The 72,089-nt window shown below is 46.9% G+C and overlaps 2 protein-coding genes across 2 annotated transcripts; one reads left to right on the forward strand and one right to left on the reverse strand.

Annotated features, from left to right (window-relative positions):
- Positions 1 to 14,385: 14,385 nt before the first annotated feature.
- On the reverse strand, positions 14,386 to 51,113 carry LOC138771164 (golgin subfamily A member 4-like). The gene is made up of 3 exons (XM_069950686.1): positions 51,057 to 51,113; positions 35,089 to 35,242; positions 14,386 to 27,069 (listed from the first exon to the last, which is right to left on the reverse strand). Exons 2-3 carry the CDS (start codon positions 35,224 to 35,226, stop codon positions 16,033 to 16,035), a joined length of 11,175 nt encoding a protein of 3,724 aa, XP_069806787.1. The 5' UTR covers positions 35,227 to 35,242; positions 51,057 to 51,113; the 3' UTR covers positions 14,386 to 16,032.
- LOC138771360 (proteoglycan 4-like) lies at positions 35,813 to 38,783 on the forward strand. The gene is made up of 4 exons (XM_069951008.1): positions 35,813 to 35,844; positions 35,984 to 36,801; positions 37,138 to 37,854; positions 38,212 to 38,783. The coding sequence occupies exons 1-4, from the start codon at positions 35,813 to 35,815 to the stop codon at positions 38,781 to 38,783; spliced, it is 2,139 nt and encodes a 712-aa protein (XP_069807109.1).
- Positions 51,114 to 72,089: the final 20,976 nt, after the last annotated feature.

Below are 72,089 nucleotides of genomic sequence, written 5' to 3' on the forward strand. Positions count from 1 at the left end.
CTCAGAAAGCATCTTTGAATTCTGGGCTGGACCCTTTAGCTTCATCTACACTACTGCCGCCTGGTGGAGAAAGATGGGCAGTGCAGACAGAGAGAGGCCATAAAGAGAACAGAATTCATGTTACCTTGAGCCCGCATGCTATGGACGGCCCGAGGTCCACGTGAGTTAGCGTCTCTGAGAACTCTCAGGACGCTTAGTGTGTACTACCGCCGCAGTATCTTATGCGTTTAGCGGTATTATGTATATTTCCCTGTATATTATGTATAATACTCCCCTGATGATTATCTGCATGAAGCACGGTGTCGGGAGCTTAGGTAGGGGTAGTGTAGGGATAGCGGTATAGATTAGTACGGGGCAGGGGCCGCCCTTTCTAGGGCGATAACTCCGACAGTCCCTGAGCGAGCAGGGGTAGTTGTGGTGCACCCAATAGGGACCCATAGGGTCAGGTGCTCCCAGGTTTACACATACACTTATTTAGATTGTGATTACCTGCTCTGCTTGTGTGTACATACGGTATATTTATTGATATTGTTTACATTGGCGGTGTATATTTTGGGGCTATATGCCTGATTTTAGATGGTGGAGGTGTTTTTCACCACTAGTTTTGAGTTTGGTATCTGTACTTTTAGTATTGGAATAAAAGTTTTATATCTAGTAGGGACCTATCTGTGCTTAAGTACCTACATGGTGTATATACACTTCTGTATACTGTATATACATTGATGTGTACTTTATATATACACTGCTGTATACCGTATATATACACTGCTGTATAATGTATATACACTGCTGTATACTGTATATATACACTGCTGTATAATGTATATACACTGCTGTATACTGTATATATACACTGCTGTATAATGTATATAAACTGCTGTATACTGTATATATACACTGCTGTATACTGTATAATGTATATAAACTGCTGTATACCGTATATATACACTGCTGTATAATGTATATACACTGCTGTATACTGTATATAAACTGCTGTATACTGTATATATACACTGTTGTATAATGTCTATTCACTGCTGTGTATATATACACTGCTTTATACTGTATATACACTACTGTATATATACACTGTTGTATAATTTATATTCACTGCTATATATATTTACTGCTGTATACTGTATATAGACACTGCTTTATACTGTATATATACACTGTTGTATAATGTTTATTAACTGCTGTATACTGTGTATATATACACTGCTGAATACTGTATATAGACATTGCTGTATATATTCACTGCTGTATACAATAAATATTTGCTGCTGTATACTGTATATATACACTGCTGTACAATGTATATTCATGGCTGTATATTTGTATAATGTATATATATATATATATGTGGCGTGCCACTCTGTGATGTTATTACTGGTGGTTAGCAGCTAAGCCGGAGGTGTTAGTGTGGTGACGCCAGTGCTAGTCCAGCACACAGGTGATGTTGGTACCTGCTTTGTGTAAGGACGGTCTGTAGTGTTCCCCAAATGGTCGGTGACCTGCCGGGCTGTGATGGGTCCTTGGGCTCTTGTCACTGTAGTCCTGAGTGGCAACTGATCCACCTGGACTATCAGTACCACCACCCACAGAAAGGGGAAAAATAACCCAAGGTGTGCGGCTACTGTGTATAGGTGCTGGTGCGTATAAAAGATGACTGAGTCCCACTGATGTAAAAATACAACTGTCAGGCTTTTCAATATAACAATACACAGTCAATAGATCAATCTCTATTCAATGCAGTCTTTATTGCTTGACCTTTGTGCTTGTAGGAAGTGCTTGAGAGTAGCAAGAGAGAGAGGTAGTTGTAGCGGTGCTTGTAGAGTAGAGAAGTTTGCCAGAGGAGCCCCAACCCAGTGTAGTACTGTACTTTGCTGAAACCTGGAGATATCTCTGTAGTGATAGTTTCTTGACTTTGTGTATAGACTGTGTCTGACCAGTCTCTCAGAGTAAGGCCTTTTGTAAGTTCCTTCAGCTGGAAATTTTCTTCCTGTTTCTTACAGGGCTTTGAGAAGAGAATAGTCCCTCAGCAATGGCCCTAGAGTTCCTGGTGTGGGCTAGGGTGTTCCTTGGTGGCTGCTCTCCCTCACTGTTGTTTAGCACTGCATAATAGAAGTAGCTGCTTGCTTAGAAGAAATATTTGTCTTTAGCTGCATCTGAGCTTGGTTCCTGCCAGGGGTCCTGGCATCAGCCAGGCCCTGGCTTAACTACAGCAGGAACTGTTGTCTTGTGTGTCCTCTCTCTGTGAGACTCTGACCAAAAGTGGACTGCACTTCCTCCACCAGTGTAAACTGCTCCTACAAGGGCCTCTGTATGCCTCTCTGTGAGTGGTGGGGATGAGTGTGTGCAGGAGAAAGATAATAGGCTAGCAGGAAGGGGCACTTCCTATAGGTCAGCAATAAACCCATGGTATACAAGAAACTTTAACCCATTACTATCTTAAGCTGTGCAGCACATAAATATAATATACTAACACCTAGTGGTGAAATTTTAGAATACCTCATCACCAGGCTTTTTGACAGGTGCACAGGAGAGACAAAAACACCAGTGTTGGGACACCACATATATATACACTGCTGTATACTGTATATATACACTGCTGTATACTTTATGTGTGTGGACATTGCTGTATACTGTATATGTATGGACACTGCTGTATATTATATTGTGGGGGACTCGCTCAGGTACAGCAAGAACCCAGCACTCCCTTCATACTGGCACAGCACATAGGTGTACAGTCCCGCCTTTTTGTACAGTAGCAGAAGTCCCACACAAAGTGCAAGTTGTTGGTGACTCTGGGTCATTTGTGAGTCCATTCTAAATGAGCCATTTAAGTGTGAAAGTAGAATTAATACCAGAATGCAGAATTATAACCACAATTGATTCTTCAAACAAAGCTACAACCTATAATAATTCTGCATCACACTGTGACTGGCTGCACTTTACCTCCTGTTTCTCTCCCCCTGTGTAAGCCCTGGCGGGCAGGGTCCTCTCTCCCTGTGTAAGCCCTCGCGGGCAGGCTCCTCTCTCCCTATGTAATACCTGGCGGGCAGGCTCCTCTCTCCCTATGTAAGCCCTCGCGGGCAGGATCCTCTCTCCCTATGTAAGCCCTCGCGGGCAGGATCCTCTCTCCCTATGTAAGCCCTCGCGGGCAGGATCCTCTCTCCCTATGTAAGCCCTCGCGGGCAAGCTCCTCTCTACCTGTGTAATACCTGGCGGGCAGGCTCCTCTCTCCCTATGTAAGCCCTCGCGGGCAGGCTCCTCTCTCCCTATGTAATACCTGGCGGGCAGGCTCCTCTCTCCCTATGTAATACCTGGCGGGCAGGCTCCTCTCTCCCTGTGTAATACCTGGCGGGCAGGATCCTCTCTCCCTATGTAAGCCCTCGCGGGCAGGCTCCTCTCTCCCTATGTAATACCTGGCGGGCAGGCTCCTCTCTCCCTATGTAAGCCCTCGCGGGCAGGATCCTCTCTCCCTATGTAAGCCCTCGCGGGCAGGCTCCTCTCTCCCTATGTAAGCCCTCGCGGGCAGGCACCTCTCTCCCTGTAGAAGCCCTGGCGGGCAGGCTCCTCTCTCCCTATGTAATACCTGGCGGGCAGGCTCCTCTCTCCCTATGTAACCACTGGCGGGCAGGCTCCTCTCTCCCTATGTAAGCCCTCGCGGGCAGGATCCTCTCTCCCTGTGTAAGCCCTCGCGGGCAGGCTCCTCTCTCCCTATGTAATACCTGGCGGGCAGGCTCCTCTCTCCCTATGTAATGCCTGGCGGGCAGGCTCCTCTCTCCCTATGTAATACCTGGCGGGCAGGCTCCTTTCTACCTATGTAATACCTGGCGGGCAGGCTCCTCTCTCCCTGTGTAAGCCCTGGCGGGCAGGCTCCTCTCTCCCTATGTAATACCTGGCGGGCAGGCTCCTCTCTCCCTATGTAATACCTGGCGGGCAGGCTCCTCTCTCCCTGTGTAAGCCCTCGCGGGCAGGATCCTCTCTCCCTGTGTAAGCCCTCGCGGGCAGGATCCTCTCTCCCTATGTAATCTCTGGCGGGCAGGCTCCTCTCTCCCTATGTAAGCCCTCGCGGGCAGGCACCTCTCTCCCTGTAGAAGCCCTGGCGGGCAGGCTCCTCTCTCCCTGTAGAAGCCCTGGCGGGCAGGCTCCTCTCTCCCTATGTAATCTCTGGTGGGCCCGGTCCTCTCTCCCTATGTAATCCCTAGCGGGCAGGGTCCTCTTTCCCTGTGTAAGCCCTCGCGGGCAGGCTCCTCTCTCCCTGTGTAATAGCTGGCGGGCAGGCTCCTCTCTCCCTATGTAATACCTGGCGGGCAGGGTCCTCTCTCCCTATGTAAGCCCTGGCGGGCAGGCTCCTCTCTCCCTATGTAAGGCCTGGCGGGCAGGCTCCTCTCTCCCTATGTAATACCTGGCGGGCAGGCTCCTCTCTCCCTGTGTAATACCTCGCGGGCAGGCTCCTTTCTCCCTGTGTAATACCTGGCGGGCAGGCTCCTCTCTCCCTATGTAAGCCCTGGCGGGCAGGCTCCTCTCTCCCTGTAGAAGCCCTGGCGGGCAGGCTCCTCTCTCCCTATGTAAGCCCTGGCGGGCAGGGTCCTCTCTCCCTATGTAATACCTGGTGGGCAGGCTCCTCTCTCCCTATGTAAGCCCTGGCGGGCAGGCTCCTCTCTCCCTGTGTAATACCTGGCGGGCAGGCTCCTCTCTCCCTATGTAATACCTGGCGGGCAGGCTCCTCTCTCCCTATGTAATACCTGGCGGGCAGGCTCCTCTCTCCCTATGTAATACCTGGTGGGCAGGCTCCTCTCTCCCTGTGTAAGCCCTGGCGGGCAGGCTCCTCTCTCCCTATGTAATACCTGGCGGGCAGGCTCCTCTCTCCCTATGTAATACCTGGCGGGCAGGCTCCTCTCTCCCTGTGTAAGCCCTCGCGGGCAGGATCCTCTCTCCCTGTGTAAGCCCTCGCGGGCAGGATCCTCTCTCCCTATGTAATCTCTGGCGGGCAGGCTCCTCTCTCCCTATGTAAGCCCTCGCGGGCAGGCTCCTCTCTCCCTGTAGAAGCCCTGGCGGGCAGGCTCCTCTCTCCCTATGTAATCTCTGGTGGGCCCGGTCCTCTCTCCCTATGTAATCCCTAGCGGGCAGGGTCCTCTTTCCCTGTGTAAGCCCTCGCGGGCAGGCTCCTCTCTCCCTATGTAATACCTGGCGGGCAGGCTCCTCTCTCCCTATGTAAGCCCTGGCGGGCAGGCTCCTCTCTCCCTATGTAAGCCCTGGCGGGCAGGCTCCTCTCTCCCTATGTAATACCTGGCGGGCAGGCTCCTCTCTCCCTATGTAATACCTGGCGGGCAGGCTCCTCTCTCCCTATGTAATACCTGGCGGGCAGGGTCCTCTCTCCCTATGTAATAGCTGGCGGGCAGGCTCCTCTCTCCCTATGTAATACCTGGCGGGCAGGCTCCTCTCTCCCTGTGTAATAGCTGGCGGGCAGGCTCCTCTCTCCCTATGTAATACCTGGCGGGCAGGGTCCTCTCTCCCTATGTAAGGCCTGGCGGGCAGGCTCCTCTCTCCCTATGTAATACCTGGCGGGCAGGCTCCTCTCTCCCTGTGTAATACCTCGCGGGCAGGCTCCTCTCTCCCTATGTAAGGCCTGGTGGGCAGGCTCCTCTCTCCCTATGTAATACCTGGCGGGCAGGCTCCTCTCTCCCTATGTAATACCTGGCGGGCAGGCTCCTCTCTCCCTGTGTAATACCTGGCGGGCAGGCTCCTCTCTCCCTATGTAAGCCCTGGCGGGCAGGCTCCTCTCTCCCTGTAGAAGCCCTGGCGGGCAGGCTCCTCTCTCCCTATGTAAGCCCTGGCGGGCAGGGTCCTCTCTCCCTATGTAAGGCCTGGTGGGCAGGCTCCTCTCTCCCTATGTAATACCTGGTGGGCAGGCTCCTCTCTCCCTATGTAAGCCCTGGCGGGCAGGCTCCTCTCTCCCTGTGTAATACCTGGCGGGCAGGCTCCTCTCTCCCTATGTAATACCTGGCGGGCAGGCTCCTCTCTCCCTATGTAATACCTGGCGGGCAGGCTCCTCTCTCCCTATGTAATACCTGGTGGGCAGGCTCCTCTCTCCCTGTGTAAGCCCTGGCGGGCAGGCTCCTCTCTCCCTATGTAATACCTGGCGGGCAGGCTCCTCTCTCCCTATGTAATACCTGGCGGGCAGGCTCCTCTCTCCCTATGTAAGCCCTGGCGGGCAGGCTCCTCTCCCCCTATGTAAGCCCTCGCGGGCAGGATCCTCTCTCCCTATGTAATCTCTGGCGGGCAGGCTCCTCTCTCCCTATGTAATACCTGGCGGGCAGGGTCCTCTCTCCCTATGTAATAGCTGGCGGGCAGGCTCCTCTCTCCCTATGTAATACCTGGCGGGCAGGCTCCTCTCTCACTATGTAAGCCCTGGCGGGCAGGCTCCTCTCTCCCTATGTAAGCCCTGGTGGGCAGGCTCCTCTCTCACTATATAAGCCCTGGCGGGCAGGCTCCTCTCTCCCTATGTAATACCTGGCAGGCAGGCTCCTCTCCCTGTGTAATAGCTGGCAGGCTCCTCTCTCCCTATGTAATACCTCGCGGGCAGGGTCCTCACTCCCTATGTAATACCTGGCGGGCAGGCTCTTCTCTCCCTATGTAATACCTGGCGGGCAGGCTCCTCTCTCCCTGTGTAATACCTGGCGGGCAGGCTCCTCTCTCCCTATGTAAGGCCTGGCGGGCAGGCTCCTCTCTCCCTATGTAAGCCCTGGCAGCCAGGCTCCTCTCCCCTGTGTAATAGCTGGCGGGCAGGCTCCTCTCCCCTGTGTAATAGCTGGCGGGCAGGCTCCTCTCTCCCTATGTAATACCTGGCGGGCAGGCTCCTCTCCCCTGTGTAATAGCTGGCGGGCAGGCTCCTCTCCCCTGTGTAATAGCTGGCGGGCAGGCTCCTCTCTCCCTATGTAATACCTGGCGGGCAGGCTCCTCTCTCCCTGTGTAATAGCTGGCGGGCAGGCTCCTCTCTCCCTATGTACCAGTCTGTCTTTTGCCTTCATGTAATGTGTTTTGATCTTGTTCTGTTCCTGCTTGTTACCCCTATCTATTGTATAGCGCTCCATAAATAAATCATAATAATAATAATAATTGGTGTTTGCTCACACCTTACAGCAGTCTGAACATGGTCTAACCAGTCCTCCTAGACAGGTCACATATGTGTACTCCACACTCTGATACCGGAGCACACACACATCTCCACCTGCCCACACTCTGATACCGGAGCACACACACATCTCCACCTGCCCACACTCTCAGACCGGAGCACACACACATCTCCACCTGCCCACACTCTCAGACCGGAGCACACACACATCTCCACCTGCCCACAGTCTGAGACCGGAGCACACACACATCTCCCCCTGCCCACAGTCTGAGACCGGAGCACACACACATCTCCACCTGCCCACACTCTGATACCGGAGCACACACACATCTCCACCTGCCCACAGTCTGAGACCGGAGCACACACACATCTCCCCCTGCCCACAGTCTGAGACCGGAGCACACACACATCTCCACCTGCCCACACTCTGAGACCGGAGCACACACACATCTCCACCTGCCCACACTCTGAGACCGGAGCACACACACATCTCCACCTGCCCACACTCTGAGACCGGAGCACACACACATCTCCACCTGCCCACACTCTGAGACCGGAGCACACACACATCTCCACCTGCTAATACTCTGAGACCGGAGCACACACACATCTCCACCTGCCCACACTCTGAGACCGGAGCACACACACATCTCCACCTGCCCACACTCTGAGATCGGAGTACACACACATCTCCACCTGCCCACACTCTGAGACCGGAGCACACACACATCTCCACCTGCCCACACTCTGAGACCGGAGCACACACACATCTCCACCTGCTAATACTCTGAGACTGGAGCAAACACACATCTCCACCTGCTAATACTCTGAGACCGGAGCACACACACATCTCCACCTGCCCACACTCTGAGACCGGAGCACACACACATCTCCACCTGCTAATACTCTGAGACCAGAGCACACACACATCTCCACCTGCTAATACTCTGAGACCGGAGAACACACACATCTCCACCTGCTAATACTCTGAGACCGGAGCACACACACATCTCCACCTGCCCACACTCTGAGACCGGAGCACACACACATCTCCACCTGCTAATACTCTGAGACCGGAGCACACACACATCTCCACCTGCCCACACTCTGAGACCGGAGCACACACACATCTCCACCTGCTAATACTCTGAGACCGGAGCACACACACATCTCCACCTGCCCACACTCTGAGACCGGAGCACACACACATCTCCACCTGCTAATACTCTGAGACCGGAGCACACACATCTCCACCTGCCCACACTCTGATACCAGAGCACACACACATCTCCACCTGCTAATACTCTGAGACCTGAGCACACACACATCTCCACCTGCCCACACTCTGAGACCACAGCACACACACATCTCCACCTGCCCACACTCTGAGACCGGAGCACACACACATCTCCACCTGCCCACACTCTGATACCGGAGCACACACACATCTCCCCCTGCCCACACTCTGAGACCGGAGCACACGCACATCTCCACCTGCCCACACTCTGAGACCGGAGCACACACACATCTCCACCTGCTAATACTCTGAGACCGGAGCACACACACATCTCCACCTGCCCACACTCTGAGACCAGAGCACACACACATCTCCACCTGCCACACTCTGAGACCGGAGCACACACACACATCTCCACCTGCCCACACTCTGAGACCGGAGCACACACACATCTCCACCTGCCCACACTCTGAGACCGGAGCACACACACATCTCCACCTGCTAATACTCTGAGACCGGAGCACACACACATCTCCACCTGCCCACACTCTGAGACCGGAGCACACACACATCTCCACCTGCCCACACTCTGAGACCGGAGCACACACACATCTCCACCTGCCCACAGTCTGAGACCGGAGCACACACACATCTCCACCTGCGAATACTCTGAGACCGGAGCACACACACATCTCTACCTGCCCACAGTCTGAGACCGGAGCACACACACATCTCCACCTGCCCACACTCTGAGACCGGAGCAAACACACATCTCCACCTGCTAATACTCTGAGACCGGAGCACACACACATCTCCACCTGCCCACACTCTGAGACCAGAGCACACACACATCTCCACCTGCCCACACTCTGAGACCGGAGCACACACACACATCTCCACCTGCCCACACTCTGAGACCGGAGCACACACACATCTCCCCCTGCCCACACTCTGAGACCGGAGCACACACACATCTCCACCTGCTAATACTCTGAGACCGGAGCACACACACATCTCCACCTGCCCACACTCTGAGACCGGAGCACACACACATCTCCACCTGCCCACACTCTGAGACCGGAGCACACACACATCTCCACCTGCCCACACTCTGAGACCGGAGCACACACACATCTCCACCTGCCCACACTCTGAGACCGGAGCACACACACATCTCCACCTGCCCACACTCTGAGACCGGAGCACACACACATCTCCACCTGCTAATACTCTGAGACCGGAGCACACACACATCTCCACCTGCCCACACTCTGAGACCGGAGCACACACACATCTCCACCTGCCCACACTCTGAGATCGGAGAACACACACATCTCCACCTGCCCACACTCTGAGACCGGAGCACACACACATCTCCACCTGCCCACACTCTGAGACCGGAGCACACACACATCTCCACCTGCTAATACTCTGAGACTGGAGCAAACACACATCTCCACCTGCTAATACTCTGAGACCGGAGCACACACACATCTCCACCTGCCCACACTCTGAGACCGGAGCACACACACATCTCCACCTGCTAATACTCTGAGACCAGAGCACACACACATCTCCACCTGCTAATACTCTGAGACCGGAGAACACACACATCTCCACCTGCTAATACTCTGAGACCGGAGCACACACACATCTCCACCTGCCCACACTCTGAGACCGGAGCACACACACATCTCCACCTGCTAATACTCTGAGACCGGAGCACACACACATCTCCACCTGCCCACACTCTGAGACCGGAGCACACACACATCTCCACCTGCTAATACTCTGAGACCGGAGCACACACACATCTCCACCTGCCCACACTCTGAGACCGGAGCACACACACATCTGCACCTGCTAATACTCTGAGACCGGAGCACACACATCTCCACCTGCCCACACTCTGATACCAGAGCACACACACATCTCCACCTGCTAATACTCTGAGACCTGAGCACACACACATCTCCACCTGCCCCACACTCTGAGACCACAGCACACACACATCTCCACCTGCCCACACTCTGAGACCGGAGCACACACACATCTCCACCTGCCCACACTCTGATACCGGAGCACACACACATCTCCCCCTGCCCACACTCTGAGACCGGAGCACACGCACATCTCCACCTGCCCACACTCTGAGACCGGAGCACACACACATCTCCACCTGCTAATACTCTGAGACCGGAGCACACACACATCTCCACCTGCCCACACTCTGAGACCAGAGCACACACACATCTCCACCTGCCCACACTCTGAGACCGGAGCACACACACACATCTCCACCTGCCCACACTCTGAGACCGGAGCACACACACATCTCCCCCTGCCCACACTCTGAGACCGGAGCACACACACATCTCCACCTGCTAATACTCTGAGACCGGAGCACACACACATCTCCACCTGCCCACACTCTGAGACCGGAGCACACACACATCTCCACCTGCCCACACTCTGAGACCGGAGCACACACACATCTCCACCTGCCCACAGTCTGAGACCGGAGCACACACACATCTCCACCTGCGAATACTCTGAGACCGGAGCACACACACATCTCTACCTGCCCACAGTCTGAGACCGGAGCACACACACATCTCCACCTGCCCACACTCTGAGACCGGAGCAAACACACATCTCCACCTGCTAATACTCTGAGACCGGAGCACACACACATCTCCACCTGCCCACACTCTTGAGACCGGAGCACACACACATCTCCACCTGCTAATACTCTGAGACCGAAGCACACACACATCTCCACCTGCTAATACTCTGAGACCGGAGCACACACACATCTCCCCCTGCTAATACTCTGAGACCAGAGCACACACATATCTCCACCTGCTAATACTCTGAGACCGGAGCACACACACATCTCCACCTGCCCACACTCTGAGACCGGAGCACACACACATCTCCCCCTGCTAATACTCTGAGACCAGAGCACACACACATCTCCACCTGCTAATACTCTGAGACCGGAGCACACACACATCTCCACCTGCCCACACTCTGAGACCGGAGCACACACACATCTCCACCTGCCCACACTCTGAGACTGGAGCACACACACATCTCCACCTGCCCACAGTCTGAGACCGGAGCACACACACATCTCCACCTGCCCACACTCTGAGACCGGAGCACACACACATCTCCACCTGCCCACACTCTGAGACCGGAGCACACACACATCTCCACCTGCCCACACTCTGAGACCGGAGCACACACACATCTCCACCTGCCCACACTCTGAGACCGGAGCACACACACATCTCTACCTGCCCACACTCTGAGACCGGAGCACACACACATCTCCACCTGCCCACAGTCTGAGACCGGAGCAAACACATCTCTACCTGCCCACACTCTGAGACCGGAGCACACACACATCTCCACCTGCCCACAGTCTGAGACCGGAGCACACACACATCTCCACCTGCTAATACTCTGAGACCGGAGCACACACATCTCCACCTGCCCACACTCTGATACCAGAGCACACACACATCTCCACCTGCTAATACTCTGAGACCTGAGCACACACACATCTCCACCTGCCCACACTCTGAGACCACAGCACACACACATCTCCACCTGCCCACACTCTGAGACCGGAGCACACACACATCTCCACCTGCTAATACTCTGAGACCTGAGCACACACACATCTCCACCTGCCCACACTCTGAGACCACAGCACACACACATCTCCACCTGCCCACACTCTGAGACCGGAGCACACACACATCTCCACCTGCCCACACTCTGAGACCACAGCACACACACATCTCCACCTGCCCACACTCTGAGACCGGAGCACACACATCTCCACCTGCCCACACTCTGATACCAGAGCACACACACATCTCCACCTGCTAATACTCTGAGACCTGAGCACACACACATCTCCACCTGCCCACACTCTGAGACCGGAGCACACACACATCTCCACCTGCCCACACTCTGAGACCGGAGCACACACATCTCCACCTGCCCACACTCTGATACCGGAGCACACACACATCTCCCCCTGCCCACACTCTGAGACCGGAGCACACACACATCTCCACCTGCCCACACTCTGAGACCGGAGCACACACACACATCTCCACCTGCCCACACTCTGAGACCGGAGCACACACACATCTCCACCTGCCCACACTCTGAGACCGGAGCACACACACATCTCCACCTGCTAATACTCTGAGACCTGAGCACACACACATCTCCACCTGCCCACACTCTGAGACTGGAGCACACACACATCTCCACCTGCCCACAGTCTGAGACCGGAGCACACACACATCTCCACCTGCTAATACTCTGAGACCGGAGCACACACACATCTCTACCTGCCCACAGTCTGAGACCGGAGCACACACACATCTCCACCTGCCCACACTCTGAGACCGGAGCAAACACACATCTCCACCTGCTAATACTCTGAGACCGGAGCACACACACATCTCCACCTGCCCACACTCTGAGACCGGAGCACACACACATCTCCACCTGCTAATACTCTGAGACCGAAGCACACACACATCTCCACCTGCCCACACTCTGAGACCGGAGCACACACACATCTCCACCTGCCCACACTCTGAGACCGGAGCACACATCTCCACCTGCCCACACTCTGAGACCGGAGCACACACACATCTCCCCCTGCTAATACTCTGAGACCAGAGCACACACATATCTCCACCTGCTAATACTCTGAGACCGGAGCACACACACATCTCCACCTGCTAATACTCTGAGACCGGAGCACACACACATCTCCACCTGCCCACACTCTGAGACCGGAGCACACACACATCTCCACCTGCTAATACTCTGAGACCGGAGCACACACATCTCCACCTGCCCACACTCTGAGACCGGAGCACACACACATCTCCACCTGCTAATACTCTGAGACCAGAGCACACACACATCTCCACCTGCCCACACTCTGAGACTGGAGCACACACACATCTCCACCTGCCCACAGTCTGAGACCGGAGCACACACACATCTCCACCTGCCCACACTCTGAGACCGGAGCACACACACATCTCCACCTGCCCACACTCTGAGACCGGAGCACACACACATCTCCACCTGCCCACACTCTCAGCTCCGCTTTGTGTGCTGGATGATGCCTAAAATCCTGTAATGGCCCATCAACTCCAGTCCGGTCCTTGAATCCAGCTTTCTGCATCTTTATGAGCAAGACTATATATATATATATATATATATATATATATATATATATACATATATAGACATTGCCGTATACTGTATACTGGGAGTGTTGGTGATCTATAGGCCGGAGAGGCTCGTTTATTGTGGAAGTGTTGGTGATCTGTAGGCCCGGACTAGCTTGTTCTTTGTGGGGGTGTTAGTGATCTGTAGGCCGCAGCAGCCAGTTTTTTGTCAGAGTGCCACCTTAAGTGTATCCTTATTGCCCACCTTCTGTGCCCATAGCATCCAAAATGTTGTTCCTCAGTTCGCAATGGTGCCTGTAAAGACTATATATATATATATATATATATATATATATATATATATATATATATATGTAGCAAAAATACTCTGCAGCACTCGGAAGTTCTTGAGCAAACGTGACGTGGGTTTATTTGAACATCGTATACACAGCAAACAAGAAGTAAAGAGACACGACGTTTCGGCGTACCTTACGCCATTTTCAAGTAAGGTACGCCGAAACGTCGTGTCTCTTTACTTCTTGTTTGCTGTGTTTACGATGTTCAAATAAACCCACGTCACGTTTGCTCAAGAACTTCCGAGTGCTGCAGAGTATTTTTGCTACATAACTACTTTGGTCCGTTGTCCAGGACCCGTCTGCGGGCACCTATCTCGTGTATTCAAGGTGCTGCCTACATTTCTTAAGATATATATATATATATATATATATATTGCTTCACTGTGGTGACTAATCTACAATGGCAGTAAAGCAGAGTTAGAGAAGCCAGGGAAGGGTTAAATCATCTTTATTGTATTCCGACACCGTGTCACATGATCATAACATTGTGCTATAATTAGTATTATTAAATCATTGTAAGGGTAATGGTTAATTAAACATTTGCAGTAATTATAGTCCTATAATAGGTGTAATAGTCACACAGTCTCACTAAAGCCTGTGAGTCCTGCTTCCCCCGCCCACACACAGTGATTGACAGTCCCACATGCAGAGATACAATATATGCTGTCAGACACTAGTGTGTGGGGGAGCAGGACTCACATGCTCTCTGTATGAGTGGGGGGTGGCGGGAGCAGGACTCACAGGCTCTCTGTATGAGTGGGGGCGGCGGGAGCAGGACTCACAGGCTCTCTGTATGAGTGGGGGGCGGCGGGAGCAGGACTCACAGGCTTTCTCTACAAGTGGGGGGTGGGGGAAGCAGGATTCACAGTCTTTCTCTATGAGTGGGGGGGGAGCAGGACTCACAGGCTTTCTCTATGAGTGGTGGGGGGAGCAGGACTCACAGGCTTTCTCTATGAGTGGTGGGGGGAGCAGTACTCACAGGCTTTTTGTATGAGTGGGTGGGAGAGCAAGACTTAGCGGCTTTCTCTATGAGTGGTGGGGGGAGCAGAACTCACAGGCTTTCTCTATGAGTGGTGGGGGGAGCAGGACTCACAGGCTTTCTCTGTGAGTGGGTGGGGGAGCAGGACTCAAGGGTATTCCCTGTGAGTGGTGGGGGAAGCAGGACTCACAGGCTTTTTTTATGAGTGGGTTGGGGAGCAGGACTTACTGGCTTTCTCTATGAGTGGTGGGGGAAGCAGGACTCACAGGCTTTCTGTATGAGTGGTGGGGGAGCAGGACTCACAGGCTTTCTCTATGAGTGGTGGGGGAAGCAGGACTCACAGGCTTTTTCTATGAGTGGTGGGGGAAGCAGGACGCACAGGCTTTCTCTATGAGGGGTGGGGGAAGCAGGACTCACAGGCTTTCTCTATGAGTGGTGGGGGAGGCAGGACTCACAGGCTTTCTCTATGAGTGGTGGGGGAAGCAGGACTCACAGGCTTTCTCTATGAGTGGTGGGGGAAGCAGGACTCACAGGCTTTCTCTATGAGTGGTGGGGGGAGCAGGACTCAGGCTTTCTCTATGAGTGGTGGGGGGAGCAGAACTCACAGGCTTTCTCTATGAGTGGGGAAAGCAGGACTCACAGGCTTCCTCTATGAGTGGTGGGGGGAGCAGGACTCACAGGCTTTCTCTATGAGTGGTGGGGGGAGCAGGACTCAGGCTTTCTCTATGAGTGGTGGGGGGAGCAGAACTCACAGGCTTTCTCTATGAGTGGGGGAAGCAGGACTCACAGGCTTCCTCTATGAGTGGTGGGGGAGCATGACTCACAGGCTTTCTCTATGAGGGGTGGGGGCAGCAGGACTCACAGGCTCTCTCTATGAGTGGGGGGTTGGGAAAGCAGGACTCACAGGCTTCCTCTATGAGTGGGGGGTGGGTTAAGCAGGACTCACAGGCTTTCTCTATGAGTGGGGGGGGGGTAGGACTCACAGGCTTAGGCTTTTTATTACATTATTGATTCTGCCGCCAGGAGAAGATGGAAATCTCCACACAACAGCGTCCCCAGGAGATGGGACTATAATTCACTTGCAGGCAGGGACCCCAGGCTCAGTTTTTGCCTGAGTCCTCAGGGGTAGACTTCTGCCATGGCCACTTGAAGCCCCTTTGGGTAGATTTCTGTGTTTCTTTCTTCTCAGTGGAGCTCGGTCCAGAAGATGCAGGTTGTTGTTGCTGGTTGAGATCCTCTGGTTTTGTGGAAGGTTCTGGATGAAGGTCTGGTTGCTTTGATTCAGTGGTGGTGTATTGGCCAATGCTGCGATTCCTGGTTAGTTTTGGGGACTGCTGAGATAGGAGGTAGAGGGGATTCTGTGATGGGGAAACCTCTTGTTCCACTTTGTAAGGCCCTCCGGTGGCTGTAGCACCCTTCAGGGACGAATGTTGTTCTGTTTGAAATGACAGGAAAGTGGTTTTCTGCTGCTTTGTGTTTTGTGTGTCTGGAGGAGTCTGGGAGGAGATGGAGGAGGTAGATTCTGGGTGTTCAGGGTGTTTCTGAGGGTCTTTTTCTCCTTGAATGAGAGTGGAAATCCTGAGCTGGTGAGAAGACTGAGCACTTTGTGTGTGGTCAGAACTGTGTATCTCGCTGTGTGGGACCTGACTTTGGGGTTCTAGCATCTGGCTTGGTTCTTGTTCTTGGACAGTATCTCTTCTGTCTTGTGTTTGGATTAGATCTTTTTGGAGACTCTGAGACACTGACTGTTCTTTCTGGGATAAATCTTGCCTCTGTTTATTGGATGAAGGAGTTAAATCTTGTTTATGGACCTCATCCTGTTGCTGAACTGAGCTGGGTTTCTGGGTTAAGTTTGACATATGGGTTGAGTCTTGTTTTGGCATTAAGTCTTGCTTCTGGGTTAGTTCTTTTTTCTGGGCTGAGTCTTGGTTTTGGTCTGGGTTTTGCTTCTGTAATTGCTCGGGTTTCATTAGTTCTTGTTTCTGGGTTGAGTCTTCTTTCATGATTGGTTCTAGGTTTTTGGTTGGCTCCTGTTTCTGGATTGAGTCTTGTTTCTGGTTTGGGTCTTGTTCCTTGGTCAGATCTTGTTTCTTGGAAAGGTCTTGTGTCTGCATTGTGTCATCCTTCTGGGTTGAGGCTTGTTTTGGAGTTAGTTCTTGTATTTGGGTTATAGCTTCTTTCTCGGTTACATCTCGTTTCTTTGTTGGGCTTTGTTTCTTGGTTAAGTCTTGTTCCTGGATTTGTTCTTGTTTGGCCGATTTTGAGTCTTTGTTTTGGGCTGGGTTTTGCTTCTGTGATTGTTCGGGTTTCATTAGTTCTTGTTTGTGGGTTGAGTCTTCTTTCTTGATTGGTTCTAGTTCTTTGGTTGGCTCCTGTTTCTGGATTGAGTCTTGTTTCTGGTTTGGATCTTGCTCCTTGGTCAGATCTTGTTTCTTGGAAAGGTCTTGTGTCTGGATTGAGTCACCCTTCTGGATTGAGTCTTGTTTCGGAATTAAGTCTTGCTCCTGGGTTAGTTCTTTTTTCTGGGTTGAGTCTTTGTTTTGGTCTGGGTTTTGCTTCTGTAATCGTTGATTCATTAGTTCTTGTTTCTGGGTTAAGTCTTCTTTCTTGATTGGTTCTAGGTTTTTTGTTGCCTCCTGTTTCTGGATTGAGTCTTGTTTCTGGTTTGGGTCTTGTTCCTTGGTCAGGTCTTGTTTCTTGGAAAGGTCTTGAGTCTGGATTGAGTCATCCTTCTGGGTTGAGGCTTCTTTTGGAGTTAGTTCTTGTATTTTGGTTATGTCTTCTTTCTCAGTTAGATCTTGTTTCTTTGTTGGGCTTTGTCTCTTGGTTAAGTCTTGTTTCTGGAATTGTTCATGTTTCTGAGATGAATCTTGCTTTGGAAGTAGTTTAAGTTTCTGGGATGGGTCTAGTTTGTTAATTGAGTCTTGTTTTTGAGCTTGAGCTTGTATTTGTGATTCTTCTACCTTTGACATGGGATCTTGTTTTATGGACTCCTCTTTTGGAATGGGATCTTGTTTTTGGGATTCCTCTTTTGGAATTTCATTTGATTTTGAGTCTTGGTTTTGGGCTAGGTTTTGCTTCTGTAATTGCTCGGGTTTCATTAGTTCTTGTTTGTGGGTTGAGTCTTCTTTCTTGATTGGTTCTAGTATTTTAGTAGGCTCATGTTTCTGGATTAAGTCTTGTTTCTGGTTTGAGTCTTGTTCCTTGGTCAGATCTTGTTTCTTGGAAAGGTCTTGTGTTTGTTTTGGATCTTGTTTTTGAGTTAGAGGCATGTCTTGTATCTGTGTCACATCTTGCTTGAAAGCTAAACATTGTTTGGGAGTGAGATCTTTTTTGTTTGTAATTTCTTTGGGGGTTGCCTGTTGCATTAGGGTCTGATCGTATTTGAGAGCTGAAGATTGTTCATTGGTTGAATGAGAGAAATCTTGTTTATGGACCTCTTCCTGATGCTGAATTGAGCTGGGATTCAAGGTTAAGACTGACATTTGGGTTGAGTCTTGTTTCAGAGTTAAGTCTTGCTTCTGGGTTAGTTCTTTATTCTGGGTTGAGTCTTGGTTTTTGCCTGGGTCTTGCTGCTGTGATTGTTCAGGTTTTATTAGTTCTTGTTTCTGGTTTAGGTCTTCTTTTTTGAGTAGATCTTGTGTTTGGTTTGGGTCTTGTTCCTTGGTCAGATCTTGTTTCTTTGAAAGGTCTTGTGTCTGGATTGAGTCATCCTTCTGGGTTGAGGCTTGTTTTGGAGTTAGTTCTTGTATTTTGGTTATGTCTTCTTTCTCGGTTAGATCTCGTTTCTTTGTTGGGCTTTGTTTCTTGGTTACGTCTTGTTCCTGCATTTGTTCATGTTTTGGAGTTGAATCTTGTTTCGGAAGTATTTCAAGCTTCTGGGATGGGTCTAGTTTCTCAATTGAGTCTTGTTTTTGAGCTTGCGCTTGTATTTGTGATTCTTCTACCTTTGACATGGGATCTTGTTTTGGGGATTCCTCTTTTGGAATTTCATCTTGTTTGGCCAATTTTGAGTCTTGGTTTTGTGCTGGGTTTTGCTTCTGTGATTGTTCAGGTTTCATTAGTTCTTGTTTGTCGGTTGAGTCTTCTTTCTTCATTGGTTCTAGTTCTTTGGTTGGCTCCTGTTTCTGGATTGAGTCTTGTTTCTGGTTTGGGTCTTGTTCCTTGGTCAGATCTTGTTTCTTGGAAAGGTCTTGAGTGTGGACTGAGTCATCCTTTTGGGCTGAGTCTTGGTTTTGGTCTGGGTTTTGCTTCTGTGATTGTTCAGGTTTCATTAGTTCTTGTTTGTGGGTTGAGTCTTCTTTCTTGATTGGTTCTAGTGTTTTGGTTGGCTCATGTTTCTGGTTTGGGTCTTGTTCCTTGGTCAGATCTTGTTTCTTGGAAAGGTCTTGTGTTTGTTTTGGGTCTTGTTTTTGAGTTGGGTCCTGTTTTAGAGGCATGTCTTGTATCTGTGTCACATCTTGCTTGAAAGCTGAACATTGTTTGGAAGTGAGATCTTTTTTGTTTGGACTTTCTTTGGGGGTTGCCTGTTGCATTAGGGTCTGATCGTATTTGAGAGCTGAAGATTGTTTATTGGTTGAATGAGTGAAATCCTGTTTATGGACCTCTTCCTGATGCTGAATTAAACTGGGATTCTGGGTTAAGACTGAAATTTGGGTTGAGTCTTGTTTCGAAGTTAAGTCTTGCTTCTGTGTAAGTTCTTTATTCTGGGTTGAGTCTTGCTTCTGTGATTGTTCAGGTTTTATTAGTTCTTGTTTCTGGTTTAAGTCTTCTTTTTTTAGTAGATCTTTTTTCTGGTTTGGGTCTTGTTCCTTGGTCAGATCTTGTTTTTTGGAAAGGTCTTGTGTCAGGATTGAGTTATCCTTCTGGGTTAAAGCTTGTTTTGGAGTTAGTTCTTGTATTTTGGTTATGTCTTCTTTCTCGGTTAGATCTCGTTTCTTTGTTGGGCTTTGTTTCTTGGTTACGTCTTGTTCCTGCATTTGTTCATGTTTCGGAGTTGAATCTTGTTTCGGAAGTATTTCAAGCTTCTGGGATGGGTCTAGTTTCTCAATTGAGTCTTGTTTTTGAGCTTGCGCTTGTATTTGTGATTCTTCTACCTTTGACATGGGATCTTGTTTTGGGGATTCCTCTTTTGGAATTTCATCTTGTTTGGCCAATTTTGAGTCTTGGTTTTGTGCTGGGTTTTGCTTCTGTGATTGTTCAGGTTTCATTAGTTCTTGTTTGTCGGTTGAGTCTTCTTTCTTCATTGGTTCTAGTTCTTTGGTTGGCTCCTGTTTCTGGATTGAGTCTTGTTTCTGGTTTGGGTCTTGTTCCTTGGTCAGATCTTGTTTCTTGGAAAGGTCTTGAGTGTGGACTGAGTCATCCTTTTGGGCTGAGTCTTGGTTTTGGTCTGGGTTTTGCTTCTGTGATTGTTCAGGTTTCATTAGTTCTTGTTTGTGGGTTGAGTCTTCTTTCTTGATTGGTTCTAGTGTTTTGGTTGGCTCATGTTTCTGGTTTGGGTCTTGTTCCTTGGTCAGATCTTGTTTCTTGGAAAGGTCTTGTGTCAGGATTGAGTTATCCTTCTGGGTTAAAGCTTGTTTTGGAGTTAGTTCTTGTATTTTGGTTATGTCTTCTTTCTCGGTTAGATCTCGTTTCTTTGTTGGGCTTTGTTTCTTGGTTACGTCTTGTTCCTGCATTTGTTCATGTTTCGGAGTTGAATCTTGTTTCGGAAGTATTTCAAGCTTCTGGGATGGGTCTAGTTTCTCAATTGAGTCTTGTTTTTGAGCTTGCGCTTGTATTTGTGATTCTTCTACCTTTGACATGGGATCTTGTTTTGGGGATTCCTCTTTTGGAATTTCATCTTGTTTGGCCAATTTTGAGTCTTGGTTTTGTGCTGGGTTTTGCTTCTGTGATTGTTCAGGTTTCATTAGTTCTTGTTTGTCGGTTGAGTCTTCTTTCTTCATTGGTTCTAGTTCTTTGGTTGGCTCCTGTTTCTGGATTGAGTCTTGTTTCTGGTTTGGGTCTTGTTCCTTGGTCAGATCTTGTTTCTTGGAAAGGTCTTGAGTGTGGACTGAGTCATCCTTTTGGGCTGAGTCTTGGTTTTGGTCTGGGTTTTGCTTCTGTGATTGTTCAGGTTTCATTAGTTCTTGTTTGTGGGTTGAGTCTTCTTTCTTGATTGGTTCTAGTGTTTTGGTTGGCTCATGTTTCTGGTTTGGGTCTTGTTCCTTGGTCAGATCTTGTTTCTTGGAAAGGTCTTGTGTGTGTTTTGGGTCTTGTTTTTGAGTTGGGTCCTGTTTTAGAGGCATGTCTTGTATCTGTGTCACATCTTGCTTGAAAGCTGAACATTGTTTGGAAGTGAGATCTTTTTTGTTTGGACTTTCTTTGGGGGTTGCCTGTTGCATTAGGGTCTGATCGTATTTGAGAGCTGAAGATTGTTTATTGGTTGAATGAGTGAAATCCTGTTTATGGACCTCTTCCTGATGCTGAATTAAACTGGGATTCTGGGTTAAGACTGAAATTTGGGTTGAGTCTTGTTTCGAAGTTAAGTCTTGCTTCTGTGTAAGTTCTTTATTCTGGGTTGAGTCTTGCTTCTGTGATTGTTCAGGTTTTATTAGTTCTTGTTTCTGGTTTAAGTCTTCTTTTTTTAGTAGATCTTTTTTCTGGTTTGGGTCTTGTTCCTTGGTCAGATCTTGTTTTTTGGAAAGGTCTTGTGTCAGGATTGAGTTATCCTTCTGGGTTAAAGCTTGTTTTGGAGTTAAATCTTGTATTTTGGTTATGTCTTCTTTCTGGGTTAGATCTCGTTTCTTTGTTGGGCTTTGTTTCTTGGTTAAGTCTTGTTCCTGGATTTGTTCATGTTTCTGAGTTGAATCTTGTTTCGGAACTAGTTTTTGAGCTTGAGCTTGTATTTGTGATTCTTCTACCTTTAACATGTGATCTTGTTTTAGGGACTCCTCTTTTGGAATGGGATCTTGTTTTGGGGATTCATCTTCTGGAATGTCATCTTGTTTTGCCAATTTTGAGTCTTGGTTTTGGTCTGGGTTTTGCTTCTGTGATTGTTCAGGTTTAATTAGTTCTTGTTTGTCGGTTGAGTCTTCTTTTTTGATTGGTTCTAGTGTTTTGGTTTGCTCCTGTTTCTGGATTGAGTCTTGTTTCTGGTGTGAGTCTTGTTCCTTGGTCAGATCTTGTTTCTTAGAAAGGTCTTGTGTCTGGATTGAGTCATCCTTCTTGGCTGAGTCTTGTTTCAGAGTTAAGTCTTGCTTCTGGGTTAGTTCTTTTTTCTGGGTTGAGTCTTGGTTTTGGGCTGGGTCTTGCTTCTGTGATTGTTCAGGTTTTATTAGTTCTTGTTTCTGGTTTAAGTCTTCTTTTTTGAGTATATCTTGTTTCTGGTTTGGGTCTTGTTCCTTGGTCAGATTTTGTTCCTTGGAAAGGTCTTGTGTCTGGATTGAGTCATCCTTCTGGGATGAGTCTTGGTTTAGGGCTGGGTCTTGCTTCTGTGATTGTTCGGGTTTCATTAGTTCTTGTTTCTCGTTTAAATCTTCTATCTTCATTTGTTCTAGTTTTTTGGTTGGCTCCCGTTTCTGGATTGAGTCTTGTTTCTGGTTTGGGTCTTGTTCCTTAGTCAGATCTTGTTTTTTAGAAAGGTCTTTTGTCTGAATTGAGTCATCCTTCTGGGTTGAGTCTTGTTTCGGAATTAAGTCTTGCTTCTGGGTTAGTTCTTTATTCTGGGTTGAGTCTTGGTTTTGGGCTGGGTCTTGCTTCTTTGATTGTTCAGGTTTTATTAATTCTTGTTTCTGGTTTAAGTTTTCTTTTTTGAGTAGATCTTGTGTTTGGTTTGGGTCCTGTTCCTTGGTCAGATCTTGTTTCTTGGAAAGGTCTTGTGTCAGGATTGAGTTATCCTTCTGGGATGAGGCTTGTTTTGGAGTTAATTCTTGTATTTTTGTTATGTCTTCTTTCTCAGTTAGATCTCGTTTCTTTGTTGGGCTTTGTTTCTTGGTTAAGTCTTGTTCCTGGATTTGTTCATGTTTCTGAGTAGAATCTTGTTTCAGAAGTAGTTCAAGTTTCTGGGATGGGTCTTGTTTCTTAATTGAGTCTTGTTTTTGAGCTTGAGCTTGTATTTGTGATTCTTCTACCTTTGACATGGGATCTTGTTTTAGGGACTCTTCTTTTGGAATGGGATCTTGTTTTGGGGATTCTTCTTTTGGAATTTCATCTTGTTTGGCCAATTTTGAGTCTTGGTTTTGTGCTGGGTTTTGCTTCTGTGATTGTTGAGGTTTCATTAGTTCTTGTTTGTCGGTTGAGTCTTCTTTCCTAATTGGTTCTAGTTCTTTGGTTTGCTCCTGTTTCTGGATTGAGTCTTGTTTCTGGTGTGAGTCTTGTTCCTTGGTCAGATCTTGTTTCTTGGAAAGGTCTTGAGTGTGGACTGAGTCATCCTTTTGGGCTGAGTCTTGGTTTTGGTCTGGGTTTTGCTTCTGTGATTGTTCAGGTTTCATTAGTTCTTGTTTGTGGGTTGAGTCTTCTTTCTTGATTGGTTCTAGTGTTTTGGTTGGCTCATGTTTCTGGATTGAGTCTTGTTTCTGGTTTGGGTCTTGTTCCTTGGTCATATCTTGTTTCTTGGAAAGGTCTTGTGTCAGGATTGAGTCATCCTTTTGGGTTGAGGCTTGTTTTGGAGTTAGTTCTTGTATTTTGGTTATGTCTTCTTTCTCAGTTAGATCTCGTTTCTTTGTTGGGCTTTGTTTCTTGGTTAAGTCTTGTTCCTGGTTTTGTTCATGTTTCTGAGTTGAATCTTGCTTCAGAAGTAGTTCAAGTTTATGGGATGGGTCTTGTTTGTTAATTGAGTCTTGTTTTTGAGCTTGAGCTTGTATTTGTGATTCTTCTACCTTTGACATGGGATCTTGCTTTAGGGACTCCTCTTTTGGAATGGGATCTTGTTTTGGAGATTCATCTTCTGGAATTTCATCTTGTTTGGCCAATTTTGAGTCTTGGTTTTGTGCTGGGTTTTGCTTCTGTGATTGTTCAGGTTTCATTAGTTGTTGTTTGTGGGTTGAGTCTTCTTTCTTGATTGGTTCTAGTGTTTTGGTTGGCACATGTTTCTGGATTGAGTCTTGTTTCTGGTTTGGGTCTTGTTCCTTGGTCAGATCTTGTTTCTTGGAAATGTCTTGTGTCAGGATTGAGTCATCCTTCTGGGTTGAGGCTTGTTTTAAAGTTAGTTCTGGTATTTTTGTTATTTCTTCTTTCTCAGTTAGATCTCGCTTATTTGTTGGGCTTTGTTTCTTGGTTAAGTCTTGTTCCTGGATTTTTTCATGTTTCTGAGTTGAATCTTGTTTCAGAAGTGGTTCAAGTTTCTGGGATGGGTCTAGTTTGTTAATTGAGTCTTGTTTTTGAGCTTGAGCTTGTATTTGTGATTCTTCTACCTTTGACGTGGGATCTTGTTTTGGGGATTCCTCTTTTGGAATTTCATCTTGTTTGGCCAATTTTGAGTCTTGTTTCTTGTGTGAGTCTTGTTCCTTGGTCAGATCTTGTTTCTTGGAAAGGTCTTGAGTCTGAACTGAGTCATCCTTTTGGGCTGAGTCTTGGTTTTGGTCTGGGTTTTGCTTCTGTGATTGTTCAGGTTTCATTAGTTCTTGTTTGTGGGTTGAGTCTTCTTTCTTGATTGGTTCTAGTGTTTTGGTTGGCACATGTTTCTGGATTGAGTCTTGTTTCTGGTTTGGGTCTTGTTCCTTGGTCAGAAATTGTTTCTTGGAATAGTCTTGTGTCAGGATTGAGTCATCCTTTTGAGTTGAGGCTTGTTTCAGAGTTAGTTCTTGTATTTTGGTTATGTCTTCTTTCTGAGTTAGATCTCGTTTCTTTGTTGGGCTTTGTTTCTTGGTAAAGTCTTGTTCTTGGATTTGTTCATGTTTTTGAGTTGAATCTTGTTTCCGAAGTAGCTCAAGTTTCTGGGATGGGTCTTGTTTCTTAATTGAGTCTTGTGTTTCAGCTTGAGCTTGTATTTGTGATTCTTCTACATTTGACATGGGATCTTGCTTTTGGGACTCCTCTTTTGGAATGGGATCTTGTTTTAGGGATTCCGCTTTTAAGATTTCATCTTGTTTGGCTGATTTTGAGTCTTGGTTTTGTGCTGGGTTTTGCTTCTGTGATTGTTCAGGTTTCATTAGTTCTTGTTTGTGGTTTGAGTCTTCTTTCTTGATTGGTTCTAAATTTTTGGTTGGCTCCTGTTTCTGGATTGAGTTTTTTGTCTGGTTTGGGTCTTGTTCCTTCGTCAGATCTTGTTTCTTAGAAAGGTCTTGTGTCTGGATTGAGTCATCCTTCTGGGTTGAGTCTTGGTTTAGGGCTGGGTCTTGCTTCTGTGGTTTTTGGTCTTGTTTCTGTTTTGAGTCTTCTTTCTTAACTTGTTCTAGTTTTTTGGTTTGCTCCTGTTTCTGGATTGAGTCTTGTTTCTGGTTTGGGTCTTTTTCTTTGGTCAGATCTTGTTTCTTGGAAAGGTCTTGTGTCCGGATTGAGTCATCCTTCTGGGTTGAGTCTTGTTTCGGAGTTAACTCTTGCTTCTGGGTTAATTCTTTTTTCTGGGTTGAATCTTGGTTTTGGGCTGGGTCTTGCTTCTGTGATTGTTCAGGTTTCATTAGTTCTTTTTTCTGGGTTAAGTGTTCTTTTTTGAGTAGATCTTGGTTTTGGGATGAGTGTTCTTTCTTGACTGGTTCTAGTTTCATGGTTGGCTCCTGTGTCTGGATTGAATCTTGTTTCTGGTTTGGGTCTTGTTCATTGGTCTGATCTTGTTTCTTGGAAAGATCATGTGTCTTGATTGATCCACCCTTTTGAGCAGAGTCTTGGTTTTCGGCTGGGTTTTGCTCCTGTGATTGTTCAGGTTTCATTAGTTCTTGTTTCTGGGTTAAGTGTTTTTTGGGTAGATCTTGTTTCTGGGTTGCATCTTCTTTCTTGATTGGTTCTAGTTTTTGGGTTGGCTCCTGTTTCTGCATTGAGTCTTGTGTCTGGTTTGGGTCTTGGTCCTTGGTCAGATCTTGTTTTTTGGAAAGGTCTTGTGTCTGGATTGATTCACCCTTATGGCTTGAGTCTTGTTTCGGAGTTAGTTCTTTCTGGGTTAGATCTTGTTTCTTTGTTAGGCTTTGTTTCTTGATTTGTTCATGTTTCTGAGTTGAATCTAGATTCGGAAGTAGTTCAAGCTTTTGGGATGGGTCTTGTATCTTAATTGAGTCTTGTTTTTGAGCTTGAGTTTGTATTTGTGATTCTTCTACCTTTGACATGGGATCTTGTTTTGGGGATTCCACTTTCGGAATTTCATCTTGTTTGGTCAATTTTGAGTCTTGGTTTTTTGCTGGGCTTTGATTCTGTGATTGTTCAGGTTTCATTAGTTCTTGTTTGTGGGTTGAGTCTTCTTTCTTCATTGGTTCTAGGTTTTTTGTTGGCTCCTGTTTCTGGATTGAGTCTTGTTTCTGGGTTGGGTCTTGTTCCTTGGTCAGATCTTGTTTCTTAAAAAGGTCTTGTGTCTGGATTGAGTCATCCTTCTGGGTTAAGTTTTGTTTCAGACTTAGTTCTTGTATTTTGGTTACATCTTCTTTCTGGGTTAGATCTCGTTTCTTTGTTTGGCTTTGTTTTTTATTGAAGTCTTGTTCTTGGATTTGTTCATGTTTCTGAGTTGAATCTTGTTTCGGAAGTAGTTCAAGTTTCTGGGATGGGTCTTGTTTCTTAATTGAGTCTTGATTTTGAGCTTGTGTTTGTGACTCTTCTACCTTTGATATCTGATCTTGTTTTAGGGACTCCTCTTTTGGAATGGAATCTTGTTTTGGGGATTCCTCTTTTGGGATTTGTTTGTCAGATTTGTCTTGTGTCTGAGCAGCAGTGATGTCTCCTGTTTGAATTTCACCTTGTTTAGGGATTGGTGCTGGTTCTGTAGTGGGCTCTTGTGTTTTATCTGGACATTGGGAGGAATCTTGACTTTCAGACTTGGAAGCTTTTGAAGATGTAGATGATTGCGAACCCTTCTCGGATGCACATATGCGACAACCTTTCTTGGATCTCAGAGCTTCAAAATAAGCAACAGCAACCTTTGCTAGGAGTTCTAGAAATTCTTTGAAGTCCACCTCACCGTCATTGTTTTTGTCAAGAGCATGCAGTATTGCTTCAATTGTGTGTGGGTCATCAGAATCCTAAGAGGGACACAAAAAAACAACCAAATCATGGAAGGCACTACTTATGCAGAACGTGCGATAAGTATTTCTGGATATTTCTTTACATCTTTAACTGTTCACTTAATGTGGGAAATGTGTAGTTATTTCTATGGGTCTATTTTAAGGGATGGTTGCCTTGATGTCTTACATGCACATTGTCTCCCACATGATGTGTACTGTCCTCTCTAGAAGATTATCATATTGGTGGGTTTGGATTCTCAGCCCCAGGTTTCCATGTTATTCAATCTGTCTAGGAAAATTGAATAGTAGGATTTGTATAAGCCATGGCTGCTCATCGTGGGGTAGAATTCACATCAGTAAACAATTCTGATGTTCTCTTATGTCACGTCAGGGATGTAAAGGGTGGGACAGATGTGACTTCTAGATTCCTGCTGATACAGCAGATGTTTGGGAATCCTTTTTTCTACCACTTCTTCCAACCCCTATGTTTTATGACCAAATGTAGCCTCAATGTATGTATGTATATGCCTGTATGTATATGTATATATATATATATATATATATATATATATATATATTAATGGAATGATTAGTATTCACCTATACACACAGGGAACATTTTTGTGGGAATGTCCTGTCACAGGAACCCATTTTCCAGGAGTAACATATGTATGAAAGGTTGAACAGTTACACCCTATGACAGCTACACCCAACGTAACCTGGAGACACCCAGCGAGCTCCAGAAAACACGCATACATCTTGTGTGAGGAGGAAGCTTACAGGATTGATTAACCATTGAAATGCCATCTGCTTACTTTATTAAAGAGAGTTTTCCCATGAATTATATCCTGCTCATCTGTTTGAGGTGAATAAATATTTTTAGACTTTATATATAAACAATGAAACAAGGCTCCAGTGGAGAATGCTGATATTTACTTGAATAGTATAGCGTCACCAGGTGTTCACAGTGTGTATCTGACTGTTAGAGGACACACATGCTCAGCCACTGTCCCCATCCACCTAATGTGCTAAATGCTGGAGGACGCACATGCTCAGCCACTGTCCCTATCCACCTAATGTTCTGAGTGCTGGAGGACACACATGCCAAGTCACTGTCCCATCCACCTAATAAGCTGAGTGCTGGAGGACACACATGCTCAGTCACTGTCCCATCCACCTAATGTGCTGAGTGCTGGAGGACACACATGCTCAGCCACTGTCCCCATTCACCTAATGTGCTGAGTGCAGGAGGACACACATGCTCAGTCAATGTCCCCATCCACCTAATGTGCTGAGTGCTGAAAGACACACATGCTCAGTCACTGCCCCTCTACCTAATGTGCTACGTGCTGGAGGACACACATGCTCAGTCACTGCCCCTCCACCTAATGTGCTGAGTGCTGGAGGACACACATGCTCAGTCACTGCCCCTCCACCTAATGTGCTGAGTGCTGGAGGACACACATGCTCAGTCACTGCCACCATCTACCTAATGTGCTGAGTGCTGGAGGACACACATGCTCACTCACTGCGACCATGTACCTAATGTGCTGAGTGCTGGAGGACACACATGCTCAGTCACTGTCCACCTAATAAGCTGAATGCTGGAGGACACACATGCTCAGCCACTGTCCCCATCCACCTAATGAGCTCAGTGCTGGAGGACACACATGCTCAGTCACTGTCCCCATCCACATAATGTGCTAAGTGCTGGAGGACACACATGCTCAGTCACTGTCCCCATCCACCTAACGAGCTGAGTGCTGGAGGACACACATGCTCAGTCACTGTCCAGATAAACCTAATGAGCTGAGTGCTGGAGGACACACATGATCAGTCACTGTCCCCATTCACCTAATAAGCTGAGTGATGGAGGACACACATGCTCAGTCACTGTCCTCATCTACCTAATGTGCTGAGTGATGGAGGACACACATGCTCAGTCACTGTCCCCATCTACCTAATGTGCTGAGTGCTGGAGGACACACATGCTCAGCCACTGTCCCCATCCAGCTAATGTGCTGAGTGCAGGAGGACACACATGCTCAGTCACTGCCCCTCCACCTAATGTGCTGAGTGCTGGAGGACACACATGATAAGTCACTGCCACCATCCACCTAATGTGCTGAGTACTGGAGAACACACATGCTCAGTCACTGCCCCCATCCACCTAATGTGCTGAGTGCTGGAGGACACACATGCTCAGTCACTGCCACCATCCACCTAATGTGCTGAGTGCTGGAGAACACACATGCTCAGTCACTGCCCCCATCCACCTAATGTGCTGAGTGCTGGAGGACACACATGCTCAGTCACTGCCACCATCCACCTAATGTGCTGAGTGCTGGAGGACACACATGCTCAGTCACTGTCCACCTAATAAGCTGAGTGCTGGAGGACACACATGCTTAGCCACTGTCCCCATCCACCTAATGAGCTGAGTGCTGGAGGTCACACATGCTCAGTCACTGTCCACCTAATAAGCTGAGTGCTGGAGAACACACATGCTCAGCCACTGTCCCCATCCACCTAATGAGCTGAGTGCTGGAGGATACACATGCTCAGTCACTGTCTCCATCCACCTAATGAGCTGAGTGCTGTAAGACACACATGCTCAGTCACTGTCTCCATCCACCTAATGTGCTAAGTGCTGGAGGACACACATGCTCAATCACTGTCCCCATCCACCTAATGAGCTGAGTGCTGGAGGACACACATGCTCAGTCACTGTCCCCATAAACCTAATGTGCTGAGTGCTGGAGGACACACATGCTCAGTCACTGTCCCATCCACCTAATAAACTGAGTGATGGGGGGCACACATGCTCAGTCACTGTCCTCATCCACCTAATGTGCTGTGTGCTGGAGGACACACATGCTTAGTCACTCTTCCCATCCACCTAATGTGCTGAGTGCTGGAGGACACGCATGCTCAGTCACTGTCCCATCCACCTAATAAACTGAGAGATAGAGGACACACATGCTCAGTCACTGTCCCCTCCACCTAATGTGCTGAGTGATGGAGGACACAAATGCTCAGTCACTGTTCTCATCCACCTAATGTACTGAGTGCTGGAGGACACACATGCTCAGTCACTGCCCCCTCCACCTAATGTGCTGAGTGATGATGGACACAAATGCTCAGTCACTGTCCTCATCCACCTAATGTGCTGAGTGCTGGAGGACACACATGCTCAGTCACTGCCACCATCCATCTAATGTGCTAAGTGCTGGAGGAAACACATGCTCAGTCACTTTCCACCTAATAAGCTGAGTGCTGGAGGACACACATGCTCAGCCACTGTCCCCATCATCTTAATGAACTGAGTGCTGGAGGACACACATGCTCAGTCACTGTTCCCATCCACCTAATGTGCTGAGTGCTGGAGGACACACATGCTCAGTCACTGTCCTCATCCACCTAATGAGCTGAGTGCTGGAGGACACACATGCTCAGTCACTGTCCCCATAAACCTAATGAGCTGAGTGCTGGAGGACACACATGCTCAGTCACTGTCCCCATAAACCTAATGAGCTGAGTGCTGGAGGACACACATGCTCAGTCACTGCCCCCATCCACCTAATGTGCTGAGTGCTGGAGGACACACATGCTCAGTCACTGTCCTCATCCACCTAATGAGCTGAGTGCTGGAGGACACACATGCTCGGTCACTGTCCCATCCACCTAATGTGCTGAGTGCTGGAGGACACACATGCTCAGTCACTGCCACCATCCTCCTTATGTGCTGAGTGCTGGAGGACACACATGATCAGTCACTTTCCTCATCCACCTAATGTGCTGAGTGCTGGAGGACACACATGCTCAGTCACTCTTCCCATCCACCTAATGTGCTGAGTGCTGGAGGACACACATGCTCAGTCACTGTCCCCTCCACCTAATAAACTAAGTGATGGAGGAAACACATGCTCGGTCACTGTCCCCTCCACCTGATGTGCTGAGTGATGGAGAACACACATGCTCAGTCACTGTCCTCATCCACCTAATGTGCTGAGTGTTGGAGGACACACATGCTCAGTCACTGGCCCCATCCACCCAATATACTGAGTGCTGGAGGACACACATGCTTAGTCACTGTCCTCATCCACCTAATGTGCTGTGTGCTGGAGGACACACATGCTCAGTCACTGTCCCCATCCACCTAATGTGCTGAGTGCTGGAGGACACACATGCTCAGTCACTCTTCCCATCCACCTAATGTGCTGAGTGCTGGAAGACACGCATGCTCAGTCACTGTCCCATCCACCTAATAAACTGAGTGATGGAGGACACACATGCTCAGTCACTGTCCCCATCCACCTAATGAGCTGAGTGCTTGAGGACACACATGCTCAGTCACTGTGCCCATCCACCTAATGTGCTGAGTGCTGGAGGACACACATGCTCAGTCACTGTCCCCATCCACCTAATGTGCTGAGTGCTGGAGGACACACATGCTCAGTTACTGTCACCGTAAACCTAATGTTCTGAGTGCTGGAGGACACACATGCTCAATCACTTTTCCCATCCACCTAATGTGCTGAGTGCTGGAGGACACACATGCTCAATCACTGCCCCTCCACCTAATGTGCTGAGTGCTGGAGAACACACATGCTCGGTCACTCTTCCCATCCATCTAATAAACAGTGCTGGAGGATACACATGCTCAGTCACTGTCCCCATCCACCTAATGTGCTGAGTGCTGGAGGACACACATGCTCAGTCACTGTCCCCATAAACCTAATGTTCTGAGTGCTGGAGGACACACATGCTCAGTCACTGTCCCCATAAACTTAATGTTCTGAGTGCTGGAGGACACACACATAATCAAACACTGTTCTTATCCACCTAATGTGCTGAGTGCTTGAGGACACACATGCTCAATCACTGCCACCATCCACCTAATGTTCTGAGTGTTGGAGGACACACATGCTCAGTAACTGTCCATCCACCTAATGTGCTTAGTGCTGGAGGACACACATGCTCAGTCACTGTCCATCCACCTAATGTGCTGAGTGCTGGAGGACACACATGCTCAGTCACTGTCCCCATCCACCTAATGTGCTGAGTGCTGGAGGACACACATGCTCAATCACTGTCCCATCTTCCTAATGTGCTAAGTGCTGGATGACACACATTCTCAGTCACTGTCCCATCCACCTAATGTGCTGAGTGCTGGAGGACACACATGCTCAGTCACTGCCCCTCCACCTAATGTGCTGATTGCTGGAGAACACACATGCTCAGTCACTGCCCCCCTCTACCTAATGTGCTGCGTGCTTGAGGACACACATGCTCGGTCACTCTTCTCATCCATCTAATAAACAGAGTGCTGGAGGACACACATGCTCAGTCACTGTCCCATCCACCTAATGTGCTGAGTGCTGGAGTGCACACATGCTCAGTCACTGCCCCCATCCACCTAATCTGCTGAGTGCTGAAGGACACACATGCTCAGTCTCTGTCCTCATCCACCTAATGTGCTGAGTGCTGGAGGACACACATGCTCAGTCACTGTCCCTATAAACCTAATGTTCTGTGTGCTGGAGGACACACATGCTCAGTCACTGTCGCATCCACCTAATGTGCTGAGTGCTGGAGGACACACATGCTCAGTCACTGTCACCATAAACCTAATGTTCTGAGTGCTGGAGGACACACATGCTCAGTCACTGTCGCATCCACCTAATGTGCTGAGTGCTGGAGGACACACATGCTCAGTCACTGTCCCCATAAACCTAATGTTCTGAGTGCTGGAGGACACACATGCTCAAACACTGTTCCCATCCACCTAATGTGCTGAGTGCTGGAGGACACACATGCTCAATCACTGCCATCATCCACCTAATGTTCTGAGTGTTGGAGGACACACATGCTCAGTAACTGTCCCCATCCACCTAATGTGCTTAGTGCTGGAGGACACACATGCTCAGTCACTGTCCCATCCACCTAATGTGCTGAGTGCTGGAGGACACACATGCTCAGTCACTGCCCCCATCTACCTAATGTGCTACGTGCTGGAGAACACACATGCTCAGTCACTGCCCCCATCTACCTAATGTGCTGCGTGCTTGAGGACACACATGCTCGGTCACTCCTCCCATCCATCTAATAAACAGAGTGCTGGAGGACACACATGCTCAGTCACTGTACCATCCACCTAATGTGCTGAGTGCTGGAGTGCACACATGCTCAGTCACTGCCCCCATCCACCTAATGTGCTGAGTGCTGGAGGACACACATGCTCAGTCACTGCCCCCATCCACCTAATGAGCTGAGTGCTGGAGGACACACATGCTCAGTCACTGTCCTCATCCACCTAATGTGCTGAGTGCTGGAGGGCACACATGCTCAGTCACTGTCCCCATAAACCTAATGTTCTGTGTGCTGGAGGACACACATGCTCAGTCACTGTCCCCATAAACCTAATGTTCTGTGTGCTGGAGGACACACATGCTCAGTCACTGTTGCATCCACCTAATGTGCTGAGTGCTGGAGGACACACATGCTCAGTCACTGTTCCCATAAACCTAATGTGCTGAGTGCTGGAGGACACACATGCTCAGTCACTGTTCCCATAAACCTAATGTGCTGAGTACTGGAGGACACACATGCTCAGTCACTGTTCCCATAAACCTAATGTGCTGAGTACTGGAGGACACACATGCTCAGTCACTGTTCCCATAAACCTATTGTGCTGAGTACTGGAGGACACACATGCTCAGTTAATAGAAGTAGCCTTCTGTTTTTCAAAGAAGGAGCAGTATAGCAGTATAGCTGCGAAGACTCCTTCTGCAGGGAAAGTCAGCTGCCAGAGGGAGGAGGAGACACATGCTTTCCCAGCAGCACCAGGCACCTCCACCATTGGATGATGACATTGCTATATTATCTGCCACTGCAGGTGACATTACAGCAGCTATTAATAGTCTCTTAGGACTCTCGGTATCCGAGTGAGTCACAAGATAACCCCTTTAAGCTCCTTTTCTCCTTTATAATTAAATATATCAGCGGTCACGCCCGTCACATCGAAGACGCTGATCACAAAGCTGAGATCTGCCTGCAGTGTGATCAGTGCTGCAGTGTGATCAGTGCTGCAGTGTGATCAGTGCTGCAGTGTGATCAGTGCTGCAGTGTGATCAGTGCTGCACTGCCAGGTGTATACAGCCAGGGCAGAGTCCATGACCCTGACGCCTACAAGACTGCAAAAGATGGTTGGGGGCTGTCATGTGGACGTCTATCAGTATAGGGGGGGGGGGGGGGGGTGCACGGGCAGGGAGCTCTGATCATAGCAGCAACCTATGAGGGTGCACATAATATGAAGGGGGGGGGACTTTAAGGGGTACTCCACTCAGACATAACCTCTGATATGTTGCTGCCCATGGTGAGACTAACTATTCCTTCCATACTTGTTATTGTCTATTCAGGGTCCTTCCCCATGTTCTCAGCTGCTGCTTTCCGCTGAAGACACAAAAATCTGTGTGTGAGCTTTTCCCTCGTTCCCCCCCCCTCCCTTCCCCCTCCCTTCTGAGACAGCTGATGTAAACAAGTCTCTGGCTTGCTGTTTCTGCAACATTGTAGCTTCTTTGTAATGCTGGGAGGGTTAATCACAGTGAGTTCATTAGCAACTTGACCTCAGTATAACCCTCCTAGCATTATAAAGAAGCTACAACGTGGCAGATACAGCCTGCCAGGGACGTGTTTACATCAGCCGTCTCAGAAGGGAGGGGGGAGGAAGGGGAGACAGAGAGAAAGGCTCACACAGAGATTTTTGTGTCTTCAGCAGAAAGCAGCAGCTGAGAACTGGGGGAAGGAGACTGAATAGATAATAACAAGTATGGAAGAAATTGTTAGTCTCAGCATGGGCAGCAACATATCAGAGGTTATGCATGAGTGGAATCCCCCTTTAAGCTTCAACAATCTACAATGGCTTACTACGACTGCAACCTCTTTGCCTTCAGAATAAGCCGCTGCTGCAGGAAGTACAAAGAGCCGGTGATATTATCTGGAGATGTAAGCGAAGTCCAACGTGCCGGATCTCACCTCAATCACATCGGCAAACTGGGTCTGGATCAGCTTCTGGAATCCTTCTATGTCCAGCTTATCGCAGGGCTCCCTTTGGCTGCTGTAGCTGTGGAAGGTGTCTATGATCTTACGGATGGCGTCCAGGAGGTTGGCCATTGTGGCTGGATGGGCACTGAAGGATGGAAGTAAGAAGAGTGTCAGAAGAGCAGATAGGGGACAGCATGTTCGGTGGGTCGTGTCCGGCTTTAGTAGTTACAGTACACTTGGAGGAGGAGACTCATAGCAGAGATTAATGTGCCGCCCCCTTTAGGTGCCAGTTCACACCACCAAGACCATCAGCACTGGAGGCCTCGGAGCTTGTTTTGCCACCATGAACTCTACATATGGGTGTTGGCCCCTCGGAGAGTATAATGTACCTACCTAGTATGACAGATATATGGACATTGATTATAAGAGCGTGATAGCACCGCGCCCTAACCCAAAAATAAATACATAAGAAACGCTGTTACTCATCACAGCCTGCTCATGGTCAAAAACAGGTCAAAAGGACGTAACTGGTGGGATGTCTCCTCATTCTGCAACCTCACGGCACGCCTGACATTATGGTGATGGCCTCAATGTGTATAATTACATGGCAGCTCCAGCGGAACACATCGTACAGTTATAACCCCGTAATAAGCTGACGACTCCACAAACCATATAATAAGCCCAGTATCATCTACTGACCAGTAACCCTCCAGCAATGTCAGCACTCCCAGTAACGGAGCCCAGAAAGTGAGTAGGGTGATCATGGGAGGGCAATATGGCGGTCAGACGCAAGGACAGTAACCCTGGTACCCAGGATATTCCACTCACACCTCATAGGAGTTTTTCATATAAAATGTCTAATAAACATCCTTGGTGCTTGGCTCAGGCTGGAAGAGCCGAATCATGTCAGCCACTCTTCTCTAATGATGAAGCCTACAACTCCGAAACCCGAACCTACAACTCCAAAACCCAAAGATACAACTCCAAAACCCAAACCTACAACTCCGAAACCCAATCCTACAACTCCAAAACCCAAACCTACAACTCCGAAACCCAAACCTACAACTCCAAAACCCAAACCTACAACTCCAAAACCCAAACCTACAACTCCAAAACCCAATCCTACAACTCCAAAACCCAAACCTACAACTCCGAAACCCAAACCTACAACTCCAAAACCCAAACCTACAACTCCAAAACCCAAAGATACAACTCCAAAACCCGAACCTACAACTCCAAAACCCAAAGATACAACTCCAAAACCCAAACCTACAACTCCAAAACCCAAACCTACAACTCCGAAACCCAAACCTACAACTCCGAAACCCAAACCTACAACTCCAAAACCCAAACCTACAACTCCGAAACCCAAAGATACAACTCCGAAACCCAAACCTACAACTCCAAAACCCAAACCTAAGACTCCAAAACCCGAACCTACAACTCCAGAACCCGAACCTACAACTCCAAAACCCAAACCTACAACTCCAAAACCCAATCCTACAACTCCAAAACCCAAACCTACAACTCCAAAACCCAAACCTACAACTCCGAAACCCAAACCTACAACTCCAAAACCCAAACCTACAACTCCAAAACCCAAACCTAAGACTCCAAAACCCGAACCTACAACTCCAAAACCCAAACCTACAACTCCAAAACCCAAACCTACAACTCCAAAACCCGAACCTACAACTCCGAAACCCAAAGATACAACTCCGAAAACCCAAACCTACAACTCCAAAACCCAAACCTACAACTCCAAAACCCAAACCTACAACTCTAAAACCCAAAGATACAACTCCGAAAACCCAAAGATACAACTCCGAAACCCAAAGATACAACTCCGAAACCCAAACCTTCAACTCCAAAACCCAAAGCTACAACTCCAAAACCCAAAGATACAACTCCAAAACCCAAACCTACAACTCCAAAACCCAAACCTACAACTCCAAAACCCAAACCTACAACTCCAAAACCCAAAGATACAACTCCGAAAACCCAAAGATACAACTCCGAAACCCAAAGATACAACTCCGAAACCCAAACCTACAACTCCAAAGCCCAAACCTTCAACTCCAAAACCCAAACCTACAACTCCAAAACCCAAACCTACAACTCCAAAACCCAAACCTACAACTCCAAAACCCAAACCTACAACTCCAAAACCCAATCCTACAACTCCAAAACCCAAACCTACAACTCCGAAACCCAAACCTACAACTCCAAAACCCAAACCTACAACTCCAAAACCCAAAGATACAACTCCAAAACCCGAACCTACAACTCCAAAACCCAAAGATACAACTCCAAAACCCAAACCTACAACTCCAAAACCCAAACCTACAACTCCGAAACCCAAACCTACAACTCCGAAACCCAAACCTACAACTCCAAAACCCAAACCTACAACTCCGAAACCCAAAGATACAACTCCAAAACCCAAACCTACAACTCCAAAACCCAAACCTAAGACTCCAAAACCCGAACCTACAACTCCAAAACCCGAACCTACAACTCCAAAACCCAAACCTACAACTCCAAAACCCAATCCTACAACTCCAAAACCCAAACCTACAACTCCAAAACCCAAACCTACAACTCCGAAACCCAAACCTACAACTCCAAAACCCAAACCTACAACTCCAAAACCCAAACCTAAGACTCCAAAACCCGAACCTACAACTCCAAAACCCAAACCTACAACTCCAAAACCCAAACCTACAACTCCAAAACCCGAACCTACAACTCCGAAACCCAAAGATACAACTCCGAAAACCCAAACCTACAACTCCAAAACCCAAACCTACAACTCCAAAACCCAAACCTACAACTCCAAAACCCAAAGATACAACTCCGAAAACCCAAAGATACAACTCCGAAACCCAAAGATACAACTCCGAAACCCAAACCTACAACTCCAAAGCCCAAACCTTCAACTCCAAAACCCAAAGCTACAACTCCAAAACCCAAAGATACAACTCCAAAACCCAAACCTACAACTCCAAAACCCAAACCTACAACTCCAAAACCCAAACCTACAACTCCAAAACCCAAAGATACAACTCCGAAAACCCAAAGATACAACTCCGAAACCCAAAGATACAACTCCGAAACCCAAACCTACAACTCCAAAGCCCAAACCTTCAACTCCAAAACCCAAAGCTACAACTCCGAAACCCAAACCTTCAACTCCGAAACCCAAACCTACAACTCCAAAACCCAAAGATACAACTCCGAAACCCAAAGCTACAACTCCGAAACCCAAACCTTCAACTCCGAAACCCAAACCTACAACTCCAAAACCCAAAGATACAACTCCGAAACCCAAAGATACAACTCTGAAACCCAAACCTACAACTCCAAAACCCAAAGATACAACTCCGAAACCCAAAGATACAACTCTGAAACCCAAACCTACAACTCCAAAACCCAAAGATACAACTCCGAAACCCAAACCTTCAACTCCGAAACCCAAAGCTACAACTCCGAAACCCAAACCTTCAACTCCGAAACCTACACCGTTACCTCCAAAACCCAATCCTACAACTCCAAAACCCAAACCGTTAACTCCGAAACCTAAACCGTTAACTCTGAAACCAACACCTTCAACTCCAAAACCCAAACCTACAAATCTGAAACCCAAAACTACAACTTTGAAAGCCAACCCAATCTTACATATCTAAAACCCAATTATGGAATTCTGAAAGTCAATCCTACAATTCCGAAATGCAGCTCGATCCTACTACTTCTTAACCCAATCTTACAGCTCTGAAACCCAAAACCTACCACTTCGAAATTCAAACCTACAACTCCGCAATCTAAATCTTCAATTGCGAAACCCAATCCTACGGCTCTGAGAGCCAACCCTACAACTTCCAGTGTGTCCTATGTTTTTTCCTTACTCTAAGCTTTGGACCAAATATGAGAAGAAGTAGAACCCCAGGTCCCCTGATCTTCTGACTCTACCACCTGCAATAGAGACCATATCTTCCCAATAGAGACCATATCTTCCCAATAGAGACCATATCTTCCCAATAGAGACCATATCTTCCCAATAGAGACCATATCTTCACAATAGAGACCATATCTTCCCAATAGAGACCATATCTTCACAATAGAGACCATATCTTCCCAATAGAGACCATATCTTACCAATAGAGACCATATCTTCCCAATAGAGACCATATCTTCCCAATAGAGACCATATCTTCCCAATAGAGACCATATCTTCCCACAGCCTATCCAGTCTCTTTATAACCGATTAAAGACAAATCTCTGGTCTTGTGCTACTGCCGACCGATCTCCCCATCATCTCCTTGGACGCTTGGTCTACTTCCATCTAGAAGTCTCCTTACACTATATACTGATGTTGGCCGAGCCTTTCGCTGGTAGCAGGTTAGGCTGTTTGAAAAAAGTGTATCGGGGCCTCCCGAGTCTCCACTCGCAGAAGATGTCGGTGAAGATAGGGATCAGGCATGGTGGAGTTCCACTGCCCACCCTCTTTGTTCTCAGAGGAAGGCTCCAGCACCAGAGCTGTCTGTCGGCAGCTTGGTCCCATGGTCCATCTGGGAAACGTTCTAGGACCAGATGAGAAAAGAATTAGTATAAATGTGCAGGTAGAAAAGTCCCGGCACACTGCACCTTGTGCCAACCTGGTGAATGGAGGGATCTAGGCACCTTGTAATTAAGGAGGGAACGATGAAGAGATGCCATGGAGATGCTGTGACCTGACTGGAAGGGGGCACTGCATACTAGGCATCCTGTGCCAGTCATTACACCGAACCCTTCATCCCGTACCAGTCACTGCCCCAGTACCTCCATCCTGTGCCAGTCCCTGCACCCGTCCTTCTACCTATGCCAGTCACTGCCCCAGTACCTCCATCCTGTACCAGTACCTCCATCCTGTACCAGTACCTCCATCCTGTACCAGACACAGCACCAGTACCTCCATCCTGTGCCATTCACTGTACCAATACCTCCATCCTGTGCCAGTCACTGTACCAGTACCTCCATCCTGTGCCATTCACTGTACCAATACCTCCATCCTGTGCCAGTCACTGTACCAGTACCTCCATCCTGTGCCAGTCATTACACCGAACCCTTCATCCTGTACCAGTCACTGCCCCAGTACCTCCATCCTGTGCCAGTCCCTGCACCCGTCCTTCTACCTATGCCAGTCACTGTACCAGTACCTCCATCCTGTGCCAGTCACTGTACCAGTACCTCCATCCTGTGCCATTCACTGTACCAATACCTCCATCCTGTGCCAGTCACTGCACCAGTACCTCCATCCTGTGCCAGTCACTGTACCAGTACCTCCATCCTGTGCCAGTCCCTGCACCCGTCCTTCTACCTATGCCAGTCATTACACCGATCCCTTCATTCTTTTCCAGGCACTACACCGATCCCTCCACCCTGTGCCAGTCATTACACCGAACCCTTTATCCTGTGCCAGCCACAGCACCAGTACCTTCATCCTGTGCCATTCACTGTACCAATACCTCCATCCTGTGCCAGTCACAGAACCGATATCTCCATCCTCTGCCAGTCACTGTACCAGTACCTCCATCCTGTGCCATTCACTGTACCAATACCTCCATCCTGTGCCAGTCACTGTACCAATACCTCCATCCTGTGCCAGTCACTGTACCAGTACCTCCATCCTGTGCCAGTCATTACACCGATCCCTCCACCCTGTGCCAGTCATTACACTGAACCCTTTATCCTGTGCCAGTGACTGCCCCATTACCTCCATCCTGTGCCAGCCACAGCACCAGTACCTCCATCCTGTGCCATTCACTGTACCAGTACCTACATCCTGTGCCAGCCACAGCACCATTACCTCCATCCTGTGCCAGCCACAGCACCAGTACCTCCATCCTGTGCCAGTCACTGTACCAATACCTCCATCCTGTGCCATTCACTGTACCAGTACCTCCATCCTGTGCTAGTCACTGTACCAGTACCTCCATCCTGTGCTAGTCACAGAACCGATATCTCCATCCTCTGCCAGTCACTGCCATACTACCTGCCTCCATTGTGCCAGCCACAGCACCAGTACCTCCATCCTGTGCCAGCCACAGCACCAGTACCTCCATCCTGTGCCAGTCACTGTACCAATACCTCCATCCTGTGCCATTCACTGTACCAATACCTCCATCCTGTGCCAGCCACAGCACCAGTACCTCCATCCTGTGCCAGTTACTGTACCAATACCTCCATCCTGTGCCATTCACTGTACCAGTACCTCCATCCTGTGCTAGTCACTGTACCAGTACCTCCATCCTGTGCTAGTCACTGTACCAGTACCTCCATCCTGTGCCAGTCACTGTACCAGTACCTCCATCCTGTGCCAGTCACAGAACCGATATCTCATCCTGTGCCAGTCACTGTACCAGTACCTCCATCCTGTGCCAGTCACTGTACCAATACCTCCATCCTGTGCCATTCACTGTACCAGTACCCCCATCCTGTGCCAGTCCCTGTACCATTACCTCCATCCTGTGCCATTCACTGTACCAGTACCTCCATCCTGTGTCAGTCACTGTACCAGTACCTCCATCCTGTGCAAGTCACTGTACCAATACCTCCATCCTGTGCCAGTCCCTGTACCATTACCTCCATCCTGTGCCAGTCACTGTACCAGTACCTCCATCCTGTGCAAGTTCTTGTACCAGTACCTCCATCCTGTGCCATTAACTGTACCAGTACCTCCATCCTGTGCCATTCACTGTACCAATACCTCCATCCTGTGCCATTCACTGTACCAATACCTCCATCCTGTGCCAGTCACTGTACCAGTACCTCCATCCTGTGCCAGTCACAGAACCGATATCTCCATCCTCTGCCAGTCACTGTACCAGTACCTCCATCCTGTGCTAGTCACTGTACCAGTACCTCCATCCTGTGCCAGTCACTGTACCAATACCTCCATCCTGTGCCAGTCACTGTACCAGTACCTCCATCCTGTGCCAGTCATTGTACCAGTACCTCCATCCTGTGCCAGTCACTGTACCAGTACCTCCATCCTGTGCCAGTCAATGTACCAGTACCTCCATCCTGTGCCAGTCACTGTACCAGTACCTCCATCCTGTGCCAGTCATTGTACCAGTACCTCCATCCTGTGCCAGTCACTGTACCAGTACCTCCATCCTGTGCCAGTCATTATACCAGTACCTCCATCCTGTGCCAGTCACTGTACCAGTACCTCCATCCTGTGCCAGTTCTTGTACCAATACCTCCATCCTGTGCCAGTCACTGTACCAGTACCTCTATCCTGTGCCAGTCACTGTACCAGTACCTCCATCCTGTGCCAGTCACTGTACCAATACCTTTATCCTTTGCCAGTTCCTGTACCAGTACCTCCATCCTGTCCCAGTCACTGTACCAGTAACTCCATCCTGTGCCAGTCATTGTACCAGTACCTCCATCCTGTGCCAGTCACTGTACCAGTACCTCCATCCTGTGCCAGTCATTATACCAGTACCTCCATCCTGTGCCAGTCATTATAACAGTTCCTCCATCCTGTGCCAGTCATTGTACCAGTAACTCCATCCTGTGCCAGTCATTGTACCAGTACCTCTATCCTGTGCCAGTCACTGTACCAGTACCTTCATCCTGTGCCAGTCACTTTACCAATACCTCTTTCCTGTGCCAGTTCCTGTACCAGTACCTCCATCCTGTGCCAGTCACTGTACCAGTACCTCCATCCTGTGCCAGTCACAGAACCGATATCTCCATCCTGTGCCATTCACTGTAGCAGTACCTCCATCCTGTGCCAGTCACGGTACCAGTACCTCCATCCTGTGCCAGTCACTGTACCAGTACCTCAATCCAGTGCCAGTCATTGTACCAGTAACTCCATCCTGTGCCAGTTCCTGTACCAGTACCTCTATCCTGTGCCAGTCACTGTACCAGTTCTTCCATCCTGTGCCAGTCACTGTACCAGTACCTCCATCCTGTGCGAGTTCTTGTACCAGTACCTCCATCCTGTGCCAGTCATTATACCAGTACCTCCATCCTGTTCTAGCCACTGTACCAGTACCTCCATCCTGTGCCATTAACTGTACCAGTACCTCCATCCTGTGCGAGTTCTTGTACCAGTACCTCCATCCTGTGCCAGTCATTATACCAGTACCTCCATCCTGTGCCATTAACTGTACCAGTACCTCCATCCTGTGCCATTCACTGTACCAATACCTCCATCCTGTGCCAGTCACTGTACCAGTACCTCCATCCTGTGCCAGTCACAGAACCGATATCTCCATCCTCTGCCAGTCACTGTACCAGTACCTCCATCCTGTGCTAGTCACTGTACCAGTACCTCCATCCTGTGCCAGTCACTGTACCAATACCTCCATCCTGTGCCAGTCACTGTACCAGTACCTCCATCCTTTGCCAGTTCTTGTACCAGTACCTCCATCCTGTGCCAGTCATTATACCAGTACCTCCATCCTGTGCCAGTCACTGTACCAGTACCTCCATCCTGTGCCAGTCACTGTACCAGTACCTCCATCCTGTGCCAGTTCCTGTACCAATACCTCCATCCTGTGCCAGTCACTGTACCAGTACCTCCAACCTTTGCCAGTCACTGTACCAGTACCTCCATCCTGTGCAAGTCACTGTACCAGTACCTCCATCCTGTGCCAGTCACTGTACCAGTACCTACATCCTGTGCCAGTCACTGTACCAGTACCTCCATCCTGTGCCAGTCATTGTACCAGTACCTACATCCTGTGCCAGTCATTGTACCAGTACCTACATCCTGTGCCAGTCATTGTACCAGTACCTACATCCTGTGCCAGTCATTGTACCAGTACCTCCATCCTGTGCCAGTTCCTGTACCAATACCCCCATCCTGTGCCAGTCACTGTACCAGTACCTCCATCCTGTGCCAGTCACTGTACCAGTACCTCCATCCTGTGCCAGTCACTGTACCAGTACCTCCATCCTGTGCCAGTCACTGTACCAGTACCTCCATCCTGTGCCAGTCACTGTACCAGTACCTCCATCCTGTGCCACTCATTATACCAGTGACCATGGTTAGTAGTAGATTGGTCCCTGCATCAAGTCCTGATGAAGTGATGGATCCCACCTGACATGCCTTGTCCGTATTCTGTCAGTAACAGTGTGGCCCCTCGGTGTGGCCCCCAATACGCAGATCCATGGTCACCTAGTTATATGCTTTATAGGAGGCTGTGGGAGTCTGCACACCCTCCCCCGACTGTTATTCTACCATGAAGGGGTTAATGCTCATGTTAGCGGCTGCGTTCACACTGGGCATTTTGCAGCAGTTTTTTGCAGTGAGAGAAGTGCGATCCGCCCCGGGGTGAGATCCATCATACACATATTCATGAAGGGCGTAACCGGCCTCCGCCATATCACAGTGCCGGGGCCCGAAGTACTGACACACTCACTGAGAGGCTTCTGATGGTATACGCTATATACCACCAGCGGGACACAGTGTACGCTATATACCACCAGCGGGACACAACATACGCCATATACCACCAGCGGGACACAGTATACGCTATATACCACCAGCGGGACACAGTGTACGCTATATACCACCAGCGGGACAAAGTGTACGCTATATACCACCAGCGGGACACAACGTACGCTATATACCACCAGCAGGACACAGTGTACGCTATATACCACCAGCGGGACACAACGTACGCTATATACCACCAGCGAGACACAGTGTACGCTATATACCACCAGCGGGACACAGTATACGCTATATACCACTTGCGGGACACAGTATATGCTATATACCACCAGCTGTACACAGTATACGCTATATACCACCAGCGGGACAAAGCGTATGCTATATACCACCAGCAGGACACAGTGTATGCTATATACCACCAGCAGGACACAGTGTACGGTTTATACCACCAGCGGGACACAGGGTATGCTATATACCACCAGCGGGCACAGTATACGCTATATATCACCAGAGGGACACAGTATACGCTATATATCACCAGTGGGACACAGTATATGCTATATACCACAAGAGGGACACCGTATACGCTATATACCAGGATTATACAATATACACCATGATGATACAGGAGTAATATATAGTATACACCAGGATGATACAGGAGTAATATATAGTATACACCAGGATGATACAGGAGTAATATATAGTATACACCAGGATGATACAGGAGTAATATATAGTATACACCAGGATGATACAGGAGTAATATATAGTATACACCAGGATGATACAGGAGTAATATATAGTATACACCAGGATGACACAGGAATAAGGAGATATAGTATACACCAGAATGTTACAGGAGTAATATATAGTATACACCAGGATTATACAGGAGTAATATATAGTATACACCAGGATGATACAGGAGTAATATATAGTATACACCAGGATGATAAAGGAGTAATATATAGTATACAGGATGATACAGGAGTAATATATAGTATACACTAGGATGATACAGGAGTAATATATAGTATACACCAGGATGATACAGGAGTAATATATAGTATACACCAGGATGATACAGGAGTAATATATAGTATACACCAGGATGACACAGGAATAAGGAGATATAGTATACACCAGAATGTTACAGGAGTAATATATAGTATACACCAGGATTATACAGGAGTAATATATAGTATACACCAGGATAATACAGGAGTAATATATAGTGTACACCAGGATAATACAGGAGTAATATATAGTATACACCAGGATGATACAGGAGTAATATATAGTATACACCAGGATGATACAGGAGTAATATATAGTATACACCAGGATGATACAGGAGTAATATATAGTATACACCAGGATGATACAGGAGTAATATATAGTTTACACCAGGATGATACAGGAGTAAAGAGATATAGTATACACCAGGATGATACAGGAGGAAGGAGATATAGTATACACCAGGATGATACAGGATTAATATATAGAATACACCATGATGATACAGGAGTAATATATAGTATACACCAGGATGGTACAGGAGTAATATATAGTATACACCAGGATGATACAGGAGTAATATATATAGTATACACCAGGATGATACAGGAGGAAGGAGATATAGTATACACCAGGATGATGCAGGAGTAATATATAGTATACACCAGGATGATACAGGAGTAAGGGGATATAGTATACACCAGGATGATACAGGAGTAGGGAGATATAGTATATAACAGGATGATACAGGAGTAATATATAGTATACACCAGGATGATACAGGAGGAAGGAGATATAGTATACATCAGGATGATACAGGAGTAAGGAGATATAGTATACACCAGGATGATACAGGAGTAAGGAGATATAGTATACACCAGGATGATACAGGAGTAATATATAGTATACACCAGGATGATACAGGAGTAATATATAGTATACACCAGGATGATACAGGAGTAAGAAGATATAGTATACACCAGGATGATACAGGAGTAATATATAGTATACACCAGGATGATACAGGAGTAATATATAGTATACACCAGGATGATACAGGAGCAAGGAGATATAGTATACACCAGGATGATACAGGAGTAAGGAGATATAGTATACACCAGGATGATACAGGAGTAAGGAGATATAGTATACACCAGGATGATACAGGAGTAATATATAGTATACACCAGGATGATACAGGAGTAATATATAGTATACATCAGGATGATACAGGAGTAAGGAGATATAGTATACACCAGGATGATACAGGAGTAAGGAGATATAGTATACACTAGGATGATACAGGAGTAATATATAGTATACACCAGGATGATGCAGGAGTAATATATAGTATACACCAGGATGACACAGGAGTAATATATAGTATACACCAGGATGATACAGGAGTAAGGAGATATAGTATACACTAGGATGATACAGGAGTAATATATAGTATACACCATGATGATACAGGAGTAATATATAGTATACACCAGGATGATACAGGAGTAATATATAGTATACACCATGATGATACAGGAGTAATATATAGTATACACCAGGATGGTACAGGAGTAATATATAGTATACACCAGGATGATACAGGAGGAAGGAGATATAGTATACACCAGGATGATACAGGAGTAATATATAGTATACACCAGGATGATGCAGGAGTAATATATAGTATACACCAGGATGATACAGGAGTAAGGGGATATAGTATACACCAGGATGATACAGGAGTAGGGAGATATAGTATATAACAGGATGATACAGGAGTAATATATAGTATACACCAGGATGATACAGGAGTAAGGAGATATAGTATACACCAGGATGATACAGGAGTAAGGAGATATAGTATATACCAGGATGATACAGGAGTAATATATAGTATACACCAGGATGATACAGGAGTAATATATATTATACACCAGGATGATACAGAAGTAATATATAGTATACACCAGGATGATACAGGAGTAATATATAGTATACACCAGGATGATACAGGAGTAATATATAGTATACACCAGGATGATACAGGAGTATTATATAGTATACACCAGGATGATACAGGAGTAATATATAGTATACACCAGGATGATACAGGAGTAATATATAGTATACACCAGGATGATACAGAAGTAATATATAGTATACACCAGGATCATGCAGGAGTAATATATAGTATACACCAGGATGTTACAGGAATATTATATAGTATACACCAGGATGATACAGGAGTAATATATAGTATACACTAGGATGATACAGGAGTAATATATAGTATACACCAGGATGATACAGGAGTAATATATAGTATACACCAGGATGATACAGGAGTAAGGGGATATAGTATACACCAGGATGATACAGGAGTAGGGAGATATAGTATACACCACGATCATGCAGGAGTAATATATAGTATACACCAGGATGTTACAGGAATATTATATAGTATACACCAGGATGATAAAGGAGTAATATATAGTATACAGGATGATACAGGAGTAATATATAGTATACACTAGGATGATACAGGAGTAATATATAGTATACACCAGGATGATACAGGAGTAATATATAGTATACACCAGGATGATACAGGAGTAATATATAGTATACACTAGGATGATACAGGAGTAATATATAGTATACACCAGGATGATACAGGAGTAATATATAGTATACACCAGGATGACACAGGAATAAGGAGATATAGTATACACCAGAATGTTACAGGAGTAATATATAGTATACACCAGGATTATACAGGAGTAATATATAGTATACACCAGGATAATACAGGAGTAATATATAGTGTACACCAGGATAATACAGGAGTAATATATAGTATACACCAGGATGATACAGGAGTAATATATAGTATACACCAGGATGATACAGGAGTAATATATAGTATACACCAGGATGATACAGGAGTAATATATAGTATACACCAGGATGATACAGGAGTAATATATAGTATACACCAGGATGATACAGGAGTAATATATAGTTTACACCAGGATGATACAGGAGTAAAGAGATATAGTATACACCAGGATGATACAGGAGGAAGGAGATATAGTATACACCAGGATGATACAGGATTAATATATAGAATACACCAGGATGGTACAGGAGTAATATATAGTATACACCAGGATGATACAGGAGTAATATATATAGTATACACCAGGATGATACAGGAGGAAGGAGATATAGTATACACCAGGATGATGCAGGAGTAATATATAGTATACACCAGGATGATACAGGAGTAAGGGGATATAGTATACACCAGGATGATACAGGAGTAGGGAGATATAGTATATAACAGGATGATACAGGAGTAATATATAGTATACACCAGGATGATACAGGAGGAAGGAGATATAGTATACATCAGGATGATACAGGAGTAAGGAGATATAGTATACACCAGGATGATACAGGAGTAAGGAGATATAGTATACACCAGGATGATACAGGAGTAAGAAGATATAGTATACACCAGGATGATACAGGAGTAATATATAGTATACACCAGGATGATACAGGAGTAATATATAGTATACACCAGGATGATACAGGAGTAAGGAGATATAGTATACACCAGGATGATACAGGAGTAAGGAGATATAGTATACACCAGGATGATACAGGAGTAAGGAGATATAGTATACACCAGGATGATACAGGAGTAATATATAGTATACACCAGGATGATACAGGAGTAATATATAGTATACATCAGGATGATACAGGAGTAAGGAGATATAGTATACACCAGGATGGTACAGGAGTAAGGAGATATAGTATACACCAGGATGATACAGGAGTAAGGAGATATAGTATACACTAGGATGATACAGGAGTAATATATAGTATACACCATGATGATACAGGAGTAATATATAGTATACACCAGGATGATACAGGAGTAATATATAGTATACACCATGATGATACAGGAGTAATATATAGTATACACCAGGATGGTACAGGAGTAATATATAGTATACACCAGGATGATACAGGAGGAAGGAGATATAGTATACACCAGGATGATACAGGAGTAATATATAGTATACACCAGGATGATGCAGGAGTAATATATAGTATACACCAGGATGATACAGGAGTAAGGGGATATAGTATACACCAGGATGATACAGGAGTAGGGAGATATAGTATATAACAGGATGATACAGGAGTAATATATAGTATACACCAGGATGATACAGGAGTAAGGAGATATAGTATACACCAGGATGATACAGGAGTAAGGAGATATAGTATATACCAGGATGATACAGGAGTAATATATAGTATACACCAGGATGATACAGGAGTAATATATATTATACACCAGGATGATACAGAAGTAATATATAGTATACACCAGGATGATACAGGAGTAATATATAGTATGCACCAGGATGATACAGGAGTAATATATAGTATACACCAGGATGATACAGGAGTATTATATAGTATACACCAGGATGATACAGGAGTAATATATAGTATACACCAGGATGATACAGGAGTAATATATAGTATACACCAGGATGATACAGAAGTAATATATAGTATACACCAGGATCATGCAGGAGTAATATATAGTATACACCAGGATGTTACAGGAATATTATATAGTATACACCAGGATGATACAGGAGTAATATATAGTATACACTAGGATGATACAGGAGTAATATATAGTATACACCAGGATGATACAGGAGTAATATATAGTATACACCAGGATGATACAGGAGTAAGGGGATATAGTATACACCAGGATGATACAGGAGTAGGGAGATATAGTATACACCAGGATCATGCAGGAGTAATATATAGTATACACCAGGATGTTACAGGAATATTATATAGTATACACCAGGATGATACAGGAGTAATATATAGTATACACTAGGATGATACAGGAGTAATATATAGTATACACCAGGATGATACAGGAGTAATATATAGTATACACCAGGATGATACAGGAGTAATATATAGTATACACCAGGATGATACAGGAGTAATATATAGTATACACCAGGATGATACAGGAGTAATATATAGTATACACCAGGATAATACAGGAGTAATATATAGTGTACACCAGGATAATACAGGAGTAATATATATATAATAATAATAAAATATAATAATATATTGTTTACAGCTTCTTGCTTGGGGTAACTGTGTATATGGTACTACGCTCATTCACTATATGGGACCTGTAGGGTTTGCTGCAGTCTGATAGCTGTTGTATGGGATTACAAGCTGCGCTGCTCCTGCATCTTCTATTCACCTGAATCGGTCAGCTGCAATACCTGACCCAGCCATGGCTAGGAGTGGCGCTTTTCCAAATCTTATCCTGAGGCTTTCTTGTAATCCCAGAGATCATGGTTTAGAAGACAGAAAGGACAGAGAGGACCCTGGGGGACATGGGATTTACCTGTCCAGGTGAGCTGCAGATCTCTGTGTGGACTCAGGGAGAAGCAGAGACGGCTGAGTGCTGAGAAGGCAGGGTGTCCTTATATTATACACATTGGAGGACATAGGTGACACCCTTCACCTCCACACCCATCGTGGACCTAGCTACCAGGCTCCGTCCATTCCTCCCTGACGGGTGCTGGTGTCACACCCTCCTAAATTATTCTCTACAACTCACCGTACAGACATCTGCTGCTCACTGACAATGACGCTCCATCCTCTGCCCCATACAGGGTCGGGGGACCTCCACTCTGCCATGGACCATTGTAACATATTGCATGGAGGGAGGTTGTACCTTTTGGGACAGCCTTGCATGGATTACAACCCCCAACATGTAATAAAATTTATCGCAGGATGGGGATGTAATCCATGGGAGATAGGTCCCAAATGGGTAGGTGTTTCCTCAGGTAGGTAGATGCCCTTAGTTGTTAATACCTACTTATTAGGTAGAAGCCCCCAGTAAGTAGTTAATGCCCCCCATTAGGTAGAAGCCTCCAGTAAGTAGTTAATGCCCCCCATTAGGTAGAAGCCCCCTAGTAAGTAGTTAATGCCCCCCCCCCCCCCAATTAGGGAGAAGCCCCCAGCAAGTAGTTAATACCCACCCATTAGGTAGAAGCCCCCAATAAGTAGTTAATTCCCCCCCATTAGGTAGAAGCCCCCAGCAAGTAGTTAAGGCCCCCCATTAGGTAGAAGCCCCCAGTAAGCAGTTAATGCCCCCATTAGGTAGAAGACCCCATTAAATAGTTAATGCCCACCTATTAGGTAGAAGCCCCCAGTAAGTAGTTAATGCCCTCCATTAGGTAGAAGTCCCCAGTAAGTAGTTAATGCCTCCCCCCCCCAAAAAAAAAAAAAATGCAGAAGCCCCCAGTAAGTAGTTAATGCCCCCCATTAGGTAGAAGTCCCCAGCAAGTAGTTAATGCCCTCCATTGGGTAGAAGTCCCCAGTAAGTAGTTAATGCCCTCCATTGGGTAGAAGTCCCCAGTAAGTAGTTAATGCCCCCCCCAATTATGCACAAGCCCCCCCTACTATACTACATATCCCTACTATACCACATACTCCTACTATACCACATACTCCTACTATACCATATAACCCTCCTATACCACATATTCCTACTAAACCACATAACCCTACTATACCACATATCCCTACTATACTACATACTCCTACTATACCACATAACCCTACTATACTACATATCCGTACTAAACCACATAACCCTACTATACCACATAACCCTACTATACCACATTACCCTACTATACTACATATCCCTACTATACCACATAACCCTACTATACCACATAACCCTACTATACTACATACTCCTACTATACCACATAACCCTACTATACTACATACTCCTACTGTACCACATATCCCTACTATACCACATAACCCTACTATACTGCATATCACTACTATACTACATATCCCTACTATACCATATATTCCTACTATACTTTATACTCCTACTATACCACATAACCCTACTATACTACATATCCCTACTAAACCACATAACCCTACTATACCACATAACCCTACTATACCACATAACCCTACTATACTACATATCCCTACTATACCACATAACCCTACTATACTACATATCCCTACTAAACCACATAACCCTACTATACCACATAACCCTACTATACTACATATCCCTACTATACCACATTTCCCTACTATACCACATAACCCTACTATACCACATAACCCTACTATACCACATAACCCTACTATACTACATACTCCTACTGTACCACATATCCCTACTATACCACATAACCCTACTATACTGCATATCACTACTATACTACATATCCCTACTATACCACATACTCCTACTATACCACATAACCCTACTATATCACATACCCTTACTATACTACATACTTCTACTATACCACATACTCCTACTATACCACATAACCCTCCTATACCACATATCCCTACCAAACCACATAACCCTACTATACCACATATCCCTACTATACTACATACTCCTACTATACCACATAACCCTACTATACTACATATCCGTACTAAACCACATAACCCTACTATACCACATAACCCTACTATATCACATACCCTTACTATACTACATACTTCTACTATACCACATACTCCTACTATACCACATAACCCTCCTATACCACATATCCCTACCAAACCACATAACCCTACTATACCACATAACCCTACTATACTACATAACCCTATTATACCACATAACCCTACTATACCACATACTACTACTATACCACATACTCGTACTATACGACATACTCCTACTATACTACATACTCCTACTATATGACATACTCCTACTATATCACATAACCCTACTATACCACATACTCCTACTATACTACATATCCCTACTATACCACATAACCCTACTTAACTACATACTCCTACTATACCACATACTTCTACTATACCACATAACCCTACTATACTACATATCCCTACTATACCACATAACCCTACTATACCACATACTTCTACTATACCACATATCCCTACTATACTACATACTTCTACTATACCACATAACCCTACTATACCACATAACCCTACTATATCACATATCCCTACTATACCACATAACCCTACTTAACTACATACTCCTACTATACCACATACTTCTACTATACCACATAACCCTACTATACTACATATCCCTACTATACCACATAACCCTACTATACCACATACTTCTACTATACCACATAACCCTACTATACCACATACTCCTACTATACCACATATCCCTACTATACCACATAACCCTACTATACCACATACTCCTACTATACCACATAACCCTACTATACTACATACTTCTACTATACCACATAACCCTACTATACCACATAACCCTACTATATCACATATCCCTACTATACCATATATTCCTACTATACTACATATCCCTACTATACCACATATCCCTACTATACCATATATTCCTACTATACTACATATCCCTACTATACCACATATCCTTACTATACTACATAATTCCCCCATAACCCTCCCCCATGTGGTAGGCATTCTCCTGTAGGTTATCCCCCCCAGTATGTAGTATACCCCAATATACATCCTCAGTAGGTAATCTCCCCAGTTTGTTGCATCTCTGTTCTACAGCCCCCGCACTAGACCCCTCCATTCTACAGCCCCCACACTAGACCCCTCCATTCTACAGCCCCCACACTAGACTCCTCCATTCTACAGCCCCCACACTAGACCCCTCCATTCTACAGCCCCCACACTAGACCCCTCCATTCTACAGCCCCCACACTAGACCCCTCCATTCTACAGCCCCCACACTAGACCCCTCCATTCTACAGCCCCCACACTAGACCCCTCCATTCTACAGCCCCCACACTAGACCCCTCCATTCTACAGCCCCCACACTATACCCCTCCATTCTACAGCCCCCCCACTAGACCCCTCCATTCTACAGCCCCCACACTAGACCCCTCCATTCTACAGCCCCCACACTAGACCCCTCCATTCTACAGCCCCCATACTATACCCCTCCATTCTACAGCCCCCACACTACACCCCTCCATTCTACAGCCCCCACACTACACCCCTCCATTCTACAGCCCCCAGACTACACCCCTCCATTCTACAGCCCCCACACTATACCCCTCCATTCTACAGCCCCCACACTGGATCTTTACATTCACACTAGAAGGGATTCCTGTGAACCTGTGAGCGGTATACTGGCTGACATGGTATCCGCTGGCATGTATTTTTGGGGCATGTATAGGTTATTGTGATGCCTCCTCTTCTCGGCAATCCCTTTTCTGTGACTTTCTCAGTCATTCGGGGAGAGTTGTCGAGTATGATTCAAAGGTTTTTATTAGGATTTTATTCTCGTGAAGAAGAAGTAATTCCTGACATAAGCGATGAGGCATTATGAAGAAATTCTGCAACAATTATAATAACGGGAGAATAGAGAAGAGCTGAGCGCGTTCCTGAAGGTGTCAACATGGAGGCCAGAATAATAATGTAGAGGGAGAACAGAGGATGTGAACAGCCGTGAACTATTAACCCTTCAGGACTTAGTCAGGTTTTGTTTCTTTCCTTTTTTGCTCTTCACCACCATTATCCATCGTCCATATGAGGTTGTTGTATGTGGGACCAGTTACAGTCAGTATTGGGGCACAATGGTGTCTGAAGCCTTCTACCAATGGATGCTACATGAACCTTCTTATGTGGATGTGTCCTCTCTGTAATCCATGCTGATGTGATATCTGTGATGTGTTCAGGAGTATACAGTGTACACAGTGTGCTCTGTACAGCCTACAGTATGTGATTATCCCTTGTACCTGCTGGCCTTTCAGTCTCCAGTAGAGATGAGCGAACCAGGTTCGGGTTCGAGTCCATCCAAACCTGAACGTTCGGCATTTGATTAGTGGCGGCTGCTGAACTTGGATAAAGCCCTAAGGTTGTCTGAAAAACATGGATACAGCCAATGACTATATCCATGTTTTCCACATAGCCTTAGGGCTTTATCCAACTTCAGCAGCCCCAGCTAATCAAATGCCGAAAGTTCGGGTTCGGATGGACTCGAGCATGTTTGAGGTTTGCTCATCTCTAGTCTCCAGCTTGTGTGAGCTGCCCTCCATGTATGCTCACTTTCCTATCTACAGCCTGTGTGAGCTGCCCTCCATGTATGCCCTCCATCCTATCTACAGCCTGTGTGAGCTGCCCTCCATGTATGCTCTCCTTCCTATGTACATCCTGTGTGAGCTGCCATCCATGTATGCTCACGTTCCTATCTAGGTCCTCTATGAGCTTCCCTCTATGTATGCTCTCCCTCCTATCTACAGCCTGTGTGAGCTGTCCTCTATGTATGCTCTCCCTCCTATCTACAGCCTGTGTGAGCTGCCCTCCATGTATGCTCTCCTTCCTATCTACAGCCTGTGTGAGCTGTCCTCTATGTATGCCCTCCATCCTATCTAGGTCCTCTGTGAGCTGCCCTCCATGTATGCTCTCCCTCCTATCTGTAGCCTGTGTGAGCTGTCCTCTATGTATGCTCTCCCTCCTATCTACAGCCTGTGTGAGCTGCCCTCCATGTCTGCTCTCCTTCCTATCTACAGCCTGTGTGAGCTGCCCTCCATGTATACTCTCCTTCCTATCTATAGCCTGTGTGAGCTGCCCTCCATGTATGCTGTCCTTCCTATGTACAGCCTGTGTGAGCTGTCCTCTATGTATGCTCTCCCTCCTATCTACAGCCTGTGTGAGCTGCCCTCCATGTATACTCTCCTTCCTATCTATAGCCTGTGTGAGCTGCCCTCCATGTCTGCTCTCCTTCCTATCTACAGCCTGTGTGAGCTGCCCTCCATGTATGCTCTTTCTCCTATCTACAGCCTGTGTGAGCTGCCCTCCATGTATACTCTCCTTCCTATCTATAGCCTGTGTGAGCTGTCCTCTATGTATGCTCTCCTTCCTATCTATAGCCTGTGTGAGCTGCCCTCCAGTTTCTGTGTGTTACCATACAAGCTGTATACAGCCTACGTGCACAGGGGCCATGTCCATGAGCCCTAACTCTGTGTAACCTTTGCATTAGTCATTATAAGAGTTATTATTACATGAGGCTTTGGGTGACTAATATAACATTCCAGCTTACGTTCGCCCTTTTACAAGAGTTTTCAGCGAGCCAGAGGTGCTGACTCCCCGACATTGCTCCATCAGAGGTGCAACCTGGGAGACAAAACTAACCTGCTTACTGTACAGTGACTGGTCGCAGCTCTGACCTGCCTATAGGGGGCTGCCATGGGGCCGCAGCTCTGTCCTGCCTATAGGGGGCTGCATCTCTGACCTGCCTATAGGGGGTGCCATGGGGCCGCAGCTCTGACCTGCCTATAGGGGGCTGCCATGGGGCCACAGCTCTGACCTGCCTATAGGGGGCCGCAGCTCTGTCCTGCCTATAGGGGGCTGCATCTCTGACCTGCCTATAGGGGGCTGCCATGGGGCCGCAGCTCTGACCTGCCTATAGGGGGCCGTAGCTCTGACCTGCCTATAGGGGGCTGCCATGGGACCGCAGCTCTGACCTGCCTATAGGGGGCTGCCATGGGGCCGCAGCTCTGACCTGCCTATAGGGGGCTGCCATGGGGCCGCAGCTCTGACCTGCTTATAGGGGGCCGCATCTCTGCCGAGGGTCTGTGCCGCTGCTTCTGCTCCCTGCATGGTGTTATTCAGGGGTACCTGCTGTAGCCCACCATCACTTCAATAAGAAGATAAACAAGACTCCATTCGGCGTTGCCCTCACTTCTTCAGCATAGTCAGAAGCCATTCTCCCATCATCCGACTAATACCATATCATGGCGTGCCACCCGGCACCACCATCTCCCAGCTCAGGTCAATAATACGGGGAAGAAACAGGAAAGACAGTACAGGAAGGGTCAGGCAGAAGAGGAAATGGACACAGGGCAGAATAGGCAGGACTCCTCCCTACAGGGACATTCAATGGGCTACGCTCCCATAGCCCCGCCCCCATAACCCTATAGCCACACCCCCATAACCCCAACCACAAGGGCCCCGCCCCCATAACCCCAACCACAAGGGCCCCGCCCCCATAGCCACACCCCCATAACCCCATTGACGGGTTTCTCTGCCTGTTTGCAGCCTGGAGGATCAGAGCACCGGTCCAATTAGGATCCGGACCGGGCTCTTGGTCAGCATAAAACAAAGCTGAGGCAGAGTTCCAGCGCTGGCTATTTAGTTTTGTTTTTTTTTATTGTTCAAATTTCTTTTATTTTTCCAAAAACAAAATCACCCACAAATACATTAACACATTAAATAAAGAAGTCAGAGGAAGTAACATATACTATCATCCACACCCTCTCTAGTTGGTGTTACCTCCTTTTCAGTATATTTATTTGTTTGAGAACCTAGGCAAAGCTATCCAACAATTTCCATTCAACAGTTCCCAGAAGGCAGGTCTGGTATTACCGCTCCTACCCACCCTTTATTATATTACTGGACTCTATACCAACTTGATTCTGCCACCCTGCACCTTGCCATATTCTACTTTAACTCTCACAGGGAGACCCTTTTTATCTATCAGATTACAAGAAGGGAAGAAACAAAATTACCAAAACAGGGTCAGCACCATCCGTTCTATAGATTCATTCCTCCGCATCCCATTATATAAACATACACATACATATATACCTACATACACATATACATATATACATACATACACATACCCACAAATACATACACACATACCCATATATATACTTTTTTTTTTTTTTTTGTTCCTTGTTCCTATATAACTTTTAGCCTCCCATTCATATTTCACATTCTTGACCCAGGTCAAAGTTACAGGCCTCCGACCTGGACCCCCCTCGACCTATCGACGGGCAATCCTGCTGAGTTCCCCCAACTCTTCCCAGTCCACATCCAAAAGGACCCCACCGTTCTCCGCTTAATTGCGGTCCGCGTAGGGTACCTAACTGGAATTCCATGAGCCGAGCAGGTCCCCCAGTCCATCCATTCTGAGGCTTCCCTATCTTTGTTTTTAGATTAGGTTATTGCGTACCCGCTCTTAATCATCATCAGATACTACCATCCATCATTCATACATCCTGTCATTCACATTCTACCCTGTTCACCACTCCGGCCCTCTCTTCCCCTTGCCTACCTACTGCTACTTCCTACTATTTTCTGGGGCTTATGTCTCCTAATTAATTTCCCATAATTTATATTACTATAAATCCGGTTCCACCAATCCTGCCTTCTGTTCACATCTATCACTTTAATCTTGCTTAATTCCTTTGTCCATATACCTTCTGACTTCTTAATTCCCTTAAACTAGACCTCCCCACCCCCCACCCTCCCCATTACCCCCACCCCACCGGCGGTCTGTAAAATACAAATATATAGAAAACCCTTCCAACTAAAACACAAACTACCCCAGATGCTCTACGTCCCGTCTCCGGTCTCCACGCTGTCTTTGCCCCAAAACTTCCACCACATATTTACACATTCTGAGTACCTCCCTATTTCCTTCTGCTTTCTCCTTCTCCAAAGTTCTGCTCTTAATATGTAATTACCCACATTTCTCCATTCGTCTATATGAGGAGCACTAGTAGCTCTCCAATTTCTTGCTATTACCAAGCTTGCCGCAAAAAATAATATGTATATTATTTTCAAAAGCATATAACCCTGTGTTGTGTTTACCCCCACCCCCAGTAGTGCACAGAAGTACCTATCTTTTATCTCCATCTCAAATATGTTAGACATAACTTCTACCCCAAACTTTTTTATTTTCCAACACCCCCACCAGTGATGATCTAAATCCGATTTCTCTATTAAACATCTTTTACAATGTTCACTTCCTTTAGTGCCCCATTTAACTATTTCCTGTGTAATACAGTCTGTGCGTGACAAAAAATTGACTTATTTTGTGCCCACACATCCCACACATCCCCATTTGTAAACTTCTTCCCAAAATTCATTATCACGATTCCCTATAATCCCTTCCCATTTCTTTGGAGATCTAACCACCATAGTGTCCCCTTTTGCCCCCATTACCATCTTATAAGTATTCCCAACCCGTGACAGTGCATCTGATTGCTCCACCACTAACTCCTGGCTTCCTCTGGAGGCATCTAGTGCTTCCTCAGCTGTCTGGATCTCAACCACATGATCTTTTTTCCTGCTATTTCATTTACTTCTTCCAGTTTTTTAATACTTCCAGCCTCACAAACTTGAGAGATTTTTGTCCATCCCACACTTATCCAATATTCCGACTCCTCTATCTTGTGGACTTCCGGCAGGTTGGCATTCTGTATTCATGGTGTACATTCTAGGGCCCCAGTCACTCCCATTATTTCCCTTATCCGCCTCCAACCTCCCCAGCAATGAGTCCCCTAGGATATTATCCGCCTTTCTTAACTCCATTAAGTCAAAGATGTCCTTTACTCCTCCTTTCTGCATTTCCACCACATACTTCAGATAATCGGAATCCCTCCATTTAACCATCCATGCCAGGCCATTTGCAAGGAAATAACGGAACATATTTGGTATAGATAACCCACCTTTCTGGGGGGAGTGTGAGAATTCCCACTTTCATTCTGACCCTTTTTCGATTCCACACCAGTTCATTTAAGAGTCTATCCATTTTTTTTAAAATAATCCATATAATCCATATTGGGGAATTAGTAATTGCATAGAGCACCTGCGGTAGTAATATCATTTTTATTAACCCAATCTTATCTGCCCGATTAATAGGAAGTTTATTCCAGATATTAATTTGTTGCTTCATTTTACTCAATAATGGAGAAATATTCAGTTCTGCATATCTCTTAGGGTCTGCAGATATCCAGATTGCTAAATATTTCATAGCGCCCCCTTCCTCCACCACTGGCACTCCCTGTATACCCTCTTCCTGCTTATTCAATGCCAGACAAGACGACCCCTCTATCATTGAGTTCTTCCTAATCTTATGGGCCAAAGGTTCCACCGCCAGGGCAAATAGCACGGGGGAGAGAGGAGAGGCTATTTAGGTTAATACCCTGGTCCCAGCTTCCTTATCTATTCCTGCGAACCCCTCTCCAAATCCCTGTTTGACTTGTTATCTGACCTCCTGCCTGACTATTAGACGGTCCCTTTGCCTGACTATTAGACGATCTCTTTGCCTGACTATTAGACGGTCCCTTTGCCTGACTATTAGACAGTCCCTTTGCCTGACTATTTGATGATCTCTTTGCCTGACTATTAGACGATCCCTTTGCCTGACTATTAGACGGTCCCTTTGCCTGACTATTTGACGATCCCTTTGCCTGACTATTTGATGATCTCTTTGCCTGACTATTAGACGGTCCCTTTGCCTGACTATTAGACGGTCCCTTTGCCTGACTATTAGACGATCCCTTCGACGGTCCCTTTGCCTGACTATTTGACGATCCCTTTGCCTGACTATTTGACGATCCCTTTGCCTGACTATTTGAGGATCCCTTTGCCTGACTATTTGAGGATCCCTTTGCCTGACTATTTGACGGTCCCTTTGCCTGACTATTAGACGGTCCCTTTGCCTGACTATTTGACGATCCCTTTGCCTGTCTATTAGACGATCCCTTTGCCTGACTATTTGAGGATCCATTTGCCTGACTATTTGACGATCCCTTTGCCTGACTATTTGACGGTCCCTTTGCCTGACTATTTGACAGTCCCTTTGCCTGGCTACTTGACGATCCCTTTGCCTGACTATTTGACGGTCCCTTTGCCTGACTATTTGACGATCCCTTTGCCTGACTATTTGACGATCCCTTTGCCTGACTATTTGACGATCCCTTTGCCTATTTGACGGTCCCTTTGCCTGACTATTCGACGATCCCTTTGCCTGACTATTTGACGATCCCTTTGCCTATTTGACGGTCCCTTTGCCTGACTATTCGACGATCCCTTTGCCTGACTATTTGACGGTCCCTTTGCCTGACTATTTGACGATCCCTTTGCCTGACTATTTGACGATCCCTTTGCCTGACTATTTGACGATCCCTTTGCCTATTTGACGGTCCCTTTGCCTGACTATTCGACGATCCCTTTGCCTGACTATTTGACGATCCCTTTGCCTATTTGACGGTCCCTTTGCCTGACTATTCGACGATCCCTTTGCCTGACTATTTGACGATCCCTTTGCCTGACTATTCGACGGTCCCTTTGCCTGACTATTCGACGATCCCTTTGCCTGACTTTTTGACTGTCCCTTTGCCTGACTATTTGACAGTCCCTTTGCCTGATTATTTGACGATCCCTTTGCCTGACTTTTTGACTGTCCCTTTGCCTGACTATTTGATGGTCCCTTTGCCTGACTATTAGACGATCCCTTTGCCTGACTATTTGATGATCCCTTTGCCTGACTATTTGACTGTCCCTTTGCCTGACTATTTGATGGTCCCTTTGCCTGACTATTTGACGATCCCTTTGCCTGACTTTTTGACTGTCCCTTTGCCTGCTGATTCTGTACTGCGCTGCCTGTTTGATTTGACCCGGGTTGTTGACCATCCTTTTATGTTTGTTCGTCCATCTCGTTCTGGGTGCACTTCATCAGCGTAGGGAATGTCTACGTGGTTGTCCACGGCCGCCTAGTGCCGATCGAGGCAAGTAGGCAGGGACAATAGGTGGGTTCAGACCTAGGGCCCACTGTCTTGTCGTGTCTGTATCGCCCGATCCTGACAACTAGTATATAACAAATATTATCACCGCACCTTCACCACATGACCAATATTACCTCATAGTGACTAATAGCATTATACCATTACTAAAGTCCAGTAAACCAAGACTTATACAATACCAGTCCAGATTAAAGAACAAACACATATTATTGGTACACTGTGACCACTATCATTACCACCACACTAATACCCCCATATTATTACTTAATAAAATCCACTATACAAAAACCTGTAACACCCCCATCCCCCATAGACTTACTCATTTAGAGGTAGATACCAATGGTACTCAGGCTCTGCACACCATATAAGTGATTACAGTGCAGTTACATCCAGTGACTCACAGGGAGCATCTTCTCTGACCAGAGTTGCTCACTTTTTTATTTTCTTCTCCTCCTGCCCGGACATAATGAAAACTTCTCCTGGTGACGCCTCATCTCTGCAGAATCTGACGGACAAAACTTTTAAGCTGTTTGCTTCAGCACGATCCTCACCATCTATACAAGGTCTCCATCTGTATTGTCCCACACTGTAACAGTGCTCACTCTGTGCCTCAGGTAGAAGTAGGCCTAATATGGACCCTAAACCTAAGCACTTCAAGCAAATGTACCTTCAGATCTCCTGAAGGCTGCTATATAACAGCTATACTTACTGTATCCAGGTCCAGTCTCCTGAAGGCAGCTATATAACAGCTATACTTACTGTATCTAGGTCCATTCTCCTGAAGGCAGCTATATAACAGCTATACTTACTGTATCCAGGTACAGTCTCCTGAAGGCAGTTATATAACAGCTATACTTACTGTATCCAGGTCCAGTCTCCTGAAGGCTGCTATATAACAGCTATACTTACTGTATCCAGGTCCAGTCTCCTGAAGGCTGCTATATAACAGCTGTACTTACTGTATTCAGGTCCAGTCTCCTGAAGGCAGCTATATACCAGCTATACTTACTGTATCCAGGTCCAGTCTCTTGCTATATAACAGCTATACTTACTGTATCCAGGTCCAGTCTCCTGAAGGCTGCTATATACCAGCTATACTTACTGTATCCAGGTCCAGTCTCCTGAAGGCAGCTATATACCAGCTATACTTACTGTATTCAGGTCCAGTCTCCTGAAGGCAGCTGTACTTACTTATATCCAAGTCCAGTCTCCTGCAGGCAGCTATATAACAGCTATTCTTACTGTATCCATGTCCAGTCTCCTGTTGACAGCTATATAACAGCTATACTTACTGTATCCAGGTCCAGTCTCCTGAAGGCAGCTATATAACAGCTATACTTACTGTATCCAGGTCCAGTCTCCTGAAGGCTGCTATATAGCAGCTATACTTACTGTGTCCAGGCCCAGTCTCCTGAAGGCTGCTATATAACAGCTATACTTACTGTATCCAGGTCTAGTCTCCTGAAGGCAGCTATATAACAGCTATACTTACTGTATCCAGGTCCAGTCTCCTGAAAGCAGCTATATAACAGCTATACTTACTGTATACAGGTTCAGTCTCCTAAAGGCAGCTATATAACAGCTATACTTACTGTATCCAGGTCCAGTCTCCTGAAGGCAGCTATATAACAGCTATATTTACTGTATCCAGGTCTAGTCTCCTGAAGGCAGCTATATAACAGCTATACTTACTGTATCCAGGTCCAGTCTCCTGAAGGCAGCTATATAACAGTTATACTTACTGTATTCAGGTCCAGTCTCCTGAAGGCTGCTATATAACATCTATACTTACTGTATCCAGGTCTGGTCTCCTGAAGGCAGCTATATAACAGCTATACTTACTGTATCCAGGTCCAGTCTCCTGAAGGCAGTTATATAACAGTTATACTTACTGTATCCAGGTTCAGTCTCCTGAAGGCAGCTATATAACAGATATACTTACTGTATCCAGGTCCAGTCTCCTGAAGGCTGCTATATAACAGCTATACTTACTGTATCCAGGTCCAGTCTCCTGAACGCAGCTATATAACAGCTATACTTACTGTATCCAGGTCCAGTCTCCTGAAGGCAGCTATATACCAGCTATACTTACTGTATCCAGGTCCAGTCTCCTGAAGGCTGCTATATAACAGCAATACTTTCTGTATCCAGGTCCAGTCTCCTGAAGGCAGCTATATAACAGCTATACTTACTGTATCCAGGTCCACTCTCCTGAAGGCAGCTATATACCAGCTATACTTACTGTATCCAGGTCCAGTCTCCTGAAGGCTGGTATATAACAGCTACACTTACTGTATCCAGGTCAAGTCTCCTGAACGCAGCTATATAACAGCTATACTTACTGTATCCAGGTCCAGTCTCCTGAACGCAGCTATATAAAAGCTATACTTACTGTATCCAGGTCCAGTCTCCTGAAGGCAGCTATATAACAGCTATACTTACTGTATCCAGGTCCAGTCTCCTGAAGGCTGGTATATAACAGCTACACTTACTGTATCCAGGTCAAGTCTCCCGAACGCAGCTATATAACAGCTATACTTACTGTATCCAGGTCCAGTCTCCTGAAGGCAGCTATATAACAGTTATACTTACTATATCCAGGTCCAGTCTCCTGAAGGCAGCTATATAACAGTTATACTTACTGTATCCAGGTCCAGTCTCCTGAAGGCAGCTATATAACAGCTATACTTACTGTATCCAGGTCCAGTCTCCTGAAGGCTGCTATATACCAGCTATACTTACTGTATCCAGGTCCAGTCTCCTGAAGGCAGCTATATAACAGTTATACTTACTGTATCCAGATCCAGTCTCCTGAACGCAGCTGTATAACAGCTATACTTACTGTATCCAGGTCCAGTCTCCTGAAGGCAGCTATATAACAGCTATACTTACTGTATCCAGGTCCAGTCTCCTGAACGCAGCTATATAACAGCTATACTTACTGTATCCAGGTCCAGTCTCCTGAAGGCAGCTATACTTTCTTTATCCAGGTCCAAAAAAGTATGTAAAAAGCTTGCGGTTCAGGGAAGAAAAAGGGCGCTGCACCTCACACCTATGGCTGATACTAGTGCCCCTAGGCTAAATAAAAAACACATCAGAATTTTGTGTATGAATTGATCAAGCCATACTGCCCCATGTACCATCGTGCAGGTATCTGATACACATGGGTCTACACTAAGTCCACACCGTGCCAGTCAGTGGCCACCAACCCCGCAGGCACGCACAGTCAGGGAACGGGGGCCATGGGACGGCCCTGCGACCCCCATGCCACAGGACCAGACCCAAAAACACCACACCAGAACCCGGCCAGCACCGCCGGCGGAGAAGGTCGCCCCCAAACAGCACAAGTCTGGATGAGGTATTGCGCTCACCATAGCTGCTGCAGACAGAATGGGAAAAGACAGGAGGGATTAAAACCATGTGCACTCAGGTGTCTCCTGCTAATTGCGGTCATGTGGGTCTCACCAGGAGGAGTGCAAAACACGGAGAAAAGAGAGAAACAAAATGCGGTTCAGGGAAGAAAAAGAGCGCTGCACCTCACACCTATGGCTGATACTAGTGCCCCTAGGCTAAATAAAAAACACATCAGAATTTTAGGTAAGAATTGATCAAGCCATACTGCCCCATGTACCTCATATAGGTATCTGATACACATGGGTGAGGTGCAGCGCTCTTTTTCTTCCCTGAACCCCATTTTGTTTCTCTCTTTTCTCCGTGTTACCCATGTGTATCAGATACCGGCACGAGGTACATGGGGCAGTATGGCTTGATCAATTCATACACAAAATTCTGATGTGTTTTTTATTTAGCCTAGGGGCACTAGTATCAGCCATAGGTGTGAGGTGCAGCGCTCTGTTTCTTCCCTGAACCGCATTTTGTTTCTCTCTTTTCTCCGTGTATTGCACTCCTCCTGGTGAGACCCACATGACCGCAATCAGCAGGAGACACCTGAGTGCACATGGTTTTAATCCCTCCTGTCTTTTCCCATTCTGTCTGCAGCAGCTATGGTGAGCGCAATACCTCATCCAGACTTGTGCTGTTTGGGGGCGACCTTCTCCGCCGGCGGTGCTGGCCGGGTTCTGGTGTGGTGTTTTTGGGTCTGGTCCTGTGGCATGGGGGTCGCAGGGCCGTCCCATGGCCCCCGTTCCCTGACTGTGCGTGCCTGCGGGGTTGGTGGCCACTGACTGGCACAGTGTGGACTTAGTGTAGGGACCCATGTGTATCAGATACCTGCACGATGGTACATGGGGCAGTATGGCTTGATCAATTCATACACAAAATTCTGATGTGTTTTTTATTTAGCCTAGGGGCACTAGTATCAGCCATAGGTGTGAGGTGCAGCGCTCCTTTTCTTCCCTGAACCGCATTATGTAAAAAGCTTATTTACTTTATTTCACATCTACTGTTGATTTACATTTCAAACGTTATAACAACAAGTACACTTATAACAACAGGGCCTTTCATGTACCCCCATATAATAGCTAGGCCCCTATATCGTAGTTACACCTCTGCGTCTCCATACAGTAGTTAGGCCTTTATGTCCTCCCGTATAGTAGTTAGGCTCTTTGTGCATTCATATATTATAAGCACTCTCTGTGCCCACCCCTCATATAGTAAATAGGTTTGCTCTCTGCCCCTATAAAGTAGTTAGGCCCTCTGTGACTCCATATAGTAATCAGACCCCCCTCTGTAGGTAGTACCCCCATGTAGCTAATCCCCCTGTTTTGTAGTCTCCCTGGTCTCCCTGCCAGTATGTAGTATTTCTTGTGTAGTAATCCCCCTGGAAAATAGCCCAACACAGTAGATAGTATCCCCCAATAGTTATACCCCCGCCCCTGTATGTAGTATGCCTTCATTAGTTAGCTCCCCTATTAAGGTATGTCCCCTGGTAGTTAGGACCCCTCCCCCCCCCAATCCACCCTGTGTTGGCATCCCCACTGTTACTTAGCACTCCTGCCCAGATAGAGGTATCTCACCCTAGTAGTTAGGCTTCCTTCCTTTCATGTAGGCCTCCAGCTGTTAGCCCCTGCCCCCCTATGTAGTCATCTCCAAAGGTAGTTAGGCTCCCTTTCTCCATGTAGGTATATTATATCTTCCTAGAGAACATATAAATGATAGAACATATCCACAGAGAACATATAGATAAGAGAACATATAGATGATAGAACATATAGATGATAGAACATATAGATGATAGAACATATAGATGATAAAACATAAAGATGATAAAACATATAGATGATAGAACATATAGATGATAGAACATATAAATGATAGAACATATAGATGATAGAACATATAAATGATAGAACATATAGATGATAGAACATATAGATGAGAGAACATAAAGATGATAGAACATATCCCCAGAGAACATATAGATGATAGAACATATAGATGATAGAACATATAGATGATAAAACATAAAGATGATAAAACATATAGATGATAGAACATATAGATGATAGAACATATAGATGATAGAACATAAAGATGATAGAACATATAGATGATAAAACATAAAGATGATAAAACATATAGATGATAGAACATATAGATGATAGAACATATAGATGATAGAACATATAGATGATAAAACATAAAAATAATAAAACATATCCCCAGAGAACATATAGATGATAGAACATATAGATGATAAAACATAAAGATGATAGAACATATAGATGATAGAACATATAGATGATAAAACATAAAGATGATAGAACATATAGATGATAAAACATAAAGATGATAGAACATATCCCCAGAGAACATATAGAAGAGAGAACATATAGATAATAGAACGGATCCACAGAAAACATATAGATAATAGAACGGATCCCCAGAGAACATATAGATGATAGAACATATAGATGATAGAACACAGGGCCGTAGCTGGGGGGGGGGGGGGGCAACTGCCCCGGGCGCCGAGACCAGGGGGGGGCGCCATCACAGGGAGCAGAGAGAGGGATGACAGTGGATGAGGCAGCCTGGAAGCCTCCTGCCCTCTGTCAGTGTTAGGAGGCACAGGACGATTTTTACTTTATCAAAAGAGCTATTTTCCATACTGTATACTGTCCATACTGTATAATTTGCGCAAAATCGCGGCATTTTTTACAGCGATTTTGCACAAATTAGGGCTAAACAGCAGCCAGGAGTGCAGGAAAGAGATGGTGAAGGACCTTGACATGTGACTATGATGTCACCGCAGGTCCTGTATGTACACTGCACTATGGAGGAGGAGGAAGAAAGAAGATACAGGTGTGTGGGAAGGGGAGGACAATCAGGGGTGCACAGTCTGGGGAGGGGGACAGGGGGTACAGGGTGACACTTGTCTGGGATGGGGGGGCACACAAGAGAGTTGGGGTCTAATGTCTATGTAGGGGTCTGGTTGTACATTATTCCATACTTAACCCCTTAATAACTGCCCTATCCAAATATATATCACATTTATATAAACCTTACCTACTATCTGCAGGGGTAGGGAACCTTGGCTCTCCAACTGTTGCAGAACTACAACTCCCATCATGTCTAAACAGCCAAAGTTTTAGCTTTGACTGTCTATGTATGATGGGAGTTGTAGTTTTGCAACAGCTGGAGAGCCAAGGTTCCCTACGCCAATCTATAAAGCACCTGTACCTGTCATTTTTCTAAATTATTTCTATTTTGAATTTGGTGATGGAAAACCTTACTGAAGGTGATGGAATACCTTTCTGGAGGTGACGCAATACCTTACTGGAGGTGACGGAATACCTTACTGGAGGTGACGGAATATCTTACTGGAGGTGACGGAATACCTTACTGGAGGTGACGGAATACCTTACTGGAGGTGACGGGATACCTTACTGGAGGTGACGGAATACCTTACTGGAGGTGACGGAATACCTTACTGGAGGTGATGGAATACCTTTCTGGAGGTGACGCAATACCTTACTGGAGGTGACGGAATACCTTACTGGAGGTGACGGAATACCTTACTGGAGGTGACGGGATACCTTACTGGAGGTGACGGAATACCTTACTAGAGGTGACGGAATACCTTACTGGAGGTGACGGAATACCTTACTGGAGGTGACGGGATACCTTACTAGAGGTGACGGAATACCTTACTGGACGTGACGGAATACCTTACTGGAGGTGACGGAATACCTTACTGGAGGTGACGGAATACCTTACTGGAGGTGACGGGATACCTTACTGGAGGTGACGGAATACCTTACTAGAGGTGACGGAATACCTTACTGGAGGTGACGGAATACCTTACTGGAGGTGACGGGATACCTTACTAGAGGTGACGGAATACCTTACTGGACGTGACGGAATACCTTACTGGAGGTTACGGAATACCTTACTGGAGGTGACGGAATACCTTACTGGAGGTGACGGAATACCTTACTGGAGGTGACGGAATACCTTACTGGAGGTGACGGAATACCTTACTGGAGGTGACGGAATACCTTACTGGAGGTGACGGAATACCTTACTGGAGGTGACGGAATACCTTACTGGAGGTGACGGAATACCTTACTGGAGGTGACGGAATATCTTACTGGAGGTGACGGAATACCTTACTGGAGGTGACGGAATACCTTACTGGAGGTGAAGGAATACCTTACTGGAGGTGGAGGAATACCTTACTGGAGGTGAGGGAATACCTTACTGAAGGTATTACTGCTGTTGTCTCCGCTGCTGAGTGGAGTTGATGGAACCTCGGGAAATCCTAGGTTCTATTGAACTCGAACATTCACGAACATTGCCTTCCTGGTCCGTGGGGAAGGAGGAGACAGCCCGGGTTCCACCTGGAATTCTGGGATTCAGCCTTTGTAATAGCTGGGTACTCTCCTCCTTACCCATGGACTGGGAAGGCATCAGCAATGTAATGCGGCAGGTTTGTGAATGTTCGAGTTCAATCGAACCTAGGATTTCCCGAAGTTCCATCAACTCTACTGCTGAGCGTATCTGTGCGTTAGGAGACGGCACCATAGAATCACATTACACGGGGTGTCACACTGGAGATAGATCAGAAAGCTTTGCCTCCTAATTCACAGGTACAGACAGCAGGGAGTGGAGACAACGGCGCCTCCTCAGGTACAGACAGCAGGGAGCGGAGACAACGGCGCCCCCTCAGGTACAGACAGCAGGGAGCGGAGACAATGTCCCCTCCACAGGTACAGACAACAGGGAGCGGAGACAACGGTGTCTCCTCAGGTACAGACAGCAGGGAGCGGAGACAACGGCGCTTCCTCAGGTACAGACAGCAGGGAGCGGAGACAACGGTGCCTCCTAATTCACAGGTACAGACAGCAGGGAGGGGAGACAACGCCGCCTCCTCAGGTACAGACAGCAGGGAGCAGAGACAACGGCGCCTCCTCAGGTACAGACAGCAGGGAGTGGAGACAACGGCGCCTCCTCATTCACAGGTACAGACAGCAGGGAGCGGAGACAACGGCGCCTCCTCAGGTACAGACAGCAGGGAGCGGAGACAACGGCGCCTCCTCAGGTACAGACAGCAGGGAGCGGAGACAACGGCGCCTCCCCAGGTACAGACAGCAGGGAGCGAAGACAACGGCGCCTCCTCAGGTACAGACAGCAGGTAGCGGAGACAACGGCGCCTCCTCAGGTACAGACAGCAGGGAGCGGAGACAACGGCGCCTCCTCAGGTACAGACAGCAGGGAGCGGAGACAACGGCGCCTCCTAATTCACAGGTACAGACAGCAGGGAGCGGAGACAACGGCGCCTCCTTAGGTACAGACAGCAGGGAGCGAAGACAACGGCACCTCCTCAGGTACAGACAGCAGCGAGCGGAGACAATGGCGCCTCCTCAGGTACAGACAGCAGGTAGCGGAGACAACGGCGCCTCCTCAGGTACAGACAGCAGGGAGTGGAGACAACGGCGCCTCCTAATTCACAGGTACAGACAGCAGGGAGCGGAGACAACGGCGCCTCCTCAGGTACAGACAGCAGGGAGCGGAGACAACGGCGCCTCCTCAGGTACAGACAGCAGGGAGCGGAGACAACGGCATCTCCTCAGGTACAGACAGCAGGGAGCGGAGACAACGGCGCCTCCTCAGGTACAGACAGCAGGGAGCGGAGACAATGGCGCCTCCTCATTCACAGGTACAGACAGCAGGGAGCGGAGACAACGGCGCCTCCTCAGGTACAGACAGCAGGGAGCAGAGACAACGGCGCCTCCTCAGGTACAGACAGCAGGGAGCGGAGACAACGGTGCCTCCTAATTCACAGGTACAGACAGCAGGGAGCGGAGACAACGGCATCTCCTCAGGTACAGACAGCAGGGAGCGGAGACAACGGCATCTCCTCAGGTACAGACAGCAGGGAGCGGAGACAACGGTGCCTCCTAATTCACAGGTACAGACAGCAGGGAGGGGAGACAACGCCGCCTCCTCAGGTACAGACAGCAGGGAGCGGAGACAACGGCATCTCCTCAGGTACAGACAGCAGGGAGCGGAGACAACGGCATCTCCTCAGGTACAGACAGCAGGGAGCGGAGACAATGTCATCTCCACAGGTACAGACAGCAGGGAGCGGAGACAACGGCGCCTCCTCAGGTACAGACAGCAGGGAGCGGAGACAACGGCATCTCCTCAGGTACAGACAGCAGGGAGCGGAGACAACGGCGCCTCCTCAGGTACAGACAGCAGGGAGCGGAGACAACGGCATCTCCTCAGGTACAGACAGCAGGGAGCGGAGACAACGGTGCCTCCTCAGGTACAAACAGCAGGGAGCGGAGACAACGGCGCCTCCTCAGGTACAGACAGCAGGGAGCGGAGACAACGGCATCTCCTCAGGTACAGACAGCAGGGAGCGGAGACAA

The sequence above is a fragment of the Dendropsophus ebraccatus genome, chromosome 13 (genome assembly GCF_027789765.1).
Source record: "Dendropsophus ebraccatus isolate aDenEbr1 chromosome 13, aDenEbr1.pat, whole genome shotgun sequence".
Lineage (NCBI taxonomy): Eukaryota > Metazoa > Chordata > Amphibia > Anura > Hylidae > Dendropsophus > Dendropsophus ebraccatus.

What these genes read in the sequence shown, in the direction of transcription:
- LOC138771164 (XM_069950686.1), bottom strand. Translation starts at nt 35,226, where the DNA reads ATGGCCAACCTCCTGGACGCCATCCGTAAGATCATAGACACCTTCCAC. An exon ending in AGTTTGCCGATGTGATTGAG is followed by an intron (nt 27,070 to 35,088) that starts GTGAGATCCGGC and finishes TGTCCCTCTTAG; the next exon opens with GATTCTGATGACCCACACAC.
- LOC138771360 (XM_069951008.1), top strand. Translation starts at nt 35,813, where the DNA reads ATGTCAGCACTCCCAGTAACGGAGCCCAGAAA. An exon ending in CGAACCTACAACTCCGAAAC is followed by an intron (nt 36,802 to 37,137) that starts CCAAAGATACAA and finishes ATACAACTCCGA; the next exon opens with AACCCAAACCTACAACTCCA. An exon ending in CGAACCTACAACTCCGAAAC is followed by an intron (nt 37,855 to 38,211) that starts CCAAAGATACAA and finishes ATACAACTCCGA; the next exon opens with AACCCAAACCTACAACTCCA.